The sequence below is a fragment of the Podarcis liolepis genome, assembly GCF_965112155.1.
Source record: "Podarcis liolepis genome assembly, chromosome: 4".
Classification (NCBI taxonomy): Eukaryota; Metazoa; Chordata; class Lepidosauria; order Squamata; family Lacertidae; genus Podarcis; species Podarcis liolepis.
The window spans coordinates 72,196,653-72,268,741 of NC_139558.1; the positions used below are offsets into that span (position 1 = coordinate 72,196,653).

Sequence of the window (72,089 nt, forward strand, 5' to 3'; positions counted from 1 at the left end):
CTTCTCGGTAGTGCCGCCCACCCTGTGGAACGCCCTCCCATCAGATGTCAAAGAGATAAACAACTACCTGACATTCAGAAGACATCTTAAGGCAGCCCTGTTCAGGGAAGTTTTTAATATGTAACACTGTATTGTTTTTAACATTTGATTGGGAGCTGCCCAGAGTGGCTAGGGAAACTCAGTCAGATGGGCGAGGTATAAATAATAAATTATTATTATTGTTGTTATTATTATAGTTGAAGAAGCCAGAGATAGAAAGGGGACCTTTTGTTTGCAAAGTAAATGCTCAGCCACTGAGCTAGTCTGTCCCCCAAAACTTAAGTACCATATTGGCCTGAATATAAACTGCACTTTTTCCCAAATTCTGATTGTGAAAAGCTAAAGTGTGGCTTATATTCATGACCTTACACCACCGGCAAAGTGGCGCGGCTCCCCCTCACCCCCAGGAAGCAGCACAGGGCAATGGTGACTGTCCTGTCCACGGCTCCCAAGTCTTCCCCAAGCCGCCAAATTTTAAAGGTGTGACTTATTTGCGGGTGCAGGTTATATTCAGGCCAATACGGTAAATATAAATAAACAAAATTGCTCTCATAGGAACATAGGAAGGTACCATATGTAATCTGGGGTCTTCAACTTTTCTAAGCTCAGTGTTGTCTACACAGACTCTCTGGGGTTCCCAGCAGAAATCTTTCCCTGCCCTTTGTGGATATTCCAGGGGTTGGACCTGGGACCTTCACACACATTTTCTCAGTTGAAATTCCTATTTCCCACCCACCCACCATGAAGTGGCTGTTTGCCCATCGGGGAAATCATACAGGTTAAACTTTCGCCAGTGGGGCAAAATGTTAATTTTAATTCTTATCAGGGGAACCAACTGATGGTGAGGCAAGGGGCCCCTCAATTGCAGGGGTCAGCCAGTGTGCCTGGTTCTTAGGATTTGATGGGGTGGGGAGAGGAGGGAAGGGAGGAAGCAAAAGAGGGGGCCAGAGAGTCCATTGCTGGCTGCTTTTTTAATCTGAAAGTGCTATTTGTGACTAACAGCTCTGGGAGAAATCACAGCAGAGGTGGTCATATGGGGTTGAAAGAGTTAAACTCCTCCTCAATGTACACCAATCCAAGTGAGGGGCTCACATGCCAATTTTTTGGGGGGGGAGGGAGGGAGAGACCAGCAAACTTTTAAAGATGCATGCTCAGTGTAATGTGTTGCATGACCACTGAAGTTACTGTCCCAGTCCAGAAGTAGGTCTGTTGCAGTGAATCTGATCATTGTTTTCCTGTCATGTAATGGTGGAGCAGAGCAGGTATACACCTTGCAAAGTAAAGTTAACCCAGTGTGGCTTGGACCCTGTGCACTGTCATAATGGTTAATCCAATATGGCTTAAAACCTCAAGATATATATTCATTGTAATGTTTTGCCTCCCACTTACAATTCACACATTTATGAGCCACTCACACTGTGTGGTTTTTTCCCTACGACATCAGATCAACAAATGTGTAGGTGCTTAAGTTGATTGTACACATACCATCGTGGAAAGGCATATTTTCCCCCTCACAGGGAGAAATACGGAAGGGCATCTATTACAAACAGCCAGGGGGAGGATGCAGCGCAGTTGTTTTCTGAGTGGAAGGCAGTAAAAAGCAAACAATTTGCATACCATCGTAAAGAGAGATTATTGCCTGTCTGAGATACACCTGTAAGCAGAATTAACAAAGTCAATCAAAGCCACAAGAACAACAAGCTAGGCGCTGAATATCTCACTAATGAGTCCTTGCCGAGCAAAGCGCACATAAAGCAATCGGTACAAGAGGGAATCTGAGCAGCTGAACAAACAGGACAATTAAAAACAAGAACAAAATCAGGAAACTGTACAGAACTGAACAACAAGCAGGGGTGCCAGATTGGTAGCCCAGAGACAATTTTTCCCTATAAGGACACCTACGAGGTTCAAAGCTGCTAAGATAGCTTGTGAGGTGTGGGACCTGAGGCAATAAATACCGTATTTTTCTCTCTATAACACGCACCTGACCATAACACGCACGTAGTTTTTAGAGGAGGAAAGTCCGTAGGCATGCAACCTGTAGGCATTCCCTCCATAACACGCACAGACATTTCCCCTTACTTTTTAGGAGGGAAAAAGTGAGTGTTATGGTGCAAAAAATACGGTACTTAGGGGCCAAATGATAGTAGGAGGGGAAGGGGCAACACCTGAGGAAGAAGTGAGGTGGTGACTGAGCCATGGGGCAGCTCTGTTAGCACCACACAGGGGTGGCAGATGCTGACTGGCCAGCTGTGCTCTCCAAGCCCCACTTTCATAGCTGCACCCAAGGCTGGTGGCAACTATATCCCTGCATGACAGTGACAGAGCCACACCCCTTCCTTACCTGCCACCTCACATCTCACTCAGGGAAGGAGGGTGTGGTGGATCCTCCTTCTCAGCTGCTCCACAATGTTTGTGGGTTGAGTACTTCCTTAGGCCCCATGCCTCACAAACCACATCAGCATTTTTCAAAAGCTGTGGCAGAAATGGGCAAATCTGCCACTCTCATCTTTTCTCGGTTTCTCTTTTTTCCCCCAACCTCAAATTTAGTTCTCTATATTTCCACACCAGTTGGCATTGGGGGTGAGGGAAAGCCCTCATGAAATTTTGTCAGCATTTTACTGCATATTTCTCTTAATGTGCGCATTGTTATGTGCGACATTTCCTAATATTCACATTTTTTGCAAAGCAACTTTCCCTGAAATAAAGTGTTTTGTATGCTAGTGCCACGAATATATAGAGTTCTGTTGACACTTTAGCATGTGCAACTTTCTGCGCATTACTTGCCTGGAGGACTGCATTGCAAAATTCAGAAAAGTGCAAATTTTGAAGGATGGCTGTGCTTCAGTTTGTGTATTGATTCTAAAAGTACAAATTCAGTAAATTTGCCTTTAAATGAGAACTGAATGAATTCATCCACCATCTGCCTTATACAAAGCCATATCATTGCTCTAGCTAGCTAGCTCAACATTGCCAATACGGACTGGCAGTGGTGCTGCAGGGTTTCAGGAAGTGTGTCTCTCTCCCAGCCGTATCTGGAGATGCTGAGGTGTGAAGCCAGGATGTTCTGCATGAAAAGCAGATGCTCTGTCACTAAAATATAGCCCTACACAAATGCATTTACCTTATGCTCTGTGAAGACCTGCTGATGAAACATGATCTGTAGCAAAATCCAGCTTTTATGGGAAGTCATCCAGAGTGGCTGTGGCATGATGATGATGATGATGCTCAACAAAGGACTCATACAAGCATTGTTCTGACTTTTTTTCCAAATTATTTTATTAAACAATCATGTTTTACATGTCATCAGATCTAAACCCTGAAGTGCAAAAACATGTTTCTGAGGTATTAAGACTGGAGGAAACCATGCACAACGTTGTTATGAAAGACCCAACTCTATAGCAGGTTGGATATCTTATGAACTTTATAGGCCATTTTAGAGGTCCAAAGTGAACTGATATGACAGGTTGTTGTTGTTTATTAACTGTACTTAGTCATGATATTCAAATAGCCCTGATAATTAACCACTTGTGTTAAGTTCACACAGAAAAAGACAGACAAAATTAACACAGGAAACTTGACAATACCCAAAAGGTACAATATGCAGCCATTCGACTTGCTCAGACTGCTAGCTTTTGAAAGATAAAATTAGCATCCAAACTACATCCCACTATACATTCTGCCATTATGTAGCCTCATTTATGATCAGTACCCCTTACATATTTTGGTGAGCTGCACAGAAATCTCTAAGGTGCTACTCCTAAATACCTGGTTATAGAAACAAAGTCACTTGGGTTCTGCTCATCCGAAGTTTTCTAGATGAGCTAGAGGTGTGAGGAGGCAATGTATGTTGATAAGATGCATAGCCTGTTCTTCTTTAAAAGGCTTCCTTTCCTAAGCAGTAGTTATCTCAAGGACAATTATATAATGTTGCTGAGAGGAAATGAAAAGAGAAAGGAATCCTTCAAATGGTTGACCTGAGGCAGAATCCACTTCATACAGTTAAAGGTAACAAGTCGCCCACGGAACTAATGGTCACATGTGTTCGGCAGTTGCAGCTAGACATGTTAGTTCACAACCCAGAGATTCTCCTGTAGATTGATATCCAGGCCTGGTGTCAGGACCTGACACCTCACACAGCTGTTGGCAAGGCCTACCGGTACTGGCACCTGCCCTGGGCCCTCAGCACAATGAACTACTACCTTAAATTTCCCAAACCGCCCACAGCAATGCTGCATCAGGTTCTCTGGGGCATTGTGGAAAATGTAAAATGGTGGCTCATAGACACCTACCACAGCTGGAAGGGCACCAATATAGGAAGTGACCCACAGGTTGCCTATTGTCAAGAGACCACTCATACCTAGATCTGGCCCTGCTGACAGCTGCCTCTAACTCAAGAGATGAGACAAATGAGCTTTGTCTTTATCTCTGGTTCCCTTCTCACCTGACGTGCATCATATCCAGAGTTCTGATTTCTGCAGCAGGTGTAGAAGGAAACAGATGATCTAACTGGGGAGCTAGCAGAAGCCCAATTGCCACCTGAACAACTTTTTTCAGTGGTAATTTTAAGGATGCAGTAGGGTGCCACTTAATGAAGACACAAATAGCCCTAGACCAGCCTGGGTTCTCTAGATGCTTTATGCCAGCCTGGTCAATGGTCAGGGCAGGGGTGATGGGAGTTGTAAGAGGAAAATAGAGTGTGTGTGTGTGTGTGTGTGTGTGTCCCATTGCGGAAGGCTACCCTAAACTGTCACCACTATCATAAATATACTAGTTCTTCTGTGAAAGACCATTTGAATGTCTGCATTCACTGTGGAGTTCTGGGATCTTCAAGAAAGAGGCCATACATTAATGAGTCATTCAGGCTAGCTAAATAGGTCATTTTCCCAAGGCAATAAACAGACTTCAAAGTTCACAGTTTTCTAGACTCTATGGATTTGTTCCACTTTTCCTAAGGAACAAATCCTCTACAGACCGTAAAAAATGATCTTGTATACAGAGAAATTGTGCAGTAAAGATCATGCAGAGACGGCAATCCAAAGTGTACTTTTTCCTAAGTACAGTTAGGATTGCAGCCTCTTGTGTTTTCCATGCATACAAAATGTAAAATTACTTTTATATAATCATAGTTAGGATCAGAATGGAACTGTCCCTGAAGTCTCAAAAACTTTTGAAGACACTGGGTATTATTTGCTTTCTTTTCCTTTAGTGGTGGTAAGTTCAGGACAACCCTTCCTGTATATTCCATTCCTAAAAGAGGTTACTGAAGTCCTAGACAGAAGGTCCTCTTCATCCCAGACAGAGAATTAGAATTAAGAAGGGGGGGGGACCAAACTATTTACTGAATCTAGATAAGGTCCGTTAAGCATTGAATAACTGGGTACCTTCCAGTCTGAAGCATTCTTTTAATTATTATTATTATTATCCTCATCATCATTTTTAAAGGCATGTAGTGTTTTTTCCCCCTTAGGGTTCCTATGACTGATTTTTAAAATTATTTTAAGAGTTAGAAACACCTTTTGTAGAGATGTTTACATCTTTTGTGGACCACAATTGAATTCTGATCCAGTATTCACACTAGGACTGGATTAATTAACAATGAAAAATCAAAAACATTTTGAAACAAGAATTTGAGTTTGCATAGAAATGCAATGATTATTCTGCGATTTAGGTTTCCATGTGAAAAATATGCAGGGGACAGAAATATTTATTGAGCAATGCTTTCATTGCAAGTGTATTTTCAGCACAGTGTCATTGTTTCTCTAAATCACTGCTGCTGCTTCAGTATCATTCTTTTCCTCTTGTTACTGCTACTTTCTCCCTCTTGGATTAGGTGATTCCAACAATCAGTTGTCATGTGGTGAACATGATGATGCTATGACTCTATAGAGTCCAATCAGATCTGGCTTGTTGCTGATGTCACTGAGGGCCAACAGTATCGATTCAGAGTGAGGGCAATGCATCCTGGATAATTTGCAAAGGTGATGGTAGCCACTAATGAACATGATGACATCATGGTGGGATGTAGCTACCATGAGATGGAGTTGGCTATGAGATGACATCATTAAAGGTAAATAAATTCAATGCAAAGAGAGAGCAACAGAGTGTAATGGAAATAAACAGATGAACGTTTTCAAAGCAATTGAAAACCCCAACTCCAGGGAACAAAACACCAAATCAGTAGGGTGCTTTTCAACACTGCCAAAAACATCCCACAAAACAATTAGCAGTTTCAATTCAGTCGTAAATTTGCGATATAAAACATTTTTGCATAGGCAAAATATAATTAAACACAAGTCAACCATGTGCCCATTGTGGCCATTTCTTTGTTCAATGGGGAGGTACCCTGAAACAGAGCAGAATTCACCTCACTGCAGCACTTGATCGCGTTTTCAAAGCAATTTAACTACTTACTATTTTAAATGGTTTGTAACTCCTTTTTGTAGCCCAGTCGGTAATGAAAACTATATTTCAAGTGCCAGATTTTGTACAGAAAAGTTTGGCATAAAACGTATAATGTTGTAGAAAAACCGAAGAGAGAAAAAATAAAGGTTGTCCTTTTCAAAGGAGCTCATTAACTATGCATGTTTCATAGCGCTCGTGTTTGTATAATTTGAATGCATTTGGGAAAGGTTTCTGCCTTGAGCAATTTTTAAACTTTACGATCCCACTTGGAGGTTTAAAAACGTTTGGGTTATCAATAATCCCATTGGCAAAATGTCAAATAGCTTTGTCACACGCATACACGAATGGAAAAAAGAACAATCATTACCTTTACTGCTTATTATCTATACAATAGCGTTTATAAGGCTATAAGTAAGAATAGCTGGAACTTGAAAGCAGCAGAATGCCGCCTTGGTGACGCTTAAAAGGGAACACATTTCATGGCAATCCCACAGAGAAAATCCAAATGATTTGTTCCTTCTAGTTGAAAACTGGGTTTCGTACACCATTCAAAACTAGGCTACTGCTGGACCACTTTCTGTGGAGGAGGGTGAGGGAAAATATGAAAAAAATTGTGCTCATAATTCCTAAAATTACTACTCCTGAAATCAAAGCACTGGTGACTGAATTCAGCTGGAAAGCAGATCCATTTGGACTACCTACAAAGGAGTAAGAAATGAAAAGGGAAGTGTTTACAGGCACTGAAATTGATCCAACCAAAGATACTTAAATTCCCATTTATTCACACTTAAGTCCCATTGATTCCAGTGTGAGAGATAAGTGTGAGTCCACATATCCGCTCAAAAGTAAGCTCCACTATTTCAATGGGGCTTACACCTAGGAAAGTGTGAATAGGGCTGCAGCTTGCATACACAATATAACTTTAAAGCACATTCAAAACACATTGCTCCCTCAAAGAATTCTGGACACTGTAGTTTCTTAAGGGTTGCTGGGAATTTAAATATGAAGGGGTAAACTACATTGCCCAGAATTATTTGAGTGAAATAACATTGTTTGAATGTGCTTTATGGTATAGTGTATACAGTGGTACCTCGGGTTAAGTACTTAATTCGTTCCGGAGGTCCATTCTTAACCTGAAACTGTTCTTAACCTGAAGCACCACTTTAGCTAATGGGGCCTCCTGCTGCTGCCACGCCGCCGGAGCACGATTTCTGTTCTCATCCTGAAGCAAAGTTCTTAACTCGAGGTACTATTTCTGGGTTAGCGGAGTCTGTAACCTGAAGCATATGTAACCTGAAGTGTATGTAACCCGAGGTACCACTGTATTACAATTAAGTGTTTTAAGTTTGTTGTTAGCTGCCCTGAGCCCGGTTTTCTGAACCAGGAAGGGTGAGGTATAAATTTTTTATATATATATATATATATATATATATATATATATATATATATATATATCATTATTATTATTATTATTAGTGTAACATTAAAATACTCCTTTAAAATAAATAAATAATAATAATAATAATAATAATAATAATAATAATAATAATAATAATTGTTTGCTCATATTGGTACAACTTACCAAGCTGTGAATTATTAGTTGGGGTCTCATCTGTACAAAAATATAAAAATAGATACATTGTAAATTTAAAGATATTATTTGAACAGCATCTTTCTGCTCATGCATAATCTAAGATACTTTAAACAACTTTTATGAGATTATTAGTTTGTCAGCATCAATTTGTTTGTTCAGATTAATCTTAGATCATTTGTGATAAGACAGGTGCCCCTGTGTATATTTACCTGGAAGTAAGTCCCACTGAATTTACTAGGACTTACAATCAGTGCTGTGCTGCATCCTTTAAGGAGTGCTAAGAGATTATAAACAGTTGTTCACATTTGGGGTGGAGGGTACATGTGTTTCAAACATATAAACAGAATTTTACAGTTATAACTCAAACAAACTTTGCTTGCATCAGACAGCCTGTTGCACTGAGTGCCTGCGATGTCTGAGCCACTCATGCACAGTTGTTGTATTTTAAAGGACTAATTATATGTAAATTTATATTGCAAAATTATAGATATCATACCCATAATACATGTAAAAGAGTCAGGCTCATGCTGTACTCTATTTCTGCAGCATAATTTCATAAGGGCATGAATACTTGGGCTGTACACCAGATTTGGCTGAGGCCCAAGCCAAATTCAGCCCATATGAAGGGATCCAGGGCAAGATCAGTCAAATGGGGATGAAATAGTCACAGGTTGGGTTGGATGGCTCTGAGGAATCTGGGGCTGTCAGGGATCAGGACATCAGGCAGTAAGGAGGTGCAGGCATCAGGCAGGAAAACCCACAAGAAAGGCAGAAGTCTATGTGACTGCTGGCTGCATATTCCCAGGTGAAGGTAGAAGCCCAATACCAACTGATTCTCCTTCCTGCTTAACACCCCACCCCACAGGATCGATGCTGAGCAGAGACAATGATGTTGTGGGGTGCAGAAAACCCCTTCAGGAAAGCTCCTTGTGAAGAAGCACCATATAGGATCGATGCCTCCATGCAACAGCTGTTGAGCAGAGGCATCAATCCAGCATGGCGCAGGGTCTCACAAATATGCCTTCCCCATACAGAAGCCACTTAGGAAGGAGCATCCTGCAAAACAGACCCTCTTGGTCGGTTTAATTAGTTGGGTTTTTAAAAAACTAATTAAACTAATTTGGATCCAAAACTAATTTGGCACTGGATCCAGGATAGGGCAGGTGGATTCCGGGTTGATCCAGAGCAAGCTGACCTTATTGGGGGTGGCTCTGAATCAGAGGCACTGAATGGCTTGGACAGCCCTAATGAATACCCACATGTTTTTATGTAGTTATGTGCATTGTTGCAAGCTTCTGCATACATGCTAGTTACTTCAAGTGTGCAATATTACATGTATAATGATGGATATAAATAAACAAGGATTCTTTGCATTTTGAGCAGAACTAAGAAAACGGTCAAGATTAAGTAGCAAGACCAAAATTATGAGTAGGACTTAATTAGATGTCACTCACAGAAAATTATCCTTAAACAGGAAAATGGTTGTGTTTTTGAAATCATGCAATAATATGATCACGCCTACCAGTTCTAGTAATGATGGGGCCAGCAGAGATTACAGCACTTCCAGAAGTACTCTGAGGGCTCCAAGTGGTTCTCTTTGCTGCATCTCTTTTTTTCCTGTTACTGCAGATCTGGAGGGGCAATGAAAACAATCATGATTTCAGTGGACAGAGAAGTACATTCCTCCTGTATCGAACATTTTAAAAACAAGCTCTTTTTGGTTGTACGGAATCTGTTCCAGAAGTCGTTTCGACTTCCAAAATGTTAGGAAACCAAAGCACGGCTTCTGATTGGCTGCAGGAAGCTCCTGCAGCCAATCGGAAGCCGCAGAAGCCCCGTCGGACGTTCAAGTTCCAAAGAACGTTTGCAAACCGGAACACTCACTTCCGGGTTTGTGGCGTTCGGGAGCCAAAATGTTCGAGTCGCAAGGCATTCGGGATCCAAGGTACGACTGTATTGGAAAAGAAACTATGTACTTATTAACTTTGTTGCGTGCAATCTTTTGTTACAACTCCTGTAAGAGAGTGCAGTCTTGTCCATGCCTCTTTGTTTCCTTATATATCCAGGACTGGTTTTGAGAACATGGATCAGGAAAGTGGCCCATCTAATGGGTGTACTGCTCTCACAGTGGCTTACAGGAAGCCCAGAAGCAGAACCTAAACACAATAGCACTCACCCTACCTGTGGTTTCCAGCATCTGGTATGCAAAAAGTTACCTTCTCCAACAGTGGAAATATAATATCTAGAATACTATGGTTTGGCCCCAGCAGTGCCCTTCTGCAAACACAGGTGCTTTGAACACGTTCTCCCTGAAGACTCCTGTGCCAGCTTCAATGCTTTTCTGTTCCCCAAACCACAGGAGGTTTTCAGAGGGTGTCAGAATGGCACAGGGGACAAATGGGAATCAACCAAGCAGTTCCACTTACTGATCTCTGGATAAACTCAGTGTGTTGTAATAGTTAGAGTGTCAGACTAAGATCTGGGAGGCCAGGATTTGAATCCCCACTCAGCCATGAAACTCACTGGGTGACCTTGAGCCTCTTAAATGTGGAGGGGGGAAGTCTGTTTGGGGGGGAGGAGGTAGGAAATAAATACAATGAAATAAGTAAAATAAATGGGTATGACATTTGGTGTGATTCATCAGGTTCTTGTATGTAATTTCTGCATCCCCCTCATCAGTAGATCTTGTTCTAGATAAAAGCTCTGCTCATTACCAGCTTGGTGGGAAAGTGAACTTGTCCTTTACTATGATTCCCTCTACATATTCCCTGCATTATAATTTCAGCTGTTACATGATTGCTTGACAATGTGAACCTGATCATTCATAACAAATCTAACCTTTCTGCCATACATTGGCAGTGGGGGGATTGCCATAGCGTGGTAAGTTAACTACTGCTTGAGCTGATTATATCCCAGCCTCCATATTTAAAACACATATCTAAGAGACAATTGCTTTAATATGTTACGGATGACAGTCAATGACTCGTTTTGTTTTAATCACTTGTCTTTACACTGTGCAAAACATTCCAAGTTTTGTTCCAATTGCAGCATTACCAAAAGACTCCAAAACCTACAGGAGCAAGAAAGGGGCAATCATCAGCTCTGCACAGCTTTGTCACACAATGGAGAAAAACTGTGGACATTTTCTGGTTCTTGTGCTTCACGAAGCGGAACACCTCGAAAGAAAACCGGCCCATTTGACTCCTGCCATTTTCAATGATAGTTGTCTGAGGGTCCTTGTCGCAGCTGGAGGAAAAGATTGAAACAGGAGTGATGTTTTCTGGTTCCCAGGAGGTTAGAGTCTCAAAGAAAAACACTAAAGCATCCTGACTACTACTAGATGGTGGGGAAATGGTGTTAGAAACCTTTGGTTTCATGGGTCTAAGGGCCCCAGAATAGGTCTGGTTCTGGCCAGGGCTTGGATAGATCACCTGGAACCCATGTACAACTCCTTGAGCTTCTTGATGGAAGAAAAATATTAATGAACTTAAACATAAATTAAATACATTGGCTCAACTTTTGAATACCGTATTTTTTAAATTATATTTGCAGCCCATTTCTTGATTATAATGTACAGTTGACACATGCTTTATCCTTGTCATATTAGTCCATTTGCTTTTGTACTACACCTCATACTTAGCTCCAAAGAAGATCTGTTCAATTACTCATCCTCATCTTTTCATTAGCTCCTGCTAACCTGTTTACATGCAAAGCATGGTGTAGAAGTTAGACTGCCAGGCTGCATTCCCATGGCAGTTTATTCTATTTTCATGTCTTGCCCCTAACTGTTATGTTCTGTATTATATTTGAGCTTTCACACAACGTAAAAGCCACTTCTGGAACATTAGTGGAGTATAGTGTAAGCTTAGCGCGCATTTCCTTGTTATTTGCTTCCAGGAAAAAACTGTTTGCAAATACAGTGGTACCTCCATTTGCGGACGGGATCCATTCTGGAGGTCTGATCAGATCCCCAGGTTTCCACAATGTGAGGATCGCTTCTGCTCAGGTGCGCGTGGCGAAACCCAATAAAATACTTCTGGGTTTGCCGTGTGCACATCCCAAAGTTTATGTAACCAGAGGGTTACATAAACGAAGGTACTACTGTAGTGTGGAAATGAGGGCCAAACTTGTGCTATATTCCTCTATAGTTCCACAGAATTGGATAGAACAGCCCAACGTATGAATGTGAGTTAAATATCATTCCCTGCCAGGTGGATCGCCATTATGGTAAATGCTTTTTTAAAACTTTCACATCATATATACGTGATATATATATCACTGATGACATGTGAGGCACCCTACTGTAGCTTGGTCAACAGTGTCACCCGACTGATCACCAAACTACTCCAGGGTGCCCTGCCAGGGTAGTTTGATCATTTGTGTAGGTTCCTGTAAACCAACTTAGGGCTATATATTTAGTGTGAATATATTGAAACAAGCATATAGGGTAGAATAGGCTCAGTTGATACCTGCTAATGATAGTCATTATTTACATGAATATTAATGCACGTATTTCTTAGGTTTCAGTTCTTCTTATAGGGTTTCTTGTGACGTGAGCCAATATTTATTTCACTACTATAGTAACATTATACATGTTTTATATATAAAAACAAACTTTGAAAATAATCAATACATTTTATATTAATCTGTTTTAACAGTGTAGTGTGGCAGAGAAACACTATATTTGGAAGAAGAAGAAAATCTACCTAAAGAAGAGATCATATCGCAGATCATCATTTGGATTTCCAGATGGAGTAGTATAGCAGTAGTCCATCAGAACATTCCATCTGTGCAATGAAAGATAATTAACCGCTAAGCATTTCTTGAGATTCAGCATACACACACACACACACACACACACACACACACACACATCCATTGAGAGTGCTGGCTGATAATGTGCCACCATCTTCCATTATGATTCAAAAGATGAGCAATACCCTGGTGCCTTAACTGCAACAAATCACTGAACAATGAGTACAATATAGCTAATGTGAAGCTATAGGCTCACCTAGGAATTGGTGCAGCTATTATAGTCATGAAGTTATGAAGTGGTACTGATTTGCTATCATTTCATTGGCTACTCCAGACTTCATGAGATCATTTAGCTAGAAACCACATTTGCCTCTTTTATAATTTGAGGCTGCTACATCTTGTGCTCAAGGAAAGAGAAAAAGCATTTTTCACTGAGTGTAACTACCACTGACATTCTGCAACTTAGCTGGAACATTCAGCAAGCCCTACCTGCAGGGAACGAGGCAGAGGGCCTTCTTGATAGTGGCATCTGCCCTGTGGAATGCCCTCCCATCAGATGTCAAAGAAAGAAACAACTATCTGACTTTTAGAAGACGTCTGAAGGCAACCCTGTTTAGGGAAGTTTTTAATGTTTGATTTTTTATCGTGTTTTTAATATTCTGTTGAGAGCTGCCCAGAGTGGCTGGGGAAACCCAGCCAGATGGACAGTGTATAAATAAATTGTTGTTGTTGTTGTTACTCTCTAGGCATTATATTTGGAGAAATGGTTTGCAGAATGTATATATTTGTTAAAACCGCAAGCAAAATTGTATTTTTAGGAGAAATGTGCATCTAAATGTTGGTGGATTTTCATGGTGATTTAAAAAAAACAAAATTCTGTGGAAATGAGGAGAAATGGATTTAAGATTGGAAAAATGAGAAAATGAGAGGAACCAAAATGGACAGATAAATCCATCTGTATCTGAAACCCTGGGGTGCTGCTACCAGATAGAATAGACAACACCAAGAGAGATGGTCTAGCCTACTGTAAGACAGCTCCATATATCCATGCATCCTTGTATCCCAGGGAGCAGAAGCAGCTTGCAAGCTAGGGCAGAGCTGCTAGGCTAGCTTCCCAGAAGCAGCTTGCTGTTGCTTGTTTTGTGGGAGAGGAGGAGGAGAGTGAGGTGGCAAGGAGGCTTGCTCATTACAGGCATATTGCCAGGAGTGCCAGATAGGCTCCACCAGTGCTTTTGCACTGCAGCACCCTCTCCACTGCTTTACTTCTCCTAAGGTAAAGGTGTAAGGGGGCGGGTAGCACTGTGGTCTAAACCACTGTGCCTCTTGGGCTTGCTGATCGGAAGGTCGGTGGTTCGAATCCCCGCGACAGGGTGAGCTCCCATTGTTCTGTCCCAGCTTCTGGCAACCTAGCAGTTCAAACGCACACCAGTGGAAGTAAATAAATAGGTACCACTGCGGCCAGAAGATAAATGGTGTTTCCATGCGCTCTGGCTTCCATCACAGTCTTCCATGCGCCAAAAGCAGTTTAGTCATGCTGGCCACATGACCTGGAAAGCTGTCTGTGGATAAACGCCAGCTCCCTCAGCCTGAAAAGCGAGATGAGCTTAGTTGCCTTTGACTGGACTTAACCGTCCAGGTGTCCTTTACCATTTTTTTTTTTACCTTTTACCTCTCCTAAGCAACAGTGACTCACCTGCCAGGAAGCTGATGTATTGGCTTCACCCCACATGAAGAGTCACTTCTGCCAAGGAGCTTGTGTTTCTAGGACCACAGATTTTGTTGTGGGGGGGTGGGAGCGGGAGAGACATATCATTTGCCATACCTGCCATCGAGGTTTGTTGCTCTAACAGCTGCAAAAACTTTTGTTTTCAACGGTAACCCTGTACTGGGGATGATCAGCTGCTCTCTGTAGGTGGAGTCCTGGAAAAGCAAACAGTTCTTATTACACACCAACAGTATGATCCTATATAACAGAAGTGATTGCAGTCAGCTGGTGAGGCTACCAAACTCAAGATTTAGTCTCAGGTATGTGTGTAGAACTGGGACGCAGGTGGCACTGTGGGTTAAACCACAGAGCCTAGGACTTGCCGATCAGAAGGTCGGCGGTTCGAATCCCCGCGACGGGGTGAGCTCCCGTTGCTCAGTCCCTGCTCCTGCCAACCTAACAGTTCGAAAGCATGTCAAAGTGCAAGTAGATCAATAGGTACCGCTCTGGCGGGAAGGTAAACGGCATTTCCGTGCGCTGCTCTGGTTCGCCAGAAGCAGCTTAGTCATGCTGGCCACATGACAAGGAAGCCGTACGCCGGCTCCCTCAGCCAGTAAAGGGAGATGAGCGCCGCAACCCCAGAGTCGGTCACGACTGGACCTAATGGTCAGGGGTTTCTTAACCTTTACCTTTACCTATGTGTGTAGAACATTTCTCACTGAAAGGATCAGGTAACAATGGGACAGTTTGCAATCCTCTTGGAAAGCATTGCTTCCAGGCAGATATCCTTAAATCCTCATTGCGTTATTGGATATTGGTAGCAAACACAGGTCTGGTAACCCAGGCTATCACTTCTCACTTCCATAGTCATGAAAATGGGATCAATTAACAGGAAGACAGTCATAACAGAAGGAGCAGCACCAGTAGTAGTAAATTTACTTCCTGCCCTTTACCAGCAGGCCCTAGGGCAGGTTAAAACAGTTTAAGATTTGGAATTAAGATCAGTTAAAACAGGTTACAGTCACAGGAATAGAGTGAAGAGTACTTGATCCATCCTTCCCTTCTATCACTTTCCTCCCCAAAACTCTTTTCTCTACTTTTCCTTTCTTTTCCCCACTTGAGAAAGCAAACACAGATCTGGAAACAATGTCTCTCAAGGCAGTGTACTGGGCGGCAAAGTGAAACAGTAGTCAGGGGAAAGCTGAACAACCCTGTCTTTCCACATCTCTTCTGCCCCCTCTGCAGTAGAGAAGTGGAAACCTAGATTTGCTAAGCTTGCCACTGATTGCTTAATTTAGCCCTGATACATCAGAAACGATCTCCTTCCTTGGGATCATTTAAATAATGAGTGGGACTTGTGCATGAGAATGGCTTCACCTTTCACTGCTTCACTTTATGTATCGAGAACCACATAAAAGTGGATCAGCACTCAGACATAATTCAACATGACCAAATGCACTTAGAGTGAACTGTGTTTAATAATGCTGTAGATTACGGGAGGCAAAGGATGTCAGTATATATCGAGATCATATCTAGTGGAAAGATATGTGGCAACAGCAAGCCGTGCCAGACAATTTGCAAAGAAACTAAATCAAATACTAGCCATGATATGTGAATAGAAAAACAAAATCATTAAATGTGTCATATAGAATCTATAAACCAAGTGGTGGAACACATTAACATGGAAATAATCCCTCTATCCAATTTAGCAGCATTTTGTAAAAAATAAAATCTGCCAAAGAGTTCTACTTAATATTAGAATGATGACGCTACAATCTTTCATCTGGTAGTAGTAAATTTAATCCTATTATTCCCTCTTTTGCAGCTATCCAAATAATTTCCCCAGAACCCACTGCCATTGTCATTAGTTAGGATTCAAGAGGAAGCCTAAGATAATTAGATACTACAATCCCATTGATAAGCACACAGTTATTAAACTTATAGTGAATCACTATACACAGAAGTAATACCTGCTAAATCCAGAGATATATACTACCAAGTAAAGGGGCATAGCGATGGTGGGCAGCCTGTAACCCTCCAGATGTTGCTGGAAGTCAACTCCCATCAATACCCACCCAACATCATTAACAGTTATGGTTTGTGTACCTTAAGAAATGAAGTTGGTTGGATAACAAGCCCACTCACAAACTACTCCAATGTGCATACACACAAAAGCTGATACCCAGAACAAACTTAGTTGGTCTCTAAGGTGCTACTGGACAATTTTTTAGTTTTTTAATTTATTTCAACTGTGTCAGACCAACACAGCTACCTACCTGAATCCAATGGAACTATCACTGCAATCCTATGCACAAGTACCTGAGAACAGGTCTCACTGAGTCTCTTTGTTAATGTGCCTAGAATTGCAACTCAAGATTGCAGTCCTAGACACCAATGGTGGTCCTTCGGATGCTTTGGGCTCCTGTTCCCATCATCCCTTGTCATCAGCCATCTGACTGAGGCTGAAGGGCATTGGAGTCTAACAGCATCTGTAGGGTCAGACACAAGTTCCTCAGTCATGGCCTAAGCTAAGGCAACAATGAGGTCTTGGTTTTGCATGGCGTCCTTTGTACTCTACTAGAAACTGAATATAGCCCTTTAGTCAAACCTGTGATGTGAACCTTAATTGCACTGCCTGCAGTTTCCTTCTGCCTCCAAGGGCCAAAATATCACCTTATTATTTCCGCCTAGTAGAGTTTTTCTGCCTCTGCTTTATTTTCTGTATGCGTGATTCAGATTTTGATCACATTCTGTTGTATAAAAATGGTCAAATGTTAATTAAAGTACATATATAATAATGGCACTTGCATTATTAATTTACACCACTAATGATTTGTTAGCAAAAAGAAAGTTTTGGATAATGAAGTGAATTAAACAACAGTTTTAGCATTTCTTCCTCAGACTGCGCTCTTCTCTAGAAGTATTTAAGTCACCCTCTGGTAATGGTGAAGAATTGTACCTCAATTCATTATGCACACACAGCACAGTTTGACTTGAGTATATTAAATTTTAAATGTATGGAAATGAATATGTTTCATATTCATGCTTAATTAACCACTGTCCTCACAGAGCAAGGTCTTGACCCTAACAAAACCCTTACTCGTGAGCATATCGTGTTCACCAAGAAATCTCAATAAAGCCAATGGCAAACTTAATGCAGATGTATGAATTCAGTGGAAACCCCAGCAGGAAGAAAAACAATTCACCCACTCATCCAGAGCTGTAACTTTAAGCTTGAACAACACCCATATACATTTAAAAAATAAGCCCAATTCAGACATCCTAATCCATAACGCAGCACCAGTTCAAGACCTTCTGCTACCTGACACAAATGACAAGATGGCTCCCTCTCTTTTCCACATGCAAAAGCCAACTAAACTGGAAGCTGAGTCTTATTTCAATACTTCCACTGCTTCTGAGAGCAACAAGCTAATACTGAGGAGCAGAAGAGGTCATATGGTACATAACACTGTCATCCAACAAAAGGTTATGGCCGGCAGGCCCAGCCCACTGGCATTGGAGTCTAACAGCATCTGTAGGGTCAGACACAAGTTCCTCAGTCATGGCCTAAGCTAAGGCAACAATGAGGTCTTGGTTTTGCATGGCGTCCTTTGTACTCTACTAGAAACTGAATATAGCCCTTTAGTCAAACCTGTGATGTGAACCTTAATTGCACTGCCTGCAGTTTCCTTCTGCCTCCAAGGGCCAAAATATCACCTTATTATTTCCGCCTAGTAGAGTTTTTCTGCCTCTGCTTTATTTTCTGTATGCGTGATTCAGATTTTGATCACATTCTGTTGTATAAAAATGGTCAAATGTTAATTAAAGTACATATATAATAATGGCACTTGCATTATTAATTTACACCACTAATGATTTGTTAGCAAAAAGAAAGTTTTGGATAATGAAGTGAATTAAACAACAGTTTTAGCATTTCTTCCTCAGACTGCGCTCTTCTCTAGAAGTATTTAAGTCACCCTCTGGTAATGGTGAAGAATTGTACCTCAATTCATTATGCACACACAGCACAGTTTGACTTGAGTATATTAAATTTTAAATGTATGGAAATGAATATGTTTCATATTCATGCTTAATTAACCACTGTCCTCACAGAGCAAGGTCTTGACCCTAACAAAACCCTTACTCGTGAGCATATCGTGTTCACCAAGAAATCTCAATAAAGCCAATGGCAAACTTAATGCAGATGTATGAATTCAGTGGAAACCCCAGCAGGAAGAAAAACAATTCACCCACTCATCCAGAGCTGTAACTTTAAGCTTGAACAACACCCATATACATTTAAAAAATAAGCCCAATTCAGACATCCTAATCCATAACGCAGCACCAGTTCAAGACCTTCTGCTACCTGACACAAATGACAAGATGGCTCCCTCTCTTTTCCACATGCAAAAGCCAACTAAACTGGAAGCTGAGTCTTATTTCAATACTTCCACTGCTTCTGAGAGCAACAAGCTAATACTGAGGAGCAGAAGAGGTCATATGGTACATAACACTGTCATCCAACAAAAGGTTATGGCCGGCAGGCCCAGCCCACTGGCATTGGAGTCTAACAGCATCTGTAGGGTCAGACACAAGTTCCTCAGTCATGGCCTAAGCTAAGGCAACAATGAGGTCTTGGTTTTGCATGGCGTCCTTTGTACTCTACTAGAAACTGAATATAGCCCTTTAGTCAAACCTGTGATGTGAACCTTAATTGCACTGCCTGCAGTTTCCTTCTGCCTCCAAGGGCCAAAATATCACCTTATTATTTCCGCCTAGTAGAGTTTTTCTGCCTCTGCTTTATTTTCTGTATGCGTGATTCAGATTTTGATCACATTCTGTTGTATAAAAATGGTCAAATGTTAATTAAAGTACATATATAATAATGGCACTTGCATTATTAATTTACACCACTAATGATTTGTTAGCAAAAAGAAAGTTTTGGATAATGAAGTGAATTAAACAACAGTTTTAGCATTTCTTCCTCAGACTGCGCTCTTCTCTAGAAGTATTTAAGTCACCCTCTGGTAATGGTGAAGAATTGTACCTCAATTCATTATGCACACACAGCACAGTTTGACTTGAGTATATTAAATTTTAAATGTATGGAAATGAATATGTTTCATATTCATGCTTAATTAACCACTGTCCTCACAGAGCAAGGTCTTGACCCTAACAAAACCCTTACTCGTGAGCATATCGTGTTCACCAAGAAATCTCAATAAAGCCAATGGCAAACTTAATGCAGATGTATGAATTCAGTGGAAATCCCAGCAGGAAGAAAAACAATTCACCCACTCATCCAGAGCTGTAACTTTAAGCTTGAACAACACCCATATACATTTAAAAAATAAGCCCAATTCAGACATCCTAATCCATAACGCAGCACCAGTTCAAGACCTTCTGCTACCTGACACAAATGACAAGATGGCTCCCTCTCTTTTCCACATGCAAAAGCCAACTAAACTGGAAGCTGAGTCTTATTTCAATACTTCCACTGCTTCTGAGAGCAACAAGCTAATACTGAGGAGCAGAAGAGGTCATATGGTACATAACACTGTCATCCAACAAAAGGTTATGGCCGGCAGGCCCAGCCCACTGATGGGACAAGGTGAGGCACCTGCCCCAAGAAGATATTGTGAGATCTCACCGGAAGCCAGTGCCACTGCCAGCGCTTCATGGGCAACACCATGCAACACAGGTAAGACAGCTGCAGGCAGCAGTGGGAGAGGGGAGCAGCACATTCCCATTTCACCTCAAGCGGCAAAAGGGAATGCACTGCTCAGGGGGCTCAGGAAAAACATCCAGGGAGTTGTCCCTGATGTATCCCAGAAGCTGCCACCTAAGGTGGTTGCCTCACTCTGCCTAATGGAAGGAATGTCCCCATCCTACTGTGATGAAGGAAAGGCAAACAAGCTCCATTTCCCATTGCTGGCTCCTTCAAGATTCAAAATCGTGCAGGAACCTACATGAGTAAAGAAAGCTGCTCGCTACAGAAGTTGTCCCTCCAAATGTGATTCTAATCCTGTGGGAGATTAGAACAACTGCACAGGGCTACTGTTGTCTTTAACTGAAATGGGGATCGTAGCTTACAAATAAAATCCAGTAGCTTAATATTCAGTATTTCATCTTGAACATGTTCATGTTGGCCCACGACGATTCATGCTATGATATCTTAGATATCGATTCAACAATGATTTTACTCATGCACATGGAGTTCTAGCCTTGCTCTCTGTGCGGTGATTCTGTATGTTCTCAGTGTGGTTCAGTTTGAGCTGAAGAAAAGATAGTTCTGCTGAGCACCTATTGGCTGCTACCCATGACAGCACTAACAACCACATGCATTCTTGGGATCAATTTTGCAAAAATAATTAAATAATCTTGTAGTTTTATTTTAAGTGAAGGTAGTAGAATACATATGTAGTTCTTTGAAAGGTAACAGCCCACCAGATGTACAAGGCATGGGGCAACAGCAATACTGATGGCTAACAAACCTCTTTGACACAGGCAGTAACTCAGCAATCCAGCATTCACTTGTTGGAAAGCCTCTCCTCCTTCCGGAGGGGAGGAGTTGTGACCAGGAGACAATTCCTGCGTCATGCAGGGGGCCTTCAGCCCCCTGCCCTCTCACTATCGCTGGCGCTCCACGCCCCCCCCCCATTGAGCACCCAATCGAGTGGCACCGGGGGGCGTGGTTTAGCTGCTCAAATGAGGCCGCGCCAGCTTCCCCCGCCATTCACTCCCAATCTACCCCTGATGTCACCGGGGGTCGTGCCATGGCCCCCCACCACACAGGGCAGAGCTTATAGTTGTATTTGCATCAACAGGCTCCCCCTACTGGTGGTTAACCCCTCATTCAGACTCACCCCTCTCCAAGTGGGTGGAGTCAAATTGTCAGTGGTCCAATGCCTAAGTCACTACCTTCTCACATGCTGTAATCAATAAAGTTGTGGCCTTTTTTTGCCCATTAACCTAATATACTGTGTCCTTGTGTCTTCATTCCCCAAGCGGGGATCGGGTCCTCGAATCACAACATATTTTATAACAAAATGATGCAAAGCTGGCTTCGCACTGTAGATGAAGATGCTCCTATGACTATCCTTAGACTGCTTTTAGAAATCACTCCAAGATATTATTCACAGGATCAATGTACAGGATGACTTACAAAAGCAAAATTGTAAAATGTAGTGTTTATTGGGCAAGATTGGAATGATGATTGGCCCCGTATGATGTATTCTCATGTGTTCTAAGAAAAACATTTTAACTGAACTTTTCTGAAGCAAAATCCCCTATACCCTAAATACAAGGGTTTTTGTTCCTAAAGTTTTAAGAAACTTTCTACTTTCTTACAAAAAAACCTCAGTATTTTAAAAAATGGAAGTAATATCATCTCCAGTCTAACATATCTCTGAACTGTCAGACAGCAAAACTTACTTGCAAACAGGAAATTCATTTAAACGCAATTGGAAATATTCTGCTATGATATTTATAGCACATTCATTACACCCCAAGTTGAAAGCACAGACTTTTAAATCATCTGCATGAATTATAACCCAGGTCCATGATGACATGAATAATAATCCAAAAAAATGGATTTGTAATTTACTAAAATGCTGCCTGAGAAATGGAAAGCTGATTTTTAAATCAGACATTTGAATGGATGAATAAAATTTCTAATCAACACAAAAATAACAGTTGGAAGATTAGTGTTGCTGTTATAAATAAAAGCCAGTAAAAGTCTTTTAAATTTCCTTTCCAATGTCCCTGTTTATGCAATACAAGTTTACACAATTACATATATTCAAATCTGATTATCATGCTAATAAGAAGAGAGAAAAAATCAGCAGTCATGAGGAGGTACTTAAAATTTTAGCCCACCCACTGTCCAAAAGAACCACAAAGAAATAGCATTAGCATCGGTCTATTGAATTTGCTTACATATTCCACAACAGTAGTTGTTGGTTATATTTTACACCATACCAATGACTTAGACATGGTTAGGGTGACCAGAATAAGTCCTTCCTTGTGGAGTGGAAGGTACCAGAACAGGTGTGTGTGTGGACCAGCTTGGTTCCACTCCTGGCACAAGGCACCAGTTGAACTATTCTTGTTAGAGCACATGTGAACATTTGTTAAAGGCAATTGTCTAACAAAGGGTCCTCCCTCCCCCTATTGTTTCCCATTGTCTATTTAGAAATGTAGGCTCCTTCAGAGCAGGGACTTGCCAATTTTGCTGTGCAACTCTCTAAGGCTGCAGTCCCTTGCAGACTTTTCAGGCATCAAGCCTCTTTGCACTCAGTGGGAGCTACTGCTGAGTAAACATGCACAGGATTATGATATAAGGTGCCATGTACACTGATGATGTTATGTAACTAATAAAATCATTATTAAAAATTATAATTCACTTTTAAAGTTACAATTTTCACTGCTAGATTTGGTCTTGCAAACCAGGGATGCAGTCATACTAGATGAGCTGAATTTAGTTCCCACTAAGATCCATGGTGGGACGTGGGTGGCGCTGTGGGTTAAACCACAAAGCATAGGACTTGCCGATCAGAAGGACAGTGGTTCAAATCCCTGCGATGGGGTGAGCTCCCGTTGCTCGGTCCCTGCTCCTGCCAACCTAGCAGTTCGAAAGCACGTCAAAATGCAAGCAGATAAATAGGTACCGCTCTGGTGGGAAGGTAAACGGCGTTTCCGTGCACTGCTCTGGTTCACCAGAACCGGCTTAGTCATGCTGGCCACATGACCCGGAAGCTGTACGCCGGCTCCCTCATACAATAAAGCGAGATGAGCGCTGCAACCCCAGAGTCGGCATGACTGGACCTAATGGTCAAGGGTCCCTTTACCCTTTACCTAAGATCTATGGTAATTAAGCCTTCATTTCAAAGGGACCCAAATGCAATTATCTTAGGCTGGATCTAACATATGATTTCCGATATTTCCAATTTAAGGCTGTGAGCACCATTGCATATATAGCCAAAATGGTACCACCCATACCCAAGTGGAAGGCTAGGCAGCTGTGGGAGAACCCCAAGATTTCGAGAAGTGCAGGTGGAGGAACCGAATCTGAGAACTCCAAAGAGCCACAGGAGAACTGAACATGCTTAGTGGGCATTCTGGCCAACTATTTTGGATGGGATGGAAATGCAGAGGGAGGGAGAATGAAACAGAGGGGCTAGTCCCACTTACAACATTCTATAAGTCAGTCATGGTACGTGCATTAGCAGAGGGCATAGCTGGCTTTTATAGCCAGAGAGCAGACCAAATGAAAGAAGTTTCCCCTCTGGTCCACTCACTAAACCACACTCCCAAGCTTGCCCACAATTGGCTGCAACTATGGGCAAGTCCCAGGAGTCAGCACCACCAGCAAAGAAGGAAGTGATGTCCACCCCCCAGAAGATCGCCCCACTGCCGCAGCCGCCACTCCCCTCCGGCCGGCAGGTGAGCAGCCATTGCTTTATTTAAGAAACTTCTGCTTTTTAATACTTACATTGTAGAGGAGCAAATTCAAAGTGCTAATAAATGTGCCATTGTTCTCTCTTACAGATATAGCAGCTGATGATCTAGAACAGATTTAGAAAGCAAAGTATTATTGATGGAATCATCTATTTTTATTATTTTTTTGCAATTCCATATTTCACTATTAAATCAGGTTTTGGAATTCACCACCAAGAGTATTTCCCCCCCCCCCCATCTTGTGTTTTTAAATTGCTACAAATCGGAATTTATAGTGGAAGCCCTGTCAGAGCTTTGAAACAATGGGCATTGCTAAAACAATGGATCAGGCAAATAATTAGCTAAGAAGCAAATTGATAGGGGAAAATAACTTGTTGTGATATACAGTACATAGAAATAGCATTTGCTTGTGTTACATATACTAATGTATTGCTGTGCAAAAAGAATTGAAAGTAAATATTTCTTTGCTTATGTACAAGTACTACTCTATCTTTAAGAGGAATTGTAGAAGAGCTTTCGTCATGAAAGCTAACACTAAAACAAAGCCTTCAGTGCCATGCTAATTCTATAGCAAACCAAATCCCTGGAATACTTTCCTTCTTGTCATTATTTTCCTTCTCTATATCCCCTTCCTTTCCTCTTCTCAAATTGGATGTCACTTCTAATTATGGAGGGGGAAATGACTAGAATCCATGCATTTCATCAGAAATCTGATATGTTCACAGGGCATATCGACCATGCAAAGCTCCAGCCAGCTACTTAATGACAATAAATACAGTGCAAAGGCTTCCTGATACACAGAACAATCATTTCTTGCAATATCATGCTCATACTTACGAAGCAAGTTGTGTATTATTGACCAGATATTCCAAGGGATAGCTGCAACTAAATTTATACAGAAGTCCTGGTAAATAGCTGATGATTGTGGGTGGATCTGGGGTGTCTATGTATCCCGAAACATTGCCTATCTGGACTGTTGATACATTGCCATAGGCATTAATTCCTGGAACTGAGGTTACCTGGTTGGATAAGGTCAGAAAACAGAATTATGGGGAGGCAATCTTATACGAAAATAGAATTTTTAAAATAGTGAAGATATGACTGTTAAAGGTTAAGATATCATCCATGTAAATTATTTGATGCACCACAACCTCTACATCAGGACGTAAGAAGCACCATGCTTGATCTTGCAAAAGGGCCACATAGTCCAGCATCTTATTCTCACAGTGAAGAACCATGGGAAGACTACAAGCAGTACCTGAGGGCAACGGTGCTCTCCACACTTGTGATTCCCAGCACCTGGTGTTAGGAGGCATACAGTAAAGGTATAACTATCCTCCTATTCTGCTGTCCCACTGACAGATACAAAGGGGAGCAATAGCTACCTACCTACCATTTCTGTCAAATATATCAAAGTGATTTGTTGCGCAACCTTAGTCCAATCTATTAGTCTGCTCTGAAATAAGCCCCCACAATACTTGCACAGAACCATGTATCCCCCAGAAAAGTGGGGGCAATATTCAGCAACTTCCAGTGGGAGGCATTTGAAGGAAATGGTGTTAGCTTTAAATGTGATAACAACTGAGATATTTTCTTCCTTTTTACCAATAGCCACAATGGGGGCAGAGATCTCCCCCCTCCTATGAATAAATGCTCCTAAGAATGACACTGCATCATGACGCCAGAGGCATTCTGTCACAGGAGTGTGACTAAACTGCTCTAAGCAATCAAACTGCTACTTGAGGCAGTGCGCCAAACTTTCAATTCTTTTGGTAAAAATACAGAGAAAGAGAGAAAAACCAGTGCCAGTATGGTAGAATAGGAACTGGGAGTTCAAATCCCCACTCATCCATAAAGCTCACTGGGAAACCTTAGACCAGTCACCAACTCTCACCCCAACTCACCTCAGAGGGTCGTACTGAGGATAATAAGGAGAGGGAGAAAACCCTCTTAGAACTAATGAAATAATAAATAATAAATAATAATAATAAATAATGGAGCCCTCATCCAACTCATAGTGAAAGATAAGACCACCAACACTCCAAAATTCAGCTTCCTCCCCTCCTCTTTCATCTCAGTGTTGCCTGAATAGAATTCAGAAAGAAGGTGGGTGGGAACCAAATTAGAATTAGTTGGTTCTGCCTGACAGTGACTCTGGCTTCCCCTACTGTTGGTGCTTCTGCTTTCTGCCCTGTCAGTCCCATTGGGTACCAACAGAGACAGGGGTATTTGGGTCAGAACCAGTACATGCATGGTCACTCCCCCTAAACATTCCTTGAACGCATAAACAGGTCCAGCATCTATTGAATAACCGTATCCTTGTAGAACTATCATTAATAATGTAACTGTGTATTGGAACATATCTGGAAGACCACTGTATTATGGGGAGTTAGGTACGATGGTCTGCAAATTTCCCCTTTGGGTGCCCTCAAAGTTGCGCAGGTGCAGACCTTGATCTAGCACTTTTGGGTAGTTAAAACAGTGCAGTGTTGTAAAGCAGAGCTCTCTAAGAGTTAATCACAGCTTGTGAGAATCAGCACTTATTATAGAAAGGCTACCTGGCTGAAGGAGTGGGAGAGGTGGGGCCATATGTCTTTTAGTGATAGAGCTACCTACATCCCCATATGAGTCATAAGGCACAAAATCAGTTTGGGTGCTTTCAGTGTTGAGCAGCATAGCATGGAGAGATCTAGACTGCCTCATCCCTTTGTAGACTGCCATATGTTATGACTACTCCCCTAACCTTGTCAGACAAAAACTTAGACATGGTTATGGGAAGGTGACTCCAGGCAAAGGTGCTCAAGTGTCATCTGCACTCCCAGGTAGTATGAGTCCCAAGCCCACCAAGGGGCAGAGGAATCTCAGTGCAGACCTTGCTGTCAACACTGAGGCTGCACATATCACCTGTAAGGAGTTTAATCCATTGCCTGCCCAAGAAGTGTAAAAGATTTTCCAGCAGCAGATGGAGTTGTAAGATCTTGTATTTCCCCTTCTTCTTTTCCTCATCCTGTCAATAATACTTGTTAAAGAGAATCTTTGGTGGTCTACATCTGAATCCTTAAAAAAAACTTGCCTTAGGCATCCAGAACTTTTGTCAGAACACAAAAGTCTTTGGTCTTGTTGGACTCTGCCCACTCTGTTGTGTAGTCCACAACATCCCTACTGGCATGAATTACTACTGACTCTATTTATAGTCACTATGTCTGTTCTTTACACAAGTTCAAAGCTAGAGATAAGCAAGATATGCTTACATGGAAGAAAATGGATGGCATGACCCAGCCCTTAGTCTTGCACACTAACATCAGCCCTTTGCCGTGACACCCAAGTGTCAAAATATTTGCATATGCAAATAATAGAATTTTCATTTCAATTAGCTTTCTTATAAACCATTTAATTGTCCCCTCTCAGTTATACATCTTCTGCAGTGAACTCCAGCCCACAAAGCATTTGACCTTGTACTGCTTCACTTGATGCCGTATCATTATCATTATTGCAAGAAAAGCACTGGAATTGCTAGGATTCTTTGAATGGCCAGCTAAGGAATGAAGAACTCATTGACTTTGATCCTATCTAGCCAGCTGTCAGTTTGTGAGCTCATCTCAGAGGAGAGACGTAGCAGATATAGAAGCACAGTGTCAAAGTACTTCCCGTGACAACCATCATTAGATGCAGGCAAGATTTCAGCACAATGATCAGATTCACATAGCTCAGGCATGCACATAATTCCTCTTCTAATCTCCCATGCTCCCAGAATATTTTCAGAATACTAGGAATTAAATAAATATATAAATAAAATATAAATAAAAAGCCACAAAGGTGCTATCTGTGCATACTCACAACTCCAGTGTTTACTGAATGAAAAAACATGAGGGTACAGAAAGAATGTGACTAAGCCATCACACTCCAAGTTTTCCCTCCAGATCCATCTCACTGGATGCTAGTTGTGGGGATGGGAATACCTGGTGAAATGCCATGTTTTGTGTTTTTACATGACACCACAAGAGAAGAGGGGATGAGGAGATGCTTCTTACACCGGCAGCTACACATTTCCCTATGCTTAGTTCCACCTTCAGAAATGATGAGGGTGATGCAAATAGTCCCATTATCACAAAACATTACAGCAAATGTGTTGGCTCATTTACAACTAAACATTTTATTCAGAAGTGGAAGAGTAAGACTTAAGATTGTAGCAATAACTGCTATCAATCTTCAAAAAAAAAAAATGAGCTGCTCATTCTTAAACTTCAGGCATTTGTATTTGCAAATTGCACCCCTCACTCGTGCGGCATGTTCTATTTCATACTTCATCTCTTTCTTTTTAGCAGTGAAATGTAACCAAGCATGATCTGCCAGTTTTTGTTTCCTCCCGCTTCTTATTTTTCCAAGCTCAATGAATCAGTTTGCAATTTTTTTAAAAAAAATATCTCATTAACAGTTATCAGCATTTCACTGCAAACTTCTTCTAACATACACACCTTCAATGCAATTTTGCCTAATACACACATTTCTGCAAACAGAATGCATTTTTGCCTGGTGTTTTTACTAATTCACGGAATTCGGAGAAGTGTGGCTTTCAAAGAACAGCATATTGTTTGGGGAGCTGGGAGTTAGTTACATTCAAACTAAAACGCAAACTGAACTGAAATTCTTCTCCATCTCACTGCGTAGCCTCAAAAGAATCGCATCTTACCATTAAAGCATTCCCACAGGCCTCCAAAGTGCTGAGATTGATTATGAAAATGACCACCGCTGGAAATGTGTTGTTGTTTATAAATCCCCTACAGTGGGAGTCCCCGTGTTTCCCATTTAATGCCAGATCCGTTTCAGAATAACCAGAAAAAAGGACAGTGCAAAAATTAATCTTCATAGTAATTGCCTGTACTCCACAGTAGACACTGATATCTCGTTCCGCTGAAATGAAAAGTGAAGGGGGGGGAACACATTGAAGTTATTGGAATATATTTATATATATTTATATTTTGTGATCTAAAAACAAAGCAATTCATGTGGAAACAAATGGACCTCCTTTGACAAAGAGTTCCCATTAAGGGTGGGTACCAGTATTAAAGAGGTTATGCTCTGCACCAGTGATGTGGGCAAGGTAATTTGACTGCCTTGGGTGGCACGATTCACTAGGGTAGCAGCTCCCAATGTCCATCTTTCTTTCTCCCTTGTTCCTGATATAGATCTTCCTTCATCCCTTCTCCCTTGTCAGGGAGGGGCATGCCACTCTGGGGTCCACTTCAGGTGCCAAAATGTCTTGGGCCAGCCCTGATGTACATCACGCCCAAAAACAGCAGTACATAGCAGACAATTTATTAGGATCAGATGACAGTCATGGAGTACAGTGGACGCTCGGGTTGAGAACATGATCCGTGCAGGAGGCACGTTCGCAACCCGCAGCGTTCACAACCCACAGCACCACATCTGCGCATGCGCAGGTTGCGATTTAGCGCTTCTGAACATGTGTGAGTGCCAAAACCTGCAAGTAACCCGTTCTGGTACTTCCGGGTTTCGACGCATCCGTAACCCGAAAACATGCAACCTGAAGCGTCTGTAACCCGAAGTATGACTGTAGATATTTAGAGAATAAGCATGTAGAAAACCCTGAGCTTTAACAAAAGATCTTCAGCCTGCTGAAACTGGCTTTTAGAAATGCAAACAATCTTGCAAGGAAAAGATTACCATACAAGCCATGGCTTTGAAGTAGGAACCCTACCAAAGTAAAGGCCTGATAATGTTCCTCGTTCTCTGACTTCCTCTATGCTAATCTGTCACAAACAGCAGGAAAACATGAAAGCCTCCTTATCATCACATTCACTGGCAAGCACAAGGATGGTCCACCGATTTCCCTGTTGCCCCAGCTGATTACATCATTGTACCTTCTCTGAAAAGAAAAGTCCTGAAGCCACCCTTCCCTATGTTCTCTGTCCGGTACACCGCTCTCTTACACCCTAACCAACTACAACACTGTAAAAGTCGAAATTCAAATCAAAGACCCATTGGTTTATCTTAATACCTTAGGAGCATCACATGGTACTTCATGCATAATAGGGTAGCAACTAGAATACACACATGCACACACGATACCTTGCCTGCCTTGTGACTTTGCTTTACCATTTTTGTACATCCTTCATTTGTAGAAAGGAACAAAAAACTCTCCCCTCTCACACACATTCAGGGCCTTTTTCCCCTCAGGGGATGAGCATGGTGAACATACAAATGCACCCCAAAAAGCTTTAATGTGGCAATAAATTGATACCACTCGTAATTTTCATCTCATATTCCATTCCAAGGTCCATGCAAAACAGCAGACATTTAATGCAGCATTACATGAACAAAAGGTTAGGTGTAGAAGACTCATAATGAAAAAGCTGGCTTCATTAAATGGGGCATTCAAAGCTTTCAAGCAACCCGAAATGATGTAGTATATGCACTTTTTAAATCTTGCGAGGAACCATTATGCAGCCTTTACACAAAAATTAGCCCTTGGAAACAATATTTCTTCTCACATTTTGCTCGCTGATATTCTCATTTCATGTAGGATGCAGATGAGCAAGTATTCTGAGCACCCAATTCATTTGGCTCCGGAAGTGTACACAGCAGCTATTAATAGCAATTTAGCATTCCAAGCAGCACAGTGGAATAGGTAGGTGATAGAAAACGATACGCACATTATTAGGAACTATTAGAAAAGGTAAAAGAAAATAAATCAGCAAATGCTATGAAAATATTATAGTAATCCTTGGTTCCTCTATATTAGTGCCTTAATCCTTATCAGCTTCACTTGAGAGCAGTGCCCACTAGTCATTACAGCTGTAATTTTAAGAATAACACTCAGCATTGCAGCTTTATTCAGAGAGAAAACATTCATATAAACACCTTTCTTTCTCCTCTGTGATCCCGATGCAGATGCTCATTTGAATGTACATCCTTAGCTGAATGTCATGCTTCTCCAAGCAATGCCAGCTCTACCATTAGGCAGAGTGAAGTGGCTGCCTTAGGTGGCAGATACTGAGAAGCAGGGATAAGCAGCAAGACTCTGCTTACCCATAGCTTGGAAGCAGGAGCAAGGCAGCAAGGTTAAGCTTGTCCATAGCTGGGGCTGAGCTCTGTTAGGTGGCTCCTGCCAGCATCCAATGATTTGTCTGCTCTGCAGTTCAGTTTTGTTGCTCCAGTTCAGTCAAATGATATATGTCCAGTGTTAGAAACTGAGATATGAAAGCTAGGAGCTAAATGGCACCTTAAACCTAGGTTATGGGTGCAACAACGGAATGTCTAGGCACGCTTTTTTATAACAAGAATACAAAGCTGAAAATGAATGAAATGCAGCTAAAATATTATGTTCATTTTTCACATGGATTAGTCCTTCTCCTGCCCACCCCCCTAATATTCTTAAGAGGGTCTCTTGTACAGTCTTCAGAGAGTGGCTGTAAGTGGGGAGGCAGAAAAAGGTCCTCCTTCCACTCTGCAGTTTCAGCCTGAAATCTTAGGCACATTACTACACCCAGAGCTCAGAAACTGCTTACACTAATGAAATTCCCTGTCGCAAAATGCGCCTAGAACAATGGGAGTTTCACACACTGTATATGTCCTGCTCTTATTCCAAGTGCAGGAGCAAATGTCATGAGGACTCATCCATAGGAACTGCTCCTTAAAAGATGGCTGGAGTATCGTACTCTCATACTTTTGCTTTGTTTAAGAGCAAAGGATTATGCCAAGATTGTCCAAACATTCCAGAAACTAATCTATGCTGGTCAGTTATGTTAAAAATGCATTATAAAGATTTACACCAGACGGTGCTATAGAGCAGCAATCCATCATCAATGCAAAATTGCATTGAGAGCTATATTACGTTTTTTTAATATAGGGTTTTTACAGATCAGTATAGATACAGCCCAAATGTTCTATTGGTTGTGCACAAAGTAAAATGTTCAACCAGTTCTCACATATACTGTGCTTCACGTGCATATCAAGGCTGTTGACTTTGATTGGCTGAATGAGTGCTATAATGTTGCACTGCAGATTGTGCTCTGAGTTTCAGAGCAACTTGTTATGCAGACGGCTTCTATTAAGTAGGGGAAATGTCAAAGCTGTGCACGTGTTCTGGGTTGCCAATACAGTTTGCACATGCTCAATGGATACCAAGAATTTGAGCTTGTTTTTAAAGAATTCTCAAATGTGTATTTTCACTGAAGTATTGTCTTAAATGAACAGTGGAAGTCCTGCTGAAAAGTAAGGTGACTGAAAATATCTTAAAATGTACTGAAATCCTGGTTATATTTATGACTCCTGGATATATTTATGACTCCAGTTGTAAACATAATACATCATAATCAAGAGCCAACCACTGCAGTGTTAGAGCAATGTTCAGTGCCCATAAGATGGGGTAAATATTGTTGAACATAGCGGAGTCTTTGTTAATTCTTTACACGTTGTAATTATTCTTTGTGCTCCACTGCATGGATCATTAATTTAAATAAAGGGGAAGTTATTAGATCTTCTTAATGATTTAGCACTCTTAAAGTGCCGGAAAACTGTTAGTTATTACCACTAGGACTGCCAGGATGAATTGTCGTGCTACATTTTTGACAACATAAGGAGACTTGAATGTCTAAAGTAAATGTACTGCTCCTTCTACATATTGCATGAAATGGCAATTGTCTCTAGATCAGCTTCATAATGGGTTTCTGTGGGAGGTAGTATCAATCCAAGAATCCATTCTTACAATACCCTAAAGGAAGGAGCAATAACTCAGTGGCACAGCACATATTTTTGATGCAAGAGCTGCCAGGTTCATTCCCTGGCACCTGCAGTTAAAAGAATTAGATATCAGAAAGGTTAAGGAGACCTGTGCCTAAGACCCTGGAGAGTGACTGCCAGTCAGAGTAGACATTACTGGTTGGTCTGAACACCTATCTGGCTCAGCATCATACTGTTATGGGTTTTTTAGAGGGGGGCAGATTGTGCTAAATTCCTGGTGTCATATCCTCCTCCTAATTCCTGGATTTAGTAAAAGTTACAATTAATCAACGTTTGATTAAACTTTGCCAAAGACAGAAATCTGCTGGCTAATGAGTCAAGCCAGTTCAGCAGACAAAGGCTAGTGATAACCCATTAAAGAAACCATCAGAGGACAAGATTGCCAGGCAAAGGGGAGTTGGGCTCCTTCTTTGCTGGGTGTTAGTGGGCAGAAGCAAAGGCAAGGTTTAGGGTTTCAACTTTGAATATTGTGGCAGGGGAAGTCCATGGAGTTAGCAGCGAGAAGGAGACAGATGGGCAGAACTCCATGTGAGCTGGAACTAAGAGACACAGAGAGTGGCTTTTTGCTGCCATTTGAAACCAATTCTACCCTTAAAGGGGAAACCTGACCCTCATAGGATGTGCATGCTTTGCAATTCCTCCATCTAGGTGCAGGTTGTATATGTGTGCAAATAAAACCATATATCATGAAGACACTACAGTCTCTGCTATGCCTAATTTCTGAAGGAAACACAAACCATGGCTAAGCACCTGAAACCCCTGGAATCTCACCCTGCTCATGGAGATTGGGGTGGCATACGACAATATGTTCTTATGTACCTACACAGTGCAGTGGACTAAAATATCACCAGCAATAAATGGAAATGCAGGATAGATTTAAATGCATTAATCCCATTCAGATATTTGATCTGTGTATATATGGTAGTGAATGAGTAAGTATCAGGATTGTGCTCACAGGCCAGCTTTCAAGTGTCATCCACTCAGGGTTTCCATCTCAGTTGCGGCCAGCAGGGTGGTGTGGGGTTTCTCACCTGGTTTTCCAATTCTACATATTGCTGTCCATTACTGAGAGGGAGAAGGAACGAAGCAAGACAGCAGGGAGCTCAGTATGGTGCAAGCACAGCAGCAGCAACAACAACAACATCAGATTGGCTGCACCACTGTGACTGCACTACACTGAGCTTTCTGCTGACTTGCCTATCTCCTTTTCAGTAACCCGCAGAGACATATGGTGTTTTGAAGAAGAGAAGAAGAGTTTGGATTTGATATCCCGCTTTATCACTACCCTAAGGAGTCTCAAAGCGGCTGACAATCTCCTTTCCCTTCCTCCCCCACAACAAACACTCTGTGAGGTGAGTGAGGCTGAGAGACTTCAGAGAAGTGTGACTAGCCCAAGGTCACCCAGCAGCTGCATGTGGAGGAGCGGAGACGCGAACCCGGTTCACCAGATTACGAGTCCACCACTCTTAACCACTACACCACACTGGCTCTCTCTCTTAAAGCCAAGTAAGCAATGCCACAATGCCCACCCTGACTGTCCAGCTGCTACTGCCAGGTCAGAAAACTTGAGGAACTGCTGCCAATCAGTGTGGATATTACTGAGCTAGATTGACCAATAACCTGACTAGATATGAGGTAGCTTCCTATGTTCATGATAATTCAAAGGTTACAGCATGATGGAAAGGATAGTCCATAAGTGTTTGGAATCCCTAAGCATATACTTGTATCACTATTGCTAATTTGATGATAAAAATTAATCACCAGTATTATTGTCCCTTTAATTGAATCAATAAAGTTGTAGAAGCATGATTGAACTATATTTTTTGTGATGCATTAAATCACCAGCAGAAACATTAGGTGAAGTCTAGAATCAGCTTTATTTTTACAGTCTTTCCAAATGCAACCCATGGTGGCAAATTAGCTGCTGATCCCTTTGTGGGCTTGGCAGTAACTGTGACCACTTGTTCAAGATAAAGATCTGGGATTATCTATAGGCAATAAATGCCTATTTTGGCAGACACCTTCCTAAAAGCTGGCTACCACTAACAAAATAAGCATGAAGAAATAGGTGTACACTTCTGAAAACATAAGGAAATAACTCACAATGTTGTGTTCATAATGTTATTGCACAATGTTTGTTCCAGTTTCCTATTTGTAATCATGGAGTTGGTTCCAGGATAACTAGCCAATGTGGTACTCTCCAGGTATTTTGGACTACAGCTACCATCAGTCCAGCTAGAATAGCCAATCATGATAGATTATTGGAGTTGTAGTTCACAATATCTAGAGGGCACCTCATTGGTTATAAATCAGTGCCAGGTCCACCAGTGCATCGATTAATGGGCATAATTATGAAATGCAAAGTTGAGCATAACATTCACAAGTAACCCCATTTTATTTATTTAAGTAAATGTGCATATTTTTGAACACAGCATTGAAAATCTGGTATTGAAAAACAAGTTTTCTCCAGCCCCTTTCTGTATCTTTAGTGGGATCGTCATTACATACTGAACAAAATATTGAGCTGCTACCACTCAGGCAGAAGTCTCATCAAATAAGCGAAAAAGCAGGTGAAGAATGTCATATCTCCAATCATACTTCAAGAGTGACTCACAGGTATACTCTTGTGTTGCTACCACTTCTGGTGAAAACAAATCAATAATGGGTCAGATTCAACCAGCCAGTCCTGGTTGGAAGCTAGCGGAAGAACACCTGCTCATGCAATGGAACATTATTCACCCTCTCCTCCTTCCAGAAACACCATTTCTCTCCATCTTTTTGGAGGACCAGGTGAACCCTCAGAACAGCATGCAGAGGTAGGAGATGAGAGATCATTCCTTCAGGAAAGCAGAAATACTTGCACCATCAGAACAATCTCCTTATGTTGAACACCAATATTTATTACCCCTCAAGAGGGAGTTAGTGCATAACATGTTAACCTTTGAGGGAAAGGAAGAGGTGCAGTACAAGTCCTAAATGTTAATAAATTGCCCACAAAACACCACAGGATATTAAGTGGTTCCTTTTTAACCCACCCTAAAACTGCAATTGATGCGCTTATAAGAAAACAACTCTTTCGGAACTGTAGCAGGATTCATGGTCTCAAAGGGTGCAAACGTAGGTGGTAATTCTATCACAAATAATTAAAAAGTTATAGAAACTTCTTTTTTTAAAAAAAAATCAGATGCTAATCTGACCTTTCAGGGGAGGGTCTTCCATTGAAAATGCCCTAGCAACATAACCACAAAGTAAGGGGCACCCAAAGCAAGGCCTGCAATGAAGACCTGGATGAATGGTCCTTCAAATACTCATCTCCTAATCCCTTCAAAGGTAAGCTTAGAAACATATTGATAACCTACACTGATCTTTTAATATGTGTTGAATATAGCATCTTCTGTTAACAACTTTGTCACTGTATTCTGGAGCAGTTTACATTTCTGAACACTTTTCAGAGTCAACCAGAGTGCAGTGCATTACTCTAGTCACGTTCCAAGAGCATCTTCCTGGTCCAGCCTCATCCAGACAAGAATGCTACTGGTACATTTCTGCCTACTATGGTGCATAGAGCTCAGTGGGCATCAATCACAATCAAACATTCTGTCTACAGAGACCAATATCTACATAATCTGGACTCTATTTTCATACTTAGTTTGATAAAGGAAAAAGCATTAGGAACTGGCTGCTTTCAAAAGAGAGAAGGAGGAGGAGGAGGAGAAGAAACTATTCCTATTTACATAACGTAACAGAAGAATCAGAAACACATCTGTTTCATACATACTAAAGGCAACTACCTGCATTGTACTTTTTGGTAAAATCCAGTCCTATTTTTCTAGAAAAAGAGGTGCCGGAACTCACCATGAACACCTCCCTTGTTCTCTTATAATGGCAATGATGCCCACCTGAGAGGTGCTGGAACTGAGTTCCAGTGAGTTACGGCTGAAAAAAGCCCTGATAAGATCTATTACTTTCACTAAAGCAAATGAAGCAAATCTCTAGCAAGGGTCTAATCTGTTCAATGCTCTAATCTCTCCCCAAACCACAATCTTCACTTGTCCTGCTCTGTGTCCTTCCTGAGTGCTTTTGTCTGGTTAGAATGTGTCCTTGAACAGTGACAAGGACCTCCTTCTGCACTATGCATATAAAGCAGTATCATACCAGTTTGGGCTACACACCCCCAACACAAAAATCATGGAAACTGTAGTTTGCTAACTATAATCAGCATGAACAGGTGGGTTGAGGTTTTCTGGGTTTTAGGATTAAATAGCAGCCATGGAGAAATCAAATTCAGGTCGAAATCCTGATAGGGCTAGGTGACATTTTGGCACACACATTCCTCTGCTACAATCCCAATCCATATCAGGGAGGTGGCACATTAGGTATTTATAAAAAATAAAAATAAACCTTGCTTGAATGATGCCATATCTTGTTTGGGCCTAAGGAAATAGCTTCCTATACTTCCAGAAAGAAAGAAAATCCATTTTAAATATTGTCAACAGCAATCTGTGCAAGTATTCTGTGCATAGTGAATTAATGCATGAAACTCAGCCTTCACGAAAGAGGATGAAACCCTGTTGTTATTATGGGTAGCTGTGCCCATGGGTAGCAAGCTCTGTGCTACTTCAGAGGAATTTCACTCACCATTAGTTAGTTAATGAGGAGTTTGTTCCAAATGCTTCATTTACTTTAAAGCTTTGTAGTCTCTGCAAACAAGCTAACAAAGGACTTATAATTAATATGTTTCAATTAACACTTACCAGGAAACCTGCTGTGGAGGTTGGCATCACAGTTGTATCCATTGAACTGTGCGGTCACTGTAAGAAACTTTGCAGTCAGCAGGAGCAGCAACCATGCTCGTTCCATTGTAAAACCTAAGGAAAACATGAGGCGATTATTCTGTGTCCCCATTTACTGCACCAGAGATACCTATTGTGATTGTTTCGTGATCATTGGATCAGGTTTGAAATAACAAGGATCCGCTGTGAAGTTGACCATCTTGCCTGATTTTAAAGCAACAGGTCTATGGATGAAAGAATGGCTGATCAACAAAGACTCGCCAGGAGGAAACCCACCTCATGGCATAGAATGTCTCTGCTGGTGCTTACATCCCTGTGCCTAAATGAGAGGGCATTATTTTCATGCCTCTTGTATTCAGTTCATTGCGTTCTTTGTGCTCTGACACAGCTTTGAACTCCTTTTCTTCCAAGGTTCTCCGCTGGGTTTTTGTGCTTAAACTATACATCACAGAGCCCCGTACTGTTTTCCCAGTTGGGTTTCAGGCTGTGAACCTAGACAAGGGAAGAAGCCTGATAGAGCACAGTAAGAGGACTTATGAGTACACATGTATAGGATTGCTCTGTAAGTGTGCTGGCTTCTGTGCCACATTGTGTGCATAATATCCAGGTAGGAGTCTCATCGTGCCGTCCAAAATAAATTGTTGACATTAATAGCTTCTTCTAGTAACACAACATAGGAAGATGCATTAAACTGAGTCAAGCTACTGGTCTGCTCAGATGAGAATTGTCTACATTGACTTGTAGCAGGTTACCAGGTTTTCAAACAGCAGTTTCCCAGACCTGCCAAATTCCAGGGAATGAACCTGGGAGCATATGCATGCAAAACCCCTGCTCTGCCAGGACCTTCTGTGTGCAAAGCATAGGAACATTGGAAGGTGCCCTTCTGGAGAATCAGATCATTGGCCCATGTAACTCAGTACCATCAACAGTGACTGTAAGTGGCTCTCCAGAGTCTTGGGTTAAGGGTCTCTCCCTGGAGATGCTGTACTACTGGACTACATCCCTCCCTCCTCTAGGCAGCGGTGGTGGTTGCTGCTGTTGTTTTAATTTACATACCGCTTACATGGCAAAATGTAAGCATATGTTCTACTTGCCAGTATTTGACTATCACGGCTACGGATTATATTTTGCAGTTCCTTTTTGCTCACATTAAAGTCCTTCGGATTCAAAAGGGACCTCTTGCTTTTGTTACATTTGTTGCTTTTTAGGTGGCACAAAAATTCAGGCTTCTCCAGCTGCAAGATGTGCAACTGTGGCTATCACTTTTCTTCCTATAGCTTTTTGTCTGCTGTATCAATGGGATAAATGCTCATGTTCATTATCAGCAAGCTCTTTGGTTCTGTGATGCTGTATTATCAAAATAATATTGGAACAAATCTGTGGCGAGACTTAGCGGTCAAAGCAATCATTCCTACAGCATTTAACAATCTGAAAAGTGGTGTTGAGCCACTGATCAAATATGAAGTACGACATTTGGGACATTTGTGCCAGCACCTATTGCTTTCCCTTCACTAAAGACTCTCCAGTTTATTCAGTTGTATCGAATGATTATTCCAAAAAGCATGTATTACAATGTGATAATAGCATTATACCAGTTGGCTATCTAGCCTGTTTTGGAATCATATCACGACTCAGTCAGAAAGAAAGCTGCTTATAAATGCTCAAAAATATGTATAACCTGAAGTCTCTACATCTAATTGTGAGGTTTCAGTGTAACTAACTAGTATGAAAATATTTCAATTTTAGTGCAGTTCATTTCAATTTCAAGAATGAGAGGTGCAAGTAGATTCTTTGAAATATCTATTTGAAGGAAAGATTATAAATCCTTTCCTAATGGAATGAGACAGAAGCCTTGCCACAAATTTCAATAACCAGGATAGAAGTCCACTACACTCCCTCAAGTATTAACAGACACCAAATGCATGCACAACAACCAGAAACTATTGAGCTGTTCATAGTTTTATACCCTGCTGAGTTATGCTCCTTTGGGATATTTAATAATAGGGAGAATCATTATTCTTTAAATAATGATCATTACACAAACATCATTTAAGAATTTTACTAGGACAAAGAGCTTTCTGCAGAGTTTCTGAAATAATAATAGCAAGATGCTTGGTATATTTATTCAGAATAAGTTCCACTGGGTTCAATAACACTTACTCCCACTTAAGTGTAGTTAGGATTGCAGCCTTGATTTCCTATGTGATTTCACTTTGCCCCTTTTCCAACACTGCATATGATATGTTTATTTTTATAAATTAACTGCTAATAAGTGGCTTGTTTGGTTGCACACATCTACTCTTCAAAGAGGAAATGACACAATTTTCATAACAGCAGTGATTTTTAATATTATTTTTTTAAAAGCTGTGCATCTGTGACTCATGCTAATGAAACAATTTTTCTTCAATTTTGCAATGAGCAGCTTATTTCCAGCTGTGAGAAAACAGAGCTGTTGCACTGCAATTCTGTCTTCTAACTCCATTCTGAAAAGTAAGTTGCCTCTGAATCTTGTGTCACTTGTGAGTTCTGAGAGTTCTATAATGTGTTGGTGAGCATGTTGCTTAATGCATACAAATGGTCCTAGTATAATCCTCATGATATCTGCAGAGCAAGATCTTCTCCCCACTGTCAGAAGGGACGCTCAGTTTCTTTCAGAGAAGTCAATCCATGGACTAGATAGATCAATGATCTGTCTCGGTAGAAGGCAGCTTCATATTATAGGATATTCCCATATTCCAGATGTGAATGCAGATCAAAGTACATATCATTTGGGTTTAATTAACCTGTATACGCTTGCAGAGGGTGGACTAGAGAACTTTTGTTGTGATGAAGGAATCAATAGGTAATAATAAATAAATACTTTATTCAATTATGAAATTTTCTATCCTGTTGTATTCTCCAAAGAGACTGAAGGTGGCTAACAAGAGATAATAATGACATTAAAACAGAACAAATCAAACACAAAACAATAAATAACCAATTTAGCAAATTCCTCCAGCATACAAATATACATAAAGCTAATCCAATTAAAAATTACAAAGTTAACCAAAGTTTTCACCAACCACCTAAAATAGGTACCATGATGGGGCCTAATAGAGTTCACTCTGCAATGCATTCCATGGGGCAGATGGCAGAAGAGAAAAGGTTGTACCGGTATGTTGAGTTGACACCAGCCTTGCCTCCCATGATACAGGGATAAAACAAATAAGTGAACATATAAATATAAATTGTTCACATATGATTGAAGGTATTAGCAATTAGATCATATTGTAGCTTCTCACTTCCAGCTTTAAAATAAAGGTAGTATCCCTTTATCTCTTAGAACCATTCCTGATTTCATTTCTTTAGAAAAAGAAATTGCCTGAAAGAAATATGCTATTTGGTTGCAGTATAATACAAGTTTATCTAATCCTGAAAAGTTATATATACACCTTTGAGTATATAAGGTTTCTGATATTTCATTAAGTAATCACACAAAAGTCCTAAGCCTTTAAATTCACAATTCCCACAGTTTTTTTATTTAAAAACTCAGTGCGGGGAGGTAAATTTTATGATGAAATTGAAAACTGATTCCTTTATGTACTTTGACTCTCACTCAAAGAAACTTTGAAGTCATACTGGAAGCAATTTTGGGAATCATCTAGTTGAGAGGAAAAAGGGAAAATATGTGTCATTCACTATAATACATCCTCAGATTGAGAGTAATAGTAAGTGGGATTGTATGCCCACTTTGGTTATTATCAGAGAACGATGAAAACCTTCTCAGAATACATTTAACTATTAATGTCCGCATGCTGTTCTGAACTACGTCGATAACAAACAAAGGATTTTATTTCAAAGCCAACTTATTTCTCAATCAGAAATGCATAGCCATTTTAGAGAAACAAAAATAATATCCCTTCTTCACGTCAACAATTTGAGATTACTCTTCCAGTCATTGAATTAATCCCTTCAGTTGCAATGGAATCCTGATAAGAAATCTCCCTTATCTAACTTCCCCATTTGCATCTCTTACTGAATTGATTGTGCGAACTTGCTAGACTGACACCATTAGCCAGGTAAGATTGTCTGTTCCGCTTCATGGAACCAAAGTTTTGTGTTAGATCTACTTCACCATCCTAAGACAATTTCCTGTCCTAGTGCACTTCTCAGATCAAAAGAACAATGTGCAGCTGGATTTCAACAACTACAAACCAGGATTTTAAAAAATGAACACTTCCTCTCACACTGGGACTTTGACAGAACTTTGCTTCTCCATGACCATAATCAATGTCCAACAACTCAACAGGAGAGTTACCCATGAACCCTTAATGCCTGACAAGTGATACAAAGGATACTTGGGGGGAATGTACACATCCATTGAGACTAACCGAAAAGATCTTGGACCATTTTTAAGTGGCTTACATGAAGGGCACTTACCCAAATCCCCTGTAGCTGTTGAGTCAGCTGTACTCCATGTATCCTGTGCTGCTGCATGTAAGCGAGTGTTTAACATCACTGCCTAGCAGAACTTTTTCAGAAAATACTCCATCTCCTCTGATGGGGAAAGAGACACTCATTATGGAAATTCTTTTTAAAAGTATGTCTGGATATTAGATGGGAAAGGCTGCCAATTCTCAAAATGCTTAACAAGCCTGTTCATCACCAGACTGAAATCGGAGTAGTTTCTTTATGATGGCTTTTTCAGTTCTGTGTCCTTTTTTAAAAAAAAAAAACTATGCTTTTGATCTTCAACTTTCCAGGGTAGAAATATTTCAAGAGGTCTGTGGGGGGTGAGCAATCAATCTGGAGATATTATTCTGTCATCAGCTCATTGAGGGAAAATCTTGTCTGCTCAAAAGAGAGAGAGAGAAGGGAGAAAAGAAAGCCTGGAGATAGCATCAGCCAGTTATCAGTGTTCTGTTGTGCTTTGTGAGAAATTTCTAACCCTTTTTCAATTGTGATCATACTCAAAACCAGAGAGCGAGAAACAGGGGGCAACACATTTCTTGTTGAGATAAAATGTGATATGGGATGTTGCTGTGAATGCAGTTGTCATCAGAATACAATTCACCAGCAAGGTATCTATATACATACAAAACCAGCTGAACATAATGGAATAGATCAAGCAGCTAGAAACTGAGCTACCAGAAGCTAGTGTTGACCAACATGCAGGGTGTGGTTGTTATATTATCCTGCTAAGTCTCTTGGTCTTATTGTTTTCGCATGTTTGATCATTAATTTAGAATAAGAAAAGGAAATGATGATAAATCTTCTCACTGCAGCCAAAGTGACCACCAGTAAAACTTAGGGGGAGACTGCACCAATAACAGAATGAACATTAAAAATTGGAAAGATAATGTATGTAGTCAAATTAACAAACTTAGAATGAGGAAAGGCAACAGCTTATAGGAAACTGGAGTATTTTCATAGTGCACTGAAACTTGAAAGGTTTCAGTGGCTCGTTTTACTATGCTGCAAATAATTTTTAAATGCTGTGGTGATTTTTACTTATCATTCATGTATTTATCGATTTGTTGATTTACTTACTGATTTTGTTTTAAAAAACAAATCTTCTGACTTAATATGTGAGTCATCCTACTGCAGCTTTACTGTATGTTTAAAAAATCATTCTCCTGGGTTTTTATTTTATTTTGGAATATTCCATATAAATGACAATAAAGAAACTAATCTGAGCTGATGGCAAACGGAACACCTTTCATACCAACAGCAGGAAAGAAACAAAACAGATTTAAGTCACAGAGGGATGGGTGTATGCCAGACTTAAGGGGTGTAGAAGCTTTATCAGCACAAGGGCCACATTGCTCATACACAACTTTCTGAGGGAAGCCTGCCACTGGTGGGTGGAGCTAGAGGCAGAAGTAGGAGTGGCCAGAGGCAAAAGCAGGTGGAGCAAGAGATAAGCCTCTTACTGTTGAACAGTAGACTACGTTCCAGTGGTTTCTGCTCTCTCTTCCCCCACCCCCACCCCACATATCTCTCCATCCTCCAACCAGCAACCAGGCAAGCAAGAGGCATTATCACTATTTAACAACATTTAACTAATGGAAGAAGGTCCAAAATAACGGTCCCAGCATTTTCTTGTTTAGTTATTTCCTGTGGGTTTTGATCGCACCCAAGAAGTGCATCCACTTCACTGAAGTCGCAATCTGAAAAGACGTGTGTACATATTTCATGCACATACTTTTTAAAGGAGTGTGTCCCCATCTGCTCTTTGAAAAGAAAAGAAAAATGGAACAAACAAAATAAACTGTTATTTAAATTTCTAAGTTAAAATATTTGGTATAAGAAGAGATTTAAGGGGAACCATTTATACATGAAGTTGCTTTATACAGAAACTATAGTGGGGCCAAAATAATGAAGCAGAGATTGGTTGATATGGTTATTATAGGCCAGCGCTTTGCTATGTGTACTAGTTTCCATTCCATATCTGGGTCCGATTCAAAGTTCTGGTATTAACCTTTAGATTGAGGTCAAGTTACCTAAAGGATTGCCTCCACCAGTTTATACCTACCAGAACCCTGAGATCAACTTCTGAGCCCTTCTCACAGTAGCTCTGCCAAAGAAGGTCCAGTGGGTAGCTACTAGAAGGTCTTTTCAATGTTGGTGTCCCTGTTATGAAATGGCCTCCTCATGGAGGCCCAATATGGCCATCATTCTGGTGCCAGGAGACCTTTCCATTTACAAAATGTTTTTAACCCTTTTAGTTTTGTTGCAATTATGTCATTTTTAGCATTTTTTTTCTGTTTTAAACTTTCTTTTCATGATACATTTTTGTCTTTTATGATTTTAGCTTTTGCTTGCAAATGACCCAGAAATCTCAAATTCTGAATAATTATAATACATAATAATCAAAATAATGTATACTCAAAATGGTATACATCTACTAGTGGCTAATTACTTTTGAACAGGTCTAGTGACAAATACCCTGCTCATTAAATGTTAATTATCATCATTATTTATTAAATTTGTTACTTGCTTTATCTTGCCCAAAGCAACTTACAACCAATAACTAACCAACCAAACATACAAAGAAAGAACCTCACATGGCTACATTCAAAAACATCCCACCCACTTCTAAAAGGCCACAGATACTATAGTTAAAGGCCAAAGGCCTGTACTTAGAGGGAAATGTTTGCCTGGCACCTAAAAATATATAGTGAAGCCACCCTGGGGAGAGCATTCCACAAAGGAGGAGTCACTGCGGAAAAAGCCCATTATCATGTTGCCATGCTCTGGAGCTCTTGTGGAAGAGGCACATGAAGAAGGGCCTCAGATGATGGCATGGCCTGGTTGGTTAACATGTGGTGAGGCAGTCCTTGAGGTAATGATGTTCTGAGCTGTTTAAGGCTTTATAGGTCAAAACAAGTGCATTGAATTGGAACCTGAAAGTAATTGGCAGCCAGTGCAGTTGGGCCAGGATTGATGAGCAACCTGGGCACCGAATTCTGCACCAGCTGAAATTTCTGAACCGTTTTCAGAGGCAACCCCAAGTATAATGCATTGTAGTAATGGGAGTTACGGAAAATGAAATCTATAGCAGCATAGCAATCCCTGCAGAGATAGCAAAACACCATGTTTTGTTGGGCTGAGTTGGTGTATGCACCACCCCACACATTTATTTGCTGGTGCAGCAACTCATGGTGGGCAGGAGGAACCTACCACACTAGATCTGGATCAGAGACAACAACAACAACAACAACAACAACAACAACAACAACAACAACAACAACAACAACAACAATTTATTATTTATACCCTGCCCATCTGGCTGGGTTTCCCCAGCCACTCTGGGCGGCTCCCAACCGAATATTAAATACACAATACAGCATTAAACATTAAAAACTTCCCTAAACAGGGCTGCCTTAAGATGTCTTTTAAAAGTAAGATAGTTGCTTATTGCCTTGACATCTGATGGGAGGGCGTTCCACAGGGCAGGCGCCACTACTGAGAAGGCCCTCTGCCTGGTTCCCTGTAACCTCACTTCTCACAGTGAAGAAACCACCAGAAAGCCCTCTGCGCTGGACTTCAGTGAACGATGGGGGTGGAGACGCTCCTTCAGGTATACTGGGCCCAGACTGTTTAGGGCTTTAAAGGTCAGCACCAACACTTTGAACTATGCTTGGAAATGTACTGGGAGCCAATGCAGATCTCTCAGGGCCAGTGTTATATGGTCTCGGTGATCACTCCCAGTTACCAGTCTAGCTACCGCATTCTGGATTAATTGAAGTTTCTGAGTTACTTTCAAAGGTAGCCCCACATAGAGTGCACTGCAGTAGTCCAAGCTACTGGCGTATACTGAGTCAGGGCTTCAAGGTCCCAGAGTTTCAAGCAGGGATCTTTCCCAGGCCAACCTGGGATTGCCAGAGATTGAACTGGGACCATTTGCATGCAAAGCATGTGCTCTATCATAGAGGTACAGCTCCCCACTCCCGCTCCCATTTCTAGAAAAGAACAATTCTCATGTCACTGTGCCATTTTGACACCACAAGAGAGCCATGGCCTGGTAAATTATGGATGTGCCAACCACTGAATTTACCTGAAGAAATTCCCATTAGCATCTGTTGAAGTATGTATAAGTCAAAGACTGAGTAAAACCTAACTACTACCTCACTCAGTCAGTAGTTACAATGATTTCACTCGGCAGAGATACTGTCAAGTGGTAGAAGCGGGAATGCTGAAGAATTATTCACATTTTTAAGATCTCCAATTAAAGCCAAGGCAGGATCACTCTCTGCTTGAAAGGAATCAGCAATAGAATATTGCTTAAGCGTCATAAACAAGTGTACTTAGGGCACCTTTTTATCCTTGGGTAGATTTACAGTATGTGAATCTTCTGATTTTATGATGTCATTAGTATAAAAAAAATTTTTGCCTTTTGGTCTTTAGCGGAGGTTATTAAAAACATAAAATCATTTTACAACCTCAGTCGCTGTATCTTTCCATTAACAGTGACATGAAATGTGCCGCCCCATGAAGATCCCGATTGGCATTTGGAAAGCTTTTCCTCTGGCAGGAGCACAGCATAACCCCGGGTCCATTCTTCAAGATTACTTAGGTCTTCCATAAAACCACCAGCACAAAATCTACATTGCAATCTATGCCTCTCCATAGCCCTTCCTGGTGCACTAAAAACATATCCATGCAGTTATCACAGCATGCCTTCAAAAACGTAGGATGCTGGTCAGCATGTTGTCAGAAAGGAAAATTTGCTTAAATGTGAAATTTGAGCTTTCAAATTACTTGATTTTTGTAGCTATTTTTTAAATACATCCTATGATATTAACTCCAATATCATAAGATGTATATAAATAATATCTTTTTCTCTAGGGTCACAGTTCTCATTAAAAGGTGAATCTACCTAATCAATACTTTCTGAAACAATATGTGAATGAAAACACAGCTATCCGTCAACATTCACACCTTTCTGAATTTTGCAATGCAGTTTTCCCTCCAATTGATGTTTACAAAAATGCCTATACAAGTGTGCAATTCACCTTGCTGTGCCGTCGTGTGTTGTCTGTCATTGGGACAGGGCACGGCAGGAATTTTCTCACTTGGTTGATTGGCTGTGGCCATTTGGGTTTCACCTGTGGTGTAGCAAATTGTCACAATTTGTAAGGTTGCAGATAGGCACTGATTCAGGTGATAGGGATGGGAGAGAGGTCTTGCCATCCCTTTGTGAAGGGTATTCCATTAAAGGAATCCAGGGACTCAACTGGTTTGGTCAACTCCCAAGAGGGGGTTGTGACCATGCCTGAGTCCAAGGGGGCATCTGGGTGGTGAACATAGTCTGTTCCCGGCTTTTCACCTACCCAGGTGTTCACCCTTGGCTGACCTATGCTGGTGCCCTGGGTCAGCGCTGCCTGCAAGGGTGCAGGGAGCTAGTCGAACAAGAGCCTATGCAACTACTCACCTTCTGTAATCAATAAAGTTGTGGCCTAAATTCTGCCAAAAATGAAAACTAAAATTTGAGTCAAGTGTCAATTTATTTAGGGGGGAGGTATCTGGGTCTGAACACGCAACATGGCAAAAAGCTGTATGTTATGTGACATTTCATACACAAATGTGTATTTTAGGATAAACCCTCACAGATTTTCCATGAGAAATTTTCTTTACACACACGCACTTTGATGTAGAAATGTAGAGAGCTGATCCTGAAACTGGTAAAATGAGGAACAGAAAGAAACCAAAACTGACCAATTTATGCATATTTATTTCTCCCTGAGTGTAATTCTTTCATGCAGCTAAAACAGAAGAGGGAAGCCTGGGGAAACTGAGAAGATTTTACAAGTAAGCCCTAAAGGAAGGGGAAAACCTATAACAACTTAATGGGAACTAAACACACCTAGTCAGCATAGACCAACTTAATGAGAACCTAGTCGGCACAGAATAATGACTGGCTGCTGTACAGTGGATGGGGCAGATTAGTTGCGAATATGTATAATAGGCAATCTCTCATGATAAAAATGGGTTGGATCGAAACAATGGGTTGGTGTGCCCCAGTACTTAGTATCTATCTATCTATCTATCTATCTATCTATCTATCTATCTATCTATCATCTATCACATGTCACTATTCAGTTTTTAAAAATCAGAGCAGTTTACAACAATCACACATAAAACTATACAATAAAAACCACATAAAAAATAAAATAAGAGAAAATAACTGTAACCATGGTTTAAAGGTGAGCATACAGTGTATTGGTGCACTGGGTTAAAATCACTCCCCCCCCATTCCTGTTGTGGAGCCCTGTCAGGTTGTAAGCCTTGGTTTGATTTAGGATTACGTCTAAACCTGGGCTCATGTTTTATTTCCCTCAAGCAAATCTTAAGGAGTCAAAAACAAGCACTGGATACAGTTTGTGGTTTAGAGAGAGAGAAACTCATGGTAAAATCAGTAGAAGCACACGACACGTTCGCCATTAAAGTGCTGTTCCAGGAAAAATTATACATGAGGAGTGTAAACAAACATTTAAAATGCAGTTTTTAAACTATAGTTAAGCTTAACTGTGGTTTGAAGTACTGTGCTAACCAGGCCTTTGTCATGCTTCATTAGAATAGAGCCACTGAAAACAATCGGACTTGAGTCCCATTGATTTTAAAATTCAGACACCCTCTCAAGGGTCACACATTTGAATTTATGCCTTTGCTGAGGCACACAAATACCCAAATTCAATTTGTGAATGCAAAGTGGTCAATTTGTTGCAATGCCCTGAGTATTTGCAATGTATATTTAATGGAAGGGAATTATCTTTATTCATGAGCGCGGTCAGAGGGATTAGGTTTTCAAAGGTATGGGAATCTCTGCGAAGGTAATGAGCCTGCATCCCTTTGCTCTCTTCGATTCATGTGAAACAATCTCATCTCTTCTGCCCCCAGACTGTGTAAGCTTGTTAGCCACTTGCCTTTTCATTCTAACTCTATTTATTAGCAGAGGAAGGATTTTGCTATGTAAAATATTCAACAGGGTTGATGGGGAGTCTTTAGACCTGTTCAGGACAATTGCAACCAGTTATTCAAGGCAGAACACATGTAAGCGTGAAATACTTCATGTACCACAGAAATGGAAAGCAAAAAAAAACAGACTTTACAAGATTCCTCATTACAAGTGACACTTCACTCCTTACAGACATGTGCGTTTTTCAACATTTCACGCACCCAGCCTGTTTCTTGAATGCTTATGACTGCACTTTATATCAAATGGATACTATAAATTCAATTGTTGGAAAGTACTGTTCCAGAAAACTTTACAGAAGATGAGTAAAACAAATATTTAAAACACTATTTTAAAAAAAGTATTTCTCTTTGGCAGTTTAGAATGTCATTTATTAGTATTCACTGCTTCACCTACTATATAATGCATGGGTTGCTGTGCTGGGTGTAATTTTCAAAGCAGACCAACAGAACATTTTGCTGGAGTAGGTAGAAGGGAAGGCAAAACAACACTACTGATGGGGGGGGGGAGTCCGGTTTGTTTACTAATGCTGAAAAGGTACTGCCATTTAACTGATTCTGAAATTAGAAAGAAATAATGTATTCATAAAAGTTATATAAGCAAATAAAATGTTAATCTGTTGATTAAAACAACAACATCTGATTTATAAACCAAAATACATTTCCCCAAACCAGGATACATTCCTCAAAAGAGATGAGACCATCTTAGCTGTGAGTCCTAGAAGACCCATTTCCTCCTAGCCTGGGAAGGCATGGCTCAGACTGACTCCAGCTACAAAAGCTGAGGCCACTGAGCAGACTCTTGAGCCATTGCTGTCTTTATTGCCTTTATATCCTTTATTGTCAATCTTGTGATTTATGTGTGAATTGTTCAGTTTGGATGTGTATTTTGAATGTTTTAGTCAGTGTTTTTTTTTCTGGGGGTACGCAGGGGTATGCATACCTGTAAACATTTTGTGAATCTAAGTTTGGTCTCATTGAGGGGCAGTATTTCAATATGAGTAGGAAAATGAGAGCACCCCTAAAAAAATTTTTAGGAAAAAAGCACTGGTTTTAGCTACTGTTTATGACTTCTTTCGTTGTGTTGTAGTTATGTATTTTTTCATGTTGTAAGCAACCTCAAGCATGGTTTGGACTGTAAAAAGATGACATACAAATAAAATTATGTATGTATGTATGTATGTGGTTTCAACATACTTAACTCGCAATTCTATGCCCGCTTATTTGGGAGTCATTTGGGAGTTCCAATGAACACAATTCATCTTACCACTGAGTAAACATATACTCTACTTTGAGGGTTTTGTTGTTGTTTTTTACAGTTAAGCAGTATATAAGTTTTATGAAACACAAACAAACAAATAGGATTGCACTGTTAAATTATCCTGGTCAAATGTCAATACTTTAAAAGTCCTATTGACTTTAGAGGAAGGGTTAGTGTGCTTCAAGCTGCATTCCTATACATACATGCTTATGAGTAAGTCCCACTGAACTCATTGAGACTTATTCCTCAGCACACACATAGATATATACTCTGGATATATATAAGATTGCACTGTAAATCTCATCCACTGGAATAAATGGGACTTAAAGCTGCCTCATGGTTATGAACACTGGCAGAATGGGGTCTTCCTATAGTCTGTTCAAGCTTTGAGGGGTGTCATTATGCATTTTTAATTAGGACAGACCCACAACAATATCCAGGTAGGACGTTGAGGCATTTCCTGTTTTATTTTGTTTTGTTGTTTTGTTTTGTTTTGTTTTGTTCAGGGAAGTTTTTAATATGTGACATTTTAGTGTATTTTTCATCTTTGTTGGAAGCTGCCCAGAGTGGCTGGGGAAACCCAGCCAGATGGGCGGGGTACAAATAATAAATTATTATTATTATTATTATTATTATTATTATTATTATTATTATTATTATGTTACATCCTGTGCCAAAGTAGCTCGGCCAGGCTTAGGTACACATTGACTCAGGAAGGAAGCACCAGTTGCTGCTCTGCTTCAGCTAGCAAAATGTCTTGGGTCAGCCCTATATCTGGTTGCCCCTAGTTATTAAAAAAATGGCATTATCACTTAGCACTATTTTCAGATCTTAACAGTGTTGTGTGTCTAAATGCTTTAAACAGTTTTAAAGGGTGAATATTTTCATCCTCACATAAGGCTCGGCGGGGGGAGCATTTCAAGCCTTGGGATAAAGAGAGCATTTTGATTTTGAAAAGTCACACTAAACTAATCTCTCTTGTCTAACAGCTGTGCCCTTCATCCTCTTTCACTTAAAGTCAACCATCACAGCCCCTTCTTTTGGCTGGGGTAACAAGCAGCCCATTAAAAACTTAGAGGCGTGGACAGATTCCCCCATTCAGATGGTTCCCAACACACTTGCAGGTGATGAACAGCATCTCTTGTGTTTCTGAGAAAAAGCCAACACAGAGAGGATATTATTCTCTAAGTGGTTTCCTGGTTTCACATTTTCTGGAGTATAGTGTTAAGTTGCTGAAAGACTACTTCATTCATATGATTGGGAACCAGTTCGGCATTAGAATGTAGGATGAGTGAAGCAACAATTATTGGGATGAAAATTATGAGCAGTTTAGATTATACCTCAAAGAGTGATGCCTACATTTTTATGTTATATTGTGGTCACATCAAGGGGCTTTTCTCTCATAAGGTTTTCTCTCATTCTTGAACCCTTGCATACATGAGTGGTCTCAAAAGCTACCATAAAGAGCACCAGTAGGACAGCAGCAATGGGACTTTGCCATTCACATTTTCATCATTAAGAACAAGAGCTCTATAGACATTAGCCTTCCATCCTTTCTTTACCCACTAATTCAACCATCTTCAAAGGATATTAGCAGGGTTTTAACGCTGAGTAAATATAGAGGAAAATCTAAGCCTGAATAGCCTCAAGACTGGAGTATGTTGGACCTTACAAAAATAATGTCCTTGATTCCAAGTAGAGTTTCATGTTCATGGTATAATCCACTCTAGCAGATGAGTTTAACAAAATTTACCAGCCCAACCATCTACATACAGATATATTGTGAGGTGGCTATATAAAATGTATTCTGATTGATTTAAGTCCAATGTCAATATGTGGCTGTCTGCCTGCCTGATCATATCATATCTGTGTCTGTGTTCTTTGTGTCTTTCTGTATGTGATTGTGCATAAGCTCTACAATAGTGTCTACTTTCAAATTATTATCTGCTTCATCAAGGGCCCAATCTGCCCTAGACATTTAAAGCAGCTCCATAGCACTTTAAACTGTCATTGCTTCCTCCAAAGAATCCTGGGAACTGTAGTTTGTTACGGGAGCTGAGAGTTCTTAGGAGAACCCAAGTTTCCTCACAGAACTACAATTCCCAGAGTTCCCTGGGAAGAGGGATCAATTGTTAATTGACTTGAGAATTGTAGGGAGCAACTCTCAGCAGCCTTTACAAAGTACCATTCCCAGGATTCTTTGGAGGAAGCCCTGAACGTTGTAGGATACTGCTTTAAATCTATAGCTCAGCTAGGGCCAAGGATGCTGGAGAAGCATGACAAAACTTATGATGCCCACAAGGTAATATTTGGGAGGAAAGGCAGAGGTGGCAAGGTAATTCAATACAATTTAAAGCCAGCTGGCACACAAAGAAAAAACTCTGAAGCTATTTGCCGAAACTTTGACATCCACCATACTTTGACAGGCACCATTGTTGTTGTTTAGTCATTTAGTCGTGTCCGACTCTTCGTGACCCCATGGACCAGAGCACACCAGGCCCGTCTGTCTTCCACTGCCTCCCGCAGTTTGGTCAAATTCATGCTTGTAGCTTCGAGAACACTGTCCAACCATCTCGTCCTCTGTCATCCCCTTCTCCTTGTGCCCTCCATCTTTCCCAACATCAGGGTCTTTTCCAGGGCGTCTTCTCTTCTCATGAGGTGGCCAAAGTATTGGAGCCTCAGCTTCAGGATCTGTCCTTCCAGTGAGCACTCAGGGCTGATTTCCTTCAGAATGGATAGGTTTGATCTTCTTGCAGTCCATGGGACTCTCAAGAGACTCCTCCAGGCACCATACTATGCCTGGAAAAAAACATACAGTTCTGCTCTGAAAGAACCCCAACTTTATAGCCAATGTAGTTTCCTTATTACAAAAGTTTGAAAAACAAACTGAAGCAAGTCACTGCCTCAGAACTGAAATGAAGTGGGTCCTGTCCAATTTGGACCAAAGCAAACCCTTAAGCACTGAAGTGAGTCACGAAGCAAATTCGCTTTTTGTATACACAACTACAACATTACACTAAGGCGTGTTTTAAAATTAATCTTTTATTTTGCATTTTAACACAATCTGTACACTGCCCTGAAAGGCAGTGAGTCTAGAAATATGAAAGTCTAGAAATATGATGAGTAGGTAGGTAATTTGGGGGAGGGGGGAGTGTTAAAATATATTTTGTTGCTGTTACTAAATTATTCCCTGCTCATCAGTCTTTCTGTTTTCAGGACGGCCAGCAAATTCATCCAAATGTGCATAAATCTGCATGTACATTAAATAAAAAATTCTGAAGGAAGAACTTTTTTTTTTACTTTTAAGATAACATGTGGATGTCTCTGAAGATGGTGTTGGTTTTCTGAAGATTTCAGAAGCACTTTTATTGTAAAAAGAAATTAAACTCCGCTACCCAGTTAATTGAGGGCACCTTTTTAGTGGTTCCTTTAAAAAAAAGAAGAATTGATTAATCTAGCTGTTTAATCTATTAGACATTGCAGTCCTAATAAAAATACATTTGAAACAGCAGGGCCTTTCACTTAGGTAATGAAGAACACAGAGAAAGAAGTCTGAGTGACAGCTGGAGCTACCACCACCAAGGATGCTGTCAGCGGTGGCCAAGCAGCATGTCAAATGAGGCCAGGTTAAGCAAATATTAAAATTAAGGTGTGCCTTCTGCTGAGAGCTACTGCAGCAATCCACTTGCTCAAAAACAAGTGTTAGTTGCCCTAGAGAGGAGGGCCACACAATCTGTCCTCACAAGTAAATTGCAACCCAGGAGACATGTCTTGTGGACTACCACTGGTGCTAGCCTTGAGTAGACAGCAAAAACAGTACAGTATGATTATTATTTTAGATTTTTGAGATGCTTAATGAAAGCTGAGCTCAGCTTGAGGGATCACACATTGTGCAGCCTTGCAGTCCAGGTTAATCAAATCTACAGTATATTCAGATACTGCCTTCTCTAGGGATAGACAAATCTGTCCATTCACAGATTCTCTCAGTTTCTTGTTTTTCCAGTTTTAACTTCAGTTGCCTTCCAGTTCAGTTTACAATATTAAAAAAAGAAATCCTCATGAAGATTTGTCAGCATTTTAGTGCATACTTCTCCAGATGCACTTTTCAGACATTTCTCCCTAATAGCATTTTGTAAAGGTAAAGGTAAAGGGACCCCTGACCATTAGGTCCAGTCATGACCGACTCTGGGGTTGCAGCACTCATCTCGCTTTATTGGCCAAGGGAGCCAGCATACAGCTTCCAGTTCATGTGGCCAGCATGACTAAGCCACTTCAGGCGAACCAGAGCAGCACACGGAAATGCCGTTTACCTTCCCGCCAGAGCAGTACCTATTTATCTACTTGCACTTTGATGTGCTTTCGAACTGCTAGGTTGGCAGGAGCAGGGACCGAGCAATGGGAGCTCACCCCGTCGTGGGGATTTGAACCGCCAACCTTCTGATCAGCAAGTCCTAGGCTCTACCCTAATAGATGTATTTTATGCACCCTTTCTTCAAATATATGTGTTTCTGTACACACTTTTGGTTGGAGAACTGCACTGCAAAATTTAGAGAAGTGCAATTTAGAGAAGTTTGAATTAAGTAGGCTTGTGTTAAAATGCAGGGTCCCTTCCAACTCTGCAATTCTATGGCAAAAATGTGAGCCAAAACAAATTCCTTTCTTATACCTCTTGATTTATGATGGTGTTGTTGGAATCAGGTATTTCATATGGTGGCACCTTCCCTTTGGAGCGCCATCCCCTTACATATAGACATGTGTCACCTCTATTGTTTTTTCAGCACCTCTTTCAACAACGCTTCTCTGTGGACATTCTTATCAGCCACCTAAGAGGCTAGCAGACTGCATTTTCACCCTAGCCACCATAGAAGCCCTTTCTTCTACAGCCACCATAAAAACACTTGCCTCTTTGTCATTGGAGTATCTATTGAAGGTTCTCTCTCTTTCTATAAACCTTGTCGTAAGTGGATATTTCCATCCCAATTGATATCTGTATTGGAGTCAACATTAATTTTTTATTTATTTTGTATTTTGTATATAGAGCAGATGCACGACTTATGTGGGGGTTACGTTATGGGGATAGCACATAAAGCCAAAATCGCTTGGAGTCAAGCCTGCCATGGCGGGTAGGGTTACAAAAGTTGTTTTTCCCAGACGCCTAACCCCTTTCCACCCCCTTTTTATTTTTAATTGCCAAATGCATAAAGCGGAATGCACACAAGTTAAATGTGTGTAAGTTGTGGGTCTGCTGTGCAATTGTTTTAACTGGTTTTAAACTGTTGCTATATATACTAGTATTGTGAAATTGCTTTGAGATACTTATTGGGAAGTGATTCATAAATGAAATGAATTTATAATAATAAGTATCGAAAGGTATGTGAGGGGAAGATGGAAGAGCTGAATCGAATACTCTATTTTCTTTTGTAAGCTGTGTTTTTCACATCAATACATTATTTTGCTAGAGAGACATAGGGAATTAGATCAATATGTCATCAGGATAAAGGAATACTATAAATTGTTCTGAGCATTCGGCATTTCTTTTACCATTGGACTGAAAATTGAAAGGGTTTTTAATTTGCCTTCTACTCTCTGTTATCATAAGTTTAATTAGAAGGCTGCGAAATGAGTTCTACAAAGAGATAATGACTTCACAAATCATGCTTTTCCCAAAGTATATCAATTCTTTCAAATATCCACAACATGACGTGTTACATTTGAGCAGTCTAATATGTCAACTATAAATTCTATCTTTCAAAATTCACACTTCTCCAAATTTTATGATGCAGTTCTCTCAACTCAAAACCATGTTTAAAAAATGCTTATATTAGGGTAAAGCAAAACCGCATAGGTAGGTTAGGCAAAATAAAGTCCAAAATTCATTTTATGAATTGGTTTGCAGTACAGTGGTACCTCAGGTTAAGAACTTAATTCTTTCTGGAGGTCTGTTCTTAACTTGAAAGTGTTCTTAACCTGAGGTACCACTTTAGCTAATGGGGCCTCCCGCTGCTGCCGCCACGCGATTTCTGTTCTCATCCTGAAGCGAAGTTCTTAACCTGGGGTACTATTTCTGGGTTAGCGGAGTCTATAACCTGAAACCCCTGTAACCTGAGGTACCACTGTAATGTCTTAGGCAAAACTGCATATAAAAATCTGTGTATTGGGAGAAATGCATGCAAAATTATCATGATTTGTTTTTTAAAAAATCACAAACTGATGTGGAAATCTGGTAAACTGAACTTAAGATTGCGGGGCAAATGAGAAACTGAAAGAAACCAAAATTGATAGAATTGATAGAATCCTCGATCACTAGTAAAAGCAAAGACGGGCATCCTAGAAGACTATAGATTTTTTCATCAGATGTCATTGGTTGGATCATAAATCACTTGGTAGATTTCAGTTCTAAGGGCCCCACCAACATCCTCTTCACATTTTATACCACATATGATCCAGTTAATTTTTTTCTCAGATCCATTGCACTATAGCCCCTCCAAGGTGCATTCAAATGTGGAGTTCCATGGAGCATCCTTTGATACAGAGCAGTATGTCTGAAGTTGCCCAAAGAATTGGCTTTACCTGGTTTTTCCTGGCTCCTTTTGATTGTCTAAAATAAGCAAAAAAATAAAAGATAAAATCCCATGCTAGTGAGAAGATAGCATTCTTCCTTTAGTCTTATTCTGAGAGGCATTGAATTATCATTTCATAGAAGTATTATTAAATCTCCCAATATTCTACATAATTTAAAAAGCTTGAGATGTAACAATACTGTAATGATTTTGTTGATGACATATCTTAGCTATGAACTTGTAATTACCATAATTACTGAATCAATGGAAATTATCAAAGCCCCAATGAAAGCGGTATTTTTAAATGTACTTTTGTGGAACAGAGGACAACAGTAGCACAATTAATTCTTAAATATTTGTATGATGGATTATGAATGAGATGCATAAAGGAGGAAAAAGGAAAAAAATGCCTACTGTTTTTGTTGTCTTATATAACAGATTGTGGGGAGATAGCATGAGAGCTTGCTAAGTGTAATGATATAGGCAAAATGCTGTTATGCAGAATGAAATCATTATAAGCCAATGTGATTAGAGTATCTGTGTTTGAACATCCTTACAATCAATTTCTCTCTCTGCACCCCATAGCTCTTAAGCTTACTATATTATTTATTTCTTCAACAGCTTTAATCAAAAAAAGCTCCTTAAAAGTCGCATTTCATTTGCGACAGTCGAGGCCTGATGCTGCAGAAGTAAATCACAATGATTTTCATATCAAAGTGAAACATGGTCTTATAATTACTTAGACTGCAATTCTTAAGCTTCCAGCACTAAGCTATTCCCATCACTGTTGATATGAATTTTGTGGGGCTGTAAACAAGTGGGCAATGACACAAACCATTGTTTGGGCACCTTATCAATGAGAAGCCTGATGCTTCTCAAAGACTGAGGGTGCCTCCAGACAGTGTTTATTGTAAGGTTGGTGCTTCTCACGCACACATGTGTTTTGCTCTGCTTTTGTTTTCTAACAGCATCCATATGATGTCATTGTCATCAAAATGCCAGTCCCCACCCCCCAAATTAATGGATTTTCAGGGGAGAACTGTAGTGAGATGTTATGTGAAGTTGACAAGCAACTACAAGTTGTAGAAATGGGGCAAATGTTGTCACTGTCCTCAGCGTTATCATTGACCACATTAATTTGATGTGTTCTTCATTGCAAATATGGTCCTCTGCTTCTCAGTGAAGTCTCTGAGATGACTCCATCAGTCTTTCCCTGTCCTCTTCTTTTAGTAAATTATTCTTTATACTTGTGACTCTTTCCCAAAGGCAGGATATCTGGTACATTGAAGATATATGCCTCTATATCAGAAATGTCTATGCTTTGAATGTACCAGCTTCTTTTATGTAGAATTTTACTGTTGGATCATCTTACATATTTGTAAATCATTTCATGTTATCTTCTGTGTGTTTTAAGCCCAAACATCTGACAGCTGAAATCCTCTAGTTCTTCCAGTGATCCTTCCAAATTAAACTTGGATCTTAGTCTTCTTTTCTCCTTTGTAGCTTGGGTGCAGTTTGAAAAGGATGCTTTTTAAAATTTCAAAAATCTCAGTTGCTCACTTCCAAGATACGTCATTCAAATCCTGTGTGAAATGCTTGTCTTTCTGAGCTTCCCTATTTTTAAATCTCTCATTTTATCTGTGACAAAATGAGCAATGGCTTTTTGCATTGGGTTGCAGGGAGGTCAGCGTTGTGCAAATGGACCAGTAGGAGCACTGGATTGGCTATGCCAGTGGGTTTGCATGACACCAACCTTTCTGCAACATTCCCCTCTCCCTCTTCTTCCTGATAAGCAACAGTGACCTACCTGCTGGGAAGCTAGCATGGTGGTTTTGCCTTCATCTAGAGATGGGAAGGCCTGGGGGGGATGGGGGAGAGAGAGAGAGAGACCAGGTTTTATCCCTTTGGAAAAAATGGCTTTGGGGGGGAAACCCTGGGGTTTCCCCCCCCCCCTTTTTCCGGGGGTTTTCCAGACCTTCCCATCTCTACCCTCACCTGGTGAGCCACTTCTGTAAATGTGGTGTAAGTCAGAGGTTCTTAAACGGTGGCCCATAGACCACCAGTGGTCTGAAAGCTCCATTCAGGTGGTCCATAGAAATGTTGCTGAGGAGCCAGAAAAAATGGATACAAGTTCATTGGGGGGTATGCAAAGGGTTAAGTTTAAAATACAGTGTGTCCAATGTTGGCTGGCAGTTGGTTATTACTTAGTTACATAACACTGGTCTGGTGAAAGCCATGGATTTTTTTATATTCAGTTAGAAGATTATGAGATTGCACTTCTGATTGGTTTGCTAGATAGACATTCTCAGTCACTTGTTGCATAGAAAAAGTGGTCTAATAAGGGGAAAGAATTCTATGCCCTCAAATCTGACTGGTTGAAGGGTAGGCTGTCTGGAACATAAATTAGTCTTACATGGTGTGAGAGAATTTGACTTGCATACCAAAAGGCCCAAGTTTAATCCTGGCATGTCCAAGTCAGGCTGAAAGAGGACACTGCCTGAAACCAGAGAGAACCATTGCCACTTGTTGTAGACATTACTGAACTAGTTGGACCAATGGCCTGACTCAACGTAAGACAGCTTCCAATGTTCCTAGTTTGTTTGTTTTTAAATTGTCTAAAAATATGCCTAGGGAAGCTTTCTTGTTTCTTTCATATCTTACCATTTTGAAACTTTATGTTTTCTGAAGGATTTGAAAGGAAATAAAGAAATATAGAAGTTTTCTACAGACTTATAAAAGACATCTGACTGAGCTCCACTAGGAACAAGGCTTACCTGAAAAGTTGCCAAGTGATTGTGGCTTCTACCTGTGGAACGGCTGCTATAGCCACCTGTGGAAAGTCTGTTTCCAACCACCTTTCAATGCTGCCAACACCCACCTGCTCCCTCCAGCAGCACTCAGTTTTTGCCTGGTCTGAGCATCCAAGCTGAAGAAGGGATATGTTCATCCAGAAGTTCCCATGTAAACAAGAGCAGAAAGGTTTAAACAAAATTACTTATGTTCTGTAAAAAACGACAACACAGTTTTCTCCCCTTACACACAAATTGCTTTTCCATGCCTGTGTTCTAGCCTTAGGCATGCAATGAAGTCAATGGCCTGTGACCAATAAAAAGAGCAGCAATCCATAATTCAGTAAAATCTCGCTCTCACTGCTTGGTGCTCTACCCTCACAAAGGAGCAGAGTAAAGTGATGTTAAATAAGCAGTTTACGGCTGAACAGCTACCAGAGTCCTCAAGCATCTGCAAGAATGATGACCACAGAAGATTACGCTTCCAACAGGGGGTTCAAAATGTGACACAGCATTTTTGAACCTGACATTTCATTTCAAAGGATGTGCTGTTCTGGACCCAACCACAACTTAAGCCATTCATAGCTGGCATGTATGTGCTACATATGTGCAGGCAGGTGCAATGAATACAAGCCTTTAAATATTCTGGCAGTTGCATGGGCTACTGTTGCAAGCCAGACCAGCCAGAGCCTTCCTGGCAGTAAAACAAAGGAGTTGATGTCCCCGTCTTGTGTCAGAACTTCTCAGTCAAACTTGGTTCTCTGGTCTAAACAGTGAAGAGACTAAACTTACTGCTGTTCCCTGCCAGAAATTTCCTCACCAGTCTTGATGCAGACCTTGCAGTTGCACGTATTTCCCCTCACTCAGCACAAGCCCAGTCTAAAATTTGGTGCATGTTTTTTCTGGCACAAAGCATTTTAAAAGCTATATAATTCTAGTAAATGATCAATAACTGAAATAAGAGCCTGATTCTTCAGCAGAGACCTGCTGCAGCAACATCTCAGCAGGACGGCTCTTGTTGAAAACAGCAGAGAATAGGCTTTACTAATTAAGGGAGCATTACAGCAAACTCAAGTCTGCTTGTGAATGTCTCCGTCTGTGATTCAGTCAGGATCCAGAGTCCTCAGATTGCTTACATCTCTTTTTTATTCCAAACAGAAGACACAACAGGCCGTGCACATTGTTCAGCATATGCCACTGGAAGTTGGGAAGTGGGCAAGAAAAAACCCTCACTAAAAATGGGTCCCAGCGCATTCTGACCTTGGTAGATTCTTTGACACCTACTGAGTTGTCTGCAGCAATCTAATCTTCCCCAGAAGTAAATAAATTTTGCATTGCTGAAGGGAATTGTTATGAGCCTTAAGATAAAGTCATTTCTGGCAGGCGCTGATTTAGCATTACCTCTGAGATGGTTTGATTTCATCAGCTGACAGAAATCAGCTCTTGGGAACTCTCCCCATCAAGGCAACATTTCTATGCAATTATGCTCAGGTTCGGAACAGACACTGCAATGTGAGCTTTAAAGTTGATCAGGGTGCAGATAATAAAGACAGATACACACCTTCCCTCGTTACAAGCAGTTGGAACCTATAGGATAAACAACTATTTCAGAGAAGCAAATGATTGCATTTAATAATTGTGTTGGCAGGAGAGAAATGAATACTGCAGTGAGAAATGCACCCTTCAAGTGGCAGAAGTAATACGGGGAAGCAGCAACAAGTTTTATCATTTCCTATAAACTGGAGAATATAATCCAATCTTTTCAACATAACTTTCTGTTTTTTGGAGGATGTGGTTACTTAACAAATTCAATGATGGCGATACAGGACTGTAGCCACCAAAATTGTCCCATTAGTGTAAGGACTTTTGTTTGCACAACCTCCTTTCCCTCTTCTCTCACCATGTACAACCCATGCACCCACAAAGAGACATGTACATATGCTCTGGGGATTCCCCCAGCCCTCCAGAGCATATCTGGGGCAGCAGGGGAACACAAGTAGAGGGGAGGAAGAGGGAGACATGTTGTGCAGACAGAAATCCCATAGCTATTGGGATGACATGGATAGATACAACCCAAAGTATTCTTTGCTCTTATTTACAACCAACTCACCACTCACGCCTGTGTGGTGTCGTGGTTAAGAGAGGTGGACTCGTAATCTGGTGAACCGGGTTCGCGTCTCGGCTCCTCCACCTGCAGCTGCTGGGTGACCTTGGGCCAGTCACACTTCTCTGAAGTCTCTCAGCCTCACTCACCTCACAGAGTTTTTGTAGTGAGGGAAAGGAGATTGTTAGCCACTTTGAGACTCCTTAGGGTAGTGATAAAGCGCCATATCAAATCCAAACTCTTCCTGCTCCTCCTCCTCCTCCTCTTCCTCACAGCCTGACACTTGTTATGTGTGGGAGTATATGGGGGAATAAGGAGGGCAGTTGTACTCCCCCCCCCATGAACCATAATCCCTATATTCCGAGCTTTTGTTTTATATATATATATAATTCTAGGATATTTAGAATCTAAGATAAGGATCAAAATGTACAGACATTCTTCTTGATTTTTTTGTGAGAAACTGTTCCTGCTTGTTTTCTTTGCACTGGAAAGATTCCTGTAGATGCCCATGATTTTATGCTTCCTTGTATCTTCAGTCTGTACTAGCCCAAGAGGATTTACAGTAGTTGGTATCCTATACCTCACCGATTGGGATAAATCTGGAATAGGATTGCACTGGTAGCCCTTTGGTTGTCCCAATTCAGGTGCTGGTATCTGCCCAACATATTCTGCGGTGAAAACTGACAAACAGTTTGTTGAGACTTTGTGAAATCTCTCTATTCTCTTTCAGTTGACCTTTCTCATCATCTGGTTACATGAGCAGGGAAAATCCAAGCAGATGTGGTTCACTGGAAAGGAAATATATTTCTTTATAAATAAATTTTGATTTATCAGTGTTCAGGGTTCTTTACAGAGCAACATAAGCAAAGAAGAGATAGTGTCATAATGGGATTGATTTTCTATCATTTTGATCTATGTTTATATGCCCTCTGGTTCTTCAAGGTAGGGCAATCTGTGCATTTATGTCAAATTAATAAAACTGTTGAAAGAGATCAACCTGGCCTTCTTTGGTTTAAATCCAGTTCCTCTATATGGCTTGTCTTCCAAACCTTTTATTGGACTGGTAGTTTCCAGTTCGGCACCATCCATATTGAAATGTGGCAGTGAAAACCAAACACAGTAATATTCAGAGAGGGTCCATGGGCATGACAGCTGGTGCTCCATGGAAAGAAGAGGTAAAGGGTTGAGGAGGGAAGAGAAAGGTGCCTTAAGACTCCTGCACTAAGTGGGAAAGGCACATTCAATTTCTTAAGTACCTGAAAGTTATGCGCAGACCTCACTCCCTACCAGAGGCATGGAAGGAGCTGCTGCTCACCCATCATTGATGCCAAGAGTCTGTCCTGACTCATTAAGAACAATGAAAAGGGTATAAGGACTGAAGGGAGTTCTCCACATAGCCCTGTAGTTCATGATCTGTTGCTGGTGCGTGAAAGATTTATGAGCAAAACTCCCCGCTGACTTAGAATAAAACAGAATCTGGCTGGCTCCCAAGTACAAAATTGCTTCCTCCTCTCTGGAGACATATACGTAAAACAGATTCTTGTTAGATGGGAAATAACACTGCATTTCTCCAATATTAGTATTTTGAAACAACAACAACAATGAAATAATTAATTACAGCAGTATTTTGGTTTTGAAAGACTGGGTTGCTTAATTTTAAGGCGTTCATTCATTTGTCATTATTTTACAATCGAGTTCCTGCAATGTCTTTAATCTGTGGTCATTAAGTGGATAGTGAGCCACAGAAAGGACAGCTTCTGTTCAACGAAGGCCAGATGCCATATTTGTTTATTTGTATGTATGGCTTTTTCACAAATAAAGCAGGAGCGGCAGGTCTAATATTTACATAAGAAAGTACCTTACTTTCCCATTCATAAGTATTTGCACAAATAATTTTGCCTTCTACCATCATATTGGTAGGTCCATAGAACATCACAATACTCTGTCATACATGTATGTGGAGGAAAAACTTAAACACAATGCAGCAGAGTTTCCAAAAATAGACCACATGCAATTTTTCATCCAGCAGAGCTTTTACTTGTGCTGAAGGCAAATGCGCATAATGGTCAATAATCTAGTACATTCAGGATTGGCACAGTCCATAAAAAAATCCAGTTGCAGCACTTGCAAAAACTTATAAACTTAACTCATAATAAGACTAAACCTTAACTCTAAGCTTAACTCTATGTACACCACACCAGAAGCAAGAGAGAGAGAAGGAGAACGTAAAACCCATGCTCCTTCTGGCCTATATTTATAGTCAGCATGACCTTAATTGGAAGAGATAAGAGAACCAGTTCAAACCAACTTCCCAGAAGGTATAACCCAAACAATCATTAACCCTTCTGCCTGCTTGTCTCACACAGAGAAGCTTCTAGTAGCTTCTCGAATCCTCTTGTATTAATCAGAAAAGGAAAGATCTCCACACATCAGATCAATACTTTCTGCACTAAGAAATGCAAACTGACATACTCAAGTTGAAAAGTTATCCAAAAGAAAATAAAAGGGGGGGGATCAGCAGTAGCCAAGACTTTAGAAAGGAACTCAGCTGGAGAATCATCCAAAGACTTTAGAAAGGAACTCAGCTGGAGAATCATCCAAAGTTGAAATCATAGAATCATAGAATCATAGAGTTGGAAGAGACCACAAGGGCCATCGAGTCCAACCCCCTGCCAAGCAGGAAACACCATCAGAGCACTCCTGACATATGGTTGTCAAGCCTCTGCTTAAAGACCTCCAAAGTCGGAGACTCCACCACACTCCTTGGCAGCAAATTCCACTGTCGAACAGCTCTTACTGTCAGGAAGTTCTTCCTAATGTTTAGGTGGAATCTTCTTTCTTGTAGTTTGGATCCATTGCTCCGTGTCCGCTTCTCTGGAGCAGCAGAAAACAACCTTTCTCCCTCCTCTATGTGACATCCTTTTATATATTTGAACATGGCTATCATATCACCCCCTTAACCTCCTCTTCTCCAGGCTAAACATGCCCAGCTCCCTTAGCCGTTCCTCATAAGGCATCGTTTCCAGGCCTTTGACCATTTTGGTTGCCCTCCTCTGGACACGTTCCAGTTTGTCAGTGTCCTTCTTGAACTGTGGTGCCCAGAACTGGACACAGTACTCCAGGTGAGGTCTGAGCAGAGCAGAATACAGTGGCACTATTACTTCCCTTGATCTAGATGCTATACTCCTATTGATGCAGCCCAGAATTGGAAAGAATGTAGGCCTTGCCAAGCTAGGCAGGGCTGGTTCCTACCATTAGGCAGAGTTAGGCAGTCACTCCAGACTGCAGGTTGTGTGTGGCATGGAGTGACAGGAAAGAGGTTAGACCTGTGTTTGTCACGTGACCTGTCCCAGGTGAAGGATACTGTCCCTTCAACAGTGCTGACAGAAGATTCAACCACCAATTTCATTGGCTTCTGTATATGAAATAAGGGTGGGGGCAGCAAAATGTATTGGGTTTGCCCTGATCTAAAAAGGCAGATCCAGGAGCATTCCCAAATGTGAGCCTGCTCTGTAAGTGACAGTGTGACATGGTTGTCCCTTGGTGATAATCTGGAGCCAGTCACCCAAAAGTCTCTCCATATTGTATGGATTACATTTCACTTTATCTACCTTCATTCATCTCATTATTGATCTCAGGCAGCCATTCACAGGGAATTCTAACCACACCTGATGCTAAGGAAGGCAAAATAAGTACTTGTGAGTTGCTGACACCAAACTGTGAACTCTCAGCTGACCAAGAGACAAGATGGAGCACCGTGGAGCCCCACAGTACAAATCCAATGGGAAACAATTCTCTTTCTTCCTTGGTGATCACTTGTAGCCAAGTAAGATTGTCTTCCATAAACACGGTTTTAACAATGAGTCCGTAAGTGGCTGTGGAGGTCAGTTCTGGATCCACAGTGGGGACATTGGTTTCTGGGCGGGAGCTGATCATGGTGTGGATTTGCCAAGCGTGCCTTCCTCTTAGCACCTTTCTCCCTTGTGTCCTGAGTTCAAGTGTCTTCAAATTGGAGCACTTGCAGGCCAGTGTTTCCCAATTGTTGGTGCTTATACTACATTTTATAGATTTGCCTTGAGACAGTCTTTAAACCTCTTAGCAGGGTGGAATCTACGCACATATAAAAATGCTGTGAAAATGGTTTTAAAAAAAATTGAAAAATACATTGAAGTTGCCATAGCTCACTGTTACCATCTAGTGTCACATTTGTATATTTTACTTTACAACACACTTAAAATGTTTTATTTTTAGCTGTATAGCTGAGTCCTGGGTTTAGGAGTACAGCCTTAATCAAGTAATGAATTAAAAGTAATACAATTAGTCAACTAAAAGAAATATAATTGGGTGACAGCCTTCATTTTCTGGCATAGCAGTAGTGTGCAGTGTTATTTTGCTTAAAAAGACATTTGAAAAGCTGAGCCAAGTTTAGAAAGCTTTGTGCTTCTACCATTTTACTTATATTCTTATATAACAGCTGCTGCAATGTAAAGCTAGCTTGGGTTCTGTCTTTTCAATTGCAAATGATTATATCTGATAATGATTTTCTGTTTTTCTTAATGACTTCTAATTAGAAAATAGTTATAAATATGTGGTTAAGTGTACTCACACTATTAAAATAATTATGCAAATTATGTAAGTGCAGCCCAGTCAGGGAAAAATTTGCATGAGGCAATTAATACAACACATCAACATTTATTCTATGCATGGGCAGCACTCTCTGTTTCATGAAATCTCATTGGAGAGATTTGAGAGGAAAACAAGGATTAATAAGGTACACTGAAAGAGATGTCACTTTTCTGGCCATAAGTAAAAGAGATGCATAAGTAAGAAAAAGGATACATGGAAGTGGGAGAGAATCATGAAGCTGTGAAGCAGTTGAGGAAATTACAAGGCCAATTCACACTATCCCAGTGTGAAGGCAATGTGGGGATGAGAAAAAGAGAGACAAGTATGCTACTATACTGAAGCACTTGCATTACTGCTTCATTGGCCCAGTTTAGATGTGAAACTCTTGCCATACTTCTCTTGAGAGCCATGCTGGAAAACCTCTGGGATTTGTTAAACCACAATTTACTGTTACATCTCAACAGGAAAACTGTGTCTTGATCTCCTACTACAAACTAGGACAGGCTTCCTCAAACTCGGCCCTCCAGATGTTTTGAGACTACAGTTCCCATCATGGCTAGGGATCATGGGAGTTGTAGGCCAAAAACATCTGGAGGGCCGAGTTTGAGGAAGCCTGAACTAGGATATCAAACCACAGTTTGATCCTGGTTTGTAGACCAGGATTAAGCAGCTATTTCCCAATTCAGATGTAATGGGAAACTGTGGCTTTACAAACCCCAGAGGTTTGTATTAGAGCGTACAAGAGAGAAGAGGAGAGGGAAGTGTGCAGGCAAGATGTTAATCTCAGTCTAATAAACTGGGACACTGTGTGTTCAAGTCCTGTTGTTTTTTTAAGCGTAAGACTTTACTTCATTACCAAAGAGCTGCTCTTTTCAGGCCTTGGTGAAGCCTAAATGAAAGACAGTTTGTTTGTTCATTTCATTTCAGTGGCATTTTCTATTCTGTACTTTTTGGTTTCTTTAGAAGTCAGTGCCGGTGTAGAAAAAGTGGATACAGAGATGCTGTTCCCTCATTTGTCTAATACTTCTCATAATACTAGCACCTGAGGTCACCCAATGCAGCTGATGGTAAAAAGGACAGACAAAAGAAACTACTATTTCACACAGTGCTTCATTAACCTATGGAATTAGCTCCCTCGAGATGTAATAACAGCCACCAACTTGGATGGCTTTATGAGAAGATGAGACAGAGTAATGGAGGATTAAGCTATTGATGGTCACTGGCCACAAAGGCTATGCTCTACCTCCACTGTTGTGGAGTTGCTGGGAATCACAAGTGGGAACAGTGCTGTTGCACTCAGTTGCTTTGGGACATCTCATAGGAATCTGGTTGGCTACTGTTGAGAACAGCTTAGTGGACTACATGGACCTTTAGCTTTCGAGTGAGGGAACAGCTTAACCTTACACTTTAAAGGAGCAAGAAGTCAAGTATTATTTTTTAAAATCTCCCATCATGCCTTTCTTTAAGCACCATGCAATGTTGCTGGAGAGGTGCCTGCAGCTCTTCCTGAATGGAAAAATAACAAGTCCCCAAGGCTTGACCCATGCAGAGGTTCTTGCTTCCCCGTCTCCGTACTTCCAGATCTGCGCCACAAGGATGGACAGTCCATCAGGCAAATGCGCAGACTTCCTTGGGAGGCTGGAAAAGCTGGTGACCAGAGTCATCGCAACCTCCCTGAGCATCCCAATGGCTCCATAGATACTTCTCGGTTTTCTCTATGAACTGTTAATATAAGTGTTTTTGCAACAATAGATCTCTTCATGTTTCATAAGAAGTGCATTTTTACATTCTGCTCCTATTTAGTAATTACAGCCACAGCTATAAATGAGACAAGAAACAATTGCCCAGACCTGCAAGAAAAATTATGCTCCCTACACTGTAATCCAAAATGCACACAAGGAAACAAAGTTCCAAATGGGCTGAATTCCACTTCAATCCATCAATATGCTTCCAGTGCCTTCACAGTGGGAAGTTCCACCAAGCTCCTCTAACACACTTTTTATTGTTATTGTTATGGCACCTTTCCTCCAGCCAGGACACAGAAGGCAGCACTACTGAGATAAATGAGATTGCTTAGACTATCAAACAGAGAGATGACACGTTTGTTGCGAGCCGGGCAGCCAACCAGCAATGACGCAGCTTTTTCTCTAGGTTTTTAAAATCTGGGATGCATAACAATACAAATGAGCTATGCTTGTAGTATAAAGAGCTCTTCGCTCTCCCCCGGTCTTCTCCTTGCTTCCTTAGGTAGCAAGACTGGCAATTGGAGCAATAAAAAGTGCTGAGGTAGAAAAACAACTCACTCTGCCACTGGGATGCTTTGCAGGTTACGACTAGCAAGATAAATTCTACCATATAACACAATACACCAAGCAGCAAATGACCCTCCTCTCTTCCCTTCCTCCCAGCCATAACAAACATAAAACAGCTTAATAGTTTTGTAGGGCTTTTCCTTGTCGCCATATGCAACATGTTTCCTAAACAAGACTGGCAAAGCAAAGCCGTTTTTTTTATTAAAGAAGTCCAGAGCTCAGTCATCTTTGTACACCCATGTATTTATTTATTTAGAAATGTTATGCCCTTTATTTCTATCTCTAGTGTCTAGTTCAGAGGTGGTGGGCAGCCCATTGCCTGCAGGCCACCCATCGACTAATTTTATGTCATTTTGTTTCCCCTCCTGCTGAGCAACTGCACATCACAATTAAGAGCATGTGGCATCAGCCTCCTTTCCTGCATTGTTCAGCTGTTCCCAGAAGATCAGCAACATGAGGGAAGGTTGAACCTTGAAAGGGGAAGAGCTGCATATCAAGTTACATCTTCATTTACAGTGGAGCTCAATTCATAAACGCCACCCATCCATGGATGCATACATACATACCCAAATAGCATGTGTGTGACTGATGGAAAGGGATGTGGGCTGAAAAAAAAGTGTGGAGTGATTGTATCCATTCAAACACACAAAAACCATATACACTGTGAATACACAAAGTATGTGCTGTGTGTGAATGGATAAATGAATGAATGAATGAATGAATGTGTATATGTAATGCTTGGGAAGTCTTTGACTCATAGGAGACCTGTGAAGGCATTTCCCCCCAAATCATGGACCCCTGCCCCTCTCCATATTACATCAGGTGTTGGGCAAGTAAGCCACAACTACAAAGAAGCAATGCTGATCAGCTGTTCAAAAAGGGAACAGATGAGCAGCCACATCCTCTTTTCCTCACAGCTGGATCATCAGGAGGGAGCACCCTAAGCCACAGACAATTAGGCAGTGGGCTGCATGTATTCAGTGGGCAACGGCTTGTCCAGCTCTTAAGTAGAATCAGAAACAAAGGGCATGTTTGTTGGACAGTATACCTCTTTACAGGAAAATGTGAATACTTCCTGGAAAATGTCCAAAATGTCATTGTGTACATTCCCCAAGACGTACTGGAGAATGTGAAGAATGCCTGGAGAATGAACAAAATGCAATAAGATATGAACATTCCCCAATGAAGATTGACTGAGAAATGTTCACAATTGATAAACCAGCCATTGTGGTTATTATACAAATTAGCAACTCAACACACATTACCACAATCAAATGATTACACATATGCACTTACTATCTCACACTGTAACTAGCCTCAAAATGGCTTACCGTAATAGTATACAATAAATGACCATGAACCCTATTTATTGCAAACAAAAAGAAGGGGAAGCTACTCTATATAGATTGACTGAGCAAAACAAAATGATCCCGTTTGGAGGGGTCTTATCCATAGTATTTCAGTTACTGTGTCACTTGCCTGAGATAGCGCGCCTGCTTTCAGGATGGAAAACTCGTTCCCTATGTGACAGTAAGAGGTTTTCCTACAAACTCTATATTATTGATGGGAAACGCAGACTTACAGCAATTTCTTTCAGACCGTTGAAACTGATGACCTAAACTAAAGCACCCACTTCAGATGCATTAAGTATTGACAGAAACATAAACTGACAATACAATTTAGAGTGGATTTTCTTTACAATGCAGTTTAATGACAATTCGCCTTTCTATGCTAGTATTAAGAAAGATGGATATCTGAATTTTTGGGAAAGGTCATGAAGAATGTTCTGTGGACAAAAAAATCTGTGCATTCAAAATTGCATATTTGGAGCGTACCCAAATGCTTATTTTCCTGATGCTGGCATGTTGCTACCTTTCTGCCAGTTGTAACAAATGAGTAAGGATGAGCAGGTTTCCTTTGTGTCAGCACTGCATCCATACCTTGATTTGCCATCCTTCTGTTTCAAACAATGTCAGCCATTTCAGAACTAGAAGAAAATGCTCAGTTCCCAAAGCAGGCTATTAAGCTGCAAAGTTCAAGCTGTTTACTTTTATGAGATAGGGTGACCATGTGTCCTACTTTAAAGAAGATAGTCCTCCACTTTAAGACACCTTCTGTTTGAAGGTCTGTCTGTTCCTCCTCTTCCCCTTTCTTTATTCCCTGTGTTTGAAAGCCTTTCTCTGCCATGGCAAGCTACGGCTGTTGTGCAGGCATTCTCCACATCCAGAATGCCTTGGCATTTTAGGGGGCAGTGGATACCCTTCTCTCATTGGGCTGATGACATTTCCACCAGCAATCACAAAACATTTCAATTAATAGTAATTGACATACAGTGGTACCTTAGTTTTCGAACGTCTCTGTTGACGAACATTTCGGTTTCCGAACGCCGTAAACCTGGAAGTAAATGCTTCGGTTTTCGAACACGCCTCAGAAGCCGAACATGCGACACGACTTCCGTATTGAGTTTTCCATATTGAGTTTTCCGTATTGAGGCTTCCATATTGAATTTTTCTGGTTTTCAAACATTTCAGAACACAAACAGTCTTCCTGAATGGATTACGTTTGAAAACCGAGGTACCACTGTATTGTATTATTGAGCATACAATAAAATTAAACAAACCCACTAATAATTTGTGCTAAGGTCCAAAGAGTTTTGGAATTCTGATGAAAACAATAAAAGATATTAAATAGAACATTTAAGAAGGCAGAAACCCCTGCTAGACCATGCAGACATATGCCAGAGAGAAAAGCTAGGGCCAGGGGTGCTTCCACACCTGAGTGTGGATTTGCCATGCTTTGTTCACTCACTTACTTGAAAGGTAATAAGCAGCTCTTTCAATTTATTCTTGATCTCAATGAGAAACTCAATACTAAGACCCATCTTGATGAGTGGTTTTGCTGCAAAATAAACACCCTTTTATTCACCATTTGGTCACTGGGCTGGTGGCCGATTGCCAGATTGTTTCATGAGCAAAACCCGACACTGAAAAATAGCTCTGTAAGTATTTTAAGCTTACAAAAATATCAGGCTCACATTCATTCAAAGGCACGGTTATTCTCGCAAATTCCCACCTTGACTTAACTTTTGATTTCATTTTCACATACTATCCCTGCCCCAGCATTGGATTGCTCATGTACATGCAGAGAGAGAGAGAGAGAGAGAGAGAGAGAGAGAGAGAGAGAGAGAGAGCACAGTTCTATTCCAACCACGCAAGGCCTCTAACAAAACCCCAGGTCTGGTCATCATGACTGAATAGAATTCCAAATGGACCGTCACTTGTAATGTGATAACAAAATCAGTTCCTCAGTCAAAGGGTCCTTTTTGCATCCCTTCTTCTATTCCTTTTGTACATGGATATAAAGATCAGAGCCATCTGTCTGAAAGAGATTTGGAATTCTGATGAAAACAATAAAAAGATATTAAACACTTTCTATCCCTCCCAAATTTGTATTCAGCCTCTCCTTTT

At 40.8% G+C, this 72,089-nt stretch overlaps 1 protein-coding gene across 1 annotated transcript; it reads right to left on the reverse strand.

The window, feature by feature from the left end:
- Window positions 1-3,362: 3,362 nt before the first annotated feature.
- On the reverse strand, window positions 3,363-41,982 carry ZPLD1 (zona pellucida like domain containing 1). Its single transcript, XM_083498701.1, has 11 exons — window positions 41,933-41,982; window positions 37,475-37,588; window positions 28,648-28,868; window positions 24,795-24,976; window positions 23,992-24,064; window positions 14,616-14,713; window positions 12,745-12,825; window positions 11,113-11,284; window positions 9,561-9,669; window positions 8,027-8,056; window positions 3,363-7,142 (listed from the first exon to the last, which is right to left on the reverse strand). Exons 2-11 carry the CDS (start codon window positions 37,578-37,580, stop codon window positions 6,964-6,966), a joined length of 1,251 nt encoding a protein of 416 aa, XP_083354827.1. The 5' UTR covers window positions 37,581-37,588; window positions 41,933-41,982; the 3' UTR covers window positions 3,363-6,963.
- Window positions 41,983-72,089: the final 30,107 nt, after the last annotated feature.

Excerpts from the sequence above, each read along its gene's own strand:
- ZPLD1 (XM_083498701.1), bottom strand. The coding sequence starts at position 37,580 with ATGGAACGAGCATGGTTGCTGCTCCTGCTGACTGCAAAGTTTCTTACA. Across the intron at positions 28,869-37,474 it reads CCTCCACAGCAGGTTTCCTG|CGGAACGAGATATCAGTGTC; the intron begins GTAAGTGTTAAT and ends TTTTCATTTCAG. Across the intron at positions 7,143-8,026 it reads AACTAATAATTCACAGCTTG|GTAGTCCAAATGGATCTGCT; the intron begins GTAAGTTGTACC and ends ACTCCTTTGTAG.